The sequence below is a fragment of the Rosa rugosa genome, chromosome 4 (genome assembly GCF_958449725.1).
Source record: "Rosa rugosa chromosome 4, drRosRugo1.1, whole genome shotgun sequence".
NCBI classification, from domain to species: domain Eukaryota; kingdom Viridiplantae; phylum Streptophyta; class Magnoliopsida; order Rosales; family Rosaceae; genus Rosa; species Rosa rugosa.
Genome location: NC_084823.1, coordinates 18510508 through 18582146, shown reverse-complemented (window position 1 = coordinate 18582146; position 71639 = coordinate 18510508). Strand labels below are relative to the sequence as shown.

The 71639-nt window shown below is 38.1% G+C and overlaps 4 protein-coding genes and 1 long non-coding RNA gene across 6 annotated transcripts; 1 reads left to right on the top strand and 4 right to left on the bottom strand.

The window, feature by feature from the left end:
• Positions 1 to 3841: 3841 nt before the first annotated feature.
• Positions 3842 to 6683, top strand: LOC133743396 (chloroplast protein FOR GROWTH AND FERTILITY 2-like). The gene is made up of 2 exons (XM_062171327.1): positions 3842 to 4291; positions 5608 to 6683. The coding sequence occupies exons 1-2, from the start codon at positions 3995 to 3997 to the stop codon at positions 6445 to 6447; spliced, it is 1137 nt and encodes a 378-aa protein (XP_062027311.1). The 5' UTR covers positions 3842 to 3994; the 3' UTR covers positions 6448 to 6683.
• A 538-nt stretch (positions 6684 to 7221) lies between these two features.
• Positions 7222 to 11439, bottom strand: LOC133746416 (CDP-diacylglycerol--inositol 3-phosphatidyltransferase 1). Of its 2 annotated transcripts, none has more exons than XM_062174604.1 (12): positions 11297 to 11439; positions 10803 to 10888; positions 10473 to 10609; positions 10269 to 10353; positions 9771 to 9820; positions 8951 to 8990; positions 8799 to 8843; positions 8657 to 8722; positions 8423 to 8537; positions 8262 to 8318; positions 8085 to 8183; positions 7222 to 7431 (listed from the first exon to the last, which is right to left on the bottom strand). In XM_062174604.1, exons 3-12 carry the CDS (start codon positions 10543 to 10545, stop codon positions 7372 to 7374), a joined length of 690 nt encoding a protein of 229 aa, XP_062030588.1. In that variant the 5' UTR covers positions 10546 to 10609; positions 10803 to 10888; positions 11297 to 11439; the 3' UTR covers positions 7222 to 7371. The 2 variants fall into 2 exon arrangements, with proteins under 2 accessions (XP_062030588.1, XP_062030589.1); XM_062174605.1 differs by having other exon boundaries at positions 10803 to 10893; positions 11297 to 11364.
• Positions 11440 to 27116: 15677 nt separating this feature from the next.
• On the bottom strand, positions 27117 to 28912 carry LOC133745942 (uncharacterized). The gene is made up of 2 exons (XR_009863871.1): positions 27462 to 28912; positions 27117 to 27386 (listed from the first exon to the last, which is right to left on the bottom strand). It is a non-coding gene; the product is annotated as an uncharacterized LOC133745942 (long non-coding RNA).
• Positions 28913 to 37216: 8304 nt separating this feature from the next.
• On the bottom strand, positions 37217 to 43943 carry LOC133746558 (WAT1-related protein At1g25270-like). The gene is made up of 7 exons (XM_062174725.1): positions 43560 to 43943; positions 43364 to 43426; positions 42163 to 42279; positions 41822 to 42089; positions 41203 to 41361; positions 40948 to 41099; positions 37217 to 37571 (listed from the first exon to the last, which is right to left on the bottom strand). Exons 1-7 carry the CDS (start codon positions 43772 to 43774, stop codon positions 37361 to 37363), a joined length of 1185 nt encoding a protein of 394 aa, XP_062030709.1. The 5' UTR covers positions 43775 to 43943; the 3' UTR covers positions 37217 to 37360.
• Positions 43944 to 64347: 20404 nt separating this feature from the next.
• LOC133742987 (uncharacterized) lies at positions 64348 to 65483 on the bottom strand. The gene is made up of 2 exons (XM_062170724.1): positions 64932 to 65483; positions 64348 to 64631 (listed from the first exon to the last, which is right to left on the bottom strand). The coding sequence occupies exons 1-2, from the start codon at positions 65338 to 65340 to the stop codon at positions 64597 to 64599; spliced, it is 444 nt and encodes a 147-aa protein (XP_062026708.1). The 5' UTR covers positions 65341 to 65483; the 3' UTR covers positions 64348 to 64596.
• Between the last annotated feature and the right edge of the window lie 6156 nt (positions 65484 to 71639).

Here is a 71639-nt window from a genome sequence, read left to right as displayed (position 1 = left end):
TCATGTAGTTTTACTTGCTGCATTGTGACTTTGGAAAGCTGTTGATTTACTAATTCACCAAGATATTCTTTGGTTCATTACAGTTTGAGAACAGATTTGTGATGTGAATTGGATTCAAGTGCACACTCTAGTATACTGATACATACATAACTAAGTTTTAAACAATGTCTAGTTCAGTGGGAGATTATTAGATGTCTTAAGAACAAGACATTGTGTTAAGCTGGACATGGATATATATATATATATATATATATATATATATATATATATATATATATATATATATATATATATATAGTCCTTCTTGGCTAAGGACATCCTTACCTAAGCTTAGGTACGGATTTCCAATTTTTTGCCACTTTTCAATCACATATTCACATCTTAACGGTTCAGTTTTTAGGTCCTAATGTATAGATCATCTCTACAAAATTTCAGCCAAATTGATGATCGTTAAGACATTCAAAACTTCAAATTACAACAATGTACACAAACAGTTCCGGTTCGACAGATTCGGTTCGTTCGTGTAAATTGCAGTTTTGGATGCCTTAACGATTATCAATTTGGCTGAAATTTTGCAGAGATGCTCTATACATTAGGACCTAAAAACTGAACGGTTAAGATGTGAATATGTGATCGAAAAGTGGCCAAAAAAAGGAAATCTGTTCCATAAGCTTAGGTAAGGATATCCTTACCTGAGAAATTTTGTGTGTGTGTGTGTGTGTGTGTGTGTGTGTGTGTGTGTGTATATATATATCTGTGTGTGTGTGTGACTGGTATTGAATTCGATTATCAAATTGAGGTTGTAGACTTAATTAAATCATGTTAGTCCACCTCATTAATCTGTTTTGATTTCAAATTCAAATGAGTATAGTTATTAAGATAAATCTCATCTGGATAAATTTTGAAAATGCATTTAGAATGGCTTGACATTTTCTTGATGGAAGAAACTGTCATGCATAGCTAAAGTTCATAAATAATCAGATTTTGGTCCCTGCTGATACACGTTTCCTTTCTCATTCATCAAAATAGTCTCATCTCCTTGTAGGAGAAATCTAAAGGTATAATCAGGAGAAGATCAGAATGAATGAGTCAAGTTCATCAAGTAAGTTTGTTATTTTTAGTTTTTTTTTTTTTTTTTTTTGATGTGTCAGGATTGCAAGTCCAGTTTCTATCCTAGTTGATATTTGTTTTTTGGAATTCTGGGATTGCAAATACTGTATCTATCCTAATTCTATTTTGCACAGAAATATCAATGTTCATGTATTCGTCTGGATATAGATTTGTGTTTATTTTCATGTAAAGTCTAACACAAGGGTGTACGGATGCACAGCCGCCGACTCAAGGGAGTAGCAAACCCATTAAGACTAGTGAGTTAAGCACATAAACCTGAAAATACATGTTGAAAAAATATTCATAAATGCAAAAAGAGATTGATAGAAAAGGTCGTACAGAAGAAGAGGCCATATGAAACCGCAACCTGACAGACAAATGAGTAGTTCGTTATTTCCAGTCACGTCATCTTGTTCCTTGGCATCTATGTATCTTGGGGGCTAATAATTGTATGCATATTTCCGAACAAATGCAACTCCATATTTCCCAGATAATCAAGTAGGTAATTCTATAGCTAATAAGTTGGCGAACAATGGTGCAAGTCACGAGGATTCCGACTTTTTGAGTGGTGGGATGTTAGACCAACTTTTAATTCTTACTCAATCTTTTGGTCATGATTACATTTCTAGGTCCTCATATCGCTTTTGTTGATTGCTTTTGTTTCGGGCTCCTTTAATAGAGTTCCAATTTGTATGCTAGTTCTTTTGTATTACACCTATTTGATTTGTGGTGTCATGTTCCGTGTTGTGCTCAAAATCTATGGTTTCTTTTGGCAGTGGTATTGGTCTAGTCATCCCCCACTCCCTATCTTTTGTATTCTTTTATCTTTATTCAAAAAACACTTAATGCGAGGTTAGAATGGATATGTGTTTTATTTGAAGCTTCTCTTTTTTTTTTTTAATGCGATAAAATATAGTTTCTTTTAACTGGTTTATGAGACCGAAGAAAAAAAAATAAAAACGTGTTATCTATTTTCTCTCATTCTTTTTCTCTCCTTAATTTGGTTTATCTCATTCTTATCTATAATATTTTCTTTTCTCGATTCTAATTATTTGAAGAAATTTGAGAGATAATAAAATTTTCTTTCTATTTAATCAGGCCATTCAATTTGTAGATTAGTAGCTATGTAAGGTTGACCCATTTTAACAAAATTTATGGCTACGCCATTGTTGGGATACCTACTTTTCAAACCGTTAGATGTTTATATATGCATATGAGTGATCACTTTTGACGATTTTCTTCCAAATTGTTAATCGTTAAGATACCGAACTAAATCAGATCAATAGACAAACCAAGTATGTCAGACCTGAATCGTTCATGTTCATAAATGATAAATCACGATTATGAATGTCTTAATAATTTTAAATTTGGTTGAAAATTACATAAATGATCTATGAATATCTAAATATCTAATGATTGATTTACAAAAATGTAATCGAAAATTGAGTCTAACAAGAAAGTCCTTATGAAGGTCATCAGTTTAGCGGTTCTCATGATCTCGTTGAGTTCTATTACATATTTTTAGCATGAATGGCTTATCTTTTGTCATTTCCCTCAACATTGAACGACCATATGAAATATTAGTGGCCAAAGAGTGCGTGTGCCGTGAGCATGCAGGCATGGGGCGTCTATGTGTCAGGCGCGAGGTTAGAATGGATATGTGTTTTATTTGAAGCTTCTCTTTTTTTTCTCTATGAAATCCAGGGAGGACCAACTTATCCTCTATCTTAGCTAACACAATTAATATACTAGAAAAGTCCAAATTCCAAGTTCCACCAAATTTGGAGCCAATATTACCTGCCAAAATAGACTTCGATCTTCCAAAAAAGATTGGCCCTTTCATTAAGTAGACACCCCATTAATTAGGGGTTTAATCTGAGTAGTAAATAATTAAGCTACCCTTAAACTGCATTGAAAGATTTAAACTCGGAAGTTTAAAATTGAGGAAGAGAGGGTGATCATAAGAGTCCTCTAAACCCAAGTCACTGGTCACTTAAATATATGATGGCCAATGGGATTGAGGGGGTTTCTTTGAGACAATAACCATACACTAGGAATGGACTGGTTCATTGATTTGGGACTCTAGGAAGAGGAAAGTGGGAAAGGGAATAGTAGAGAAAGAATAAACGTGAAGGCTACTACTTGTTCAAGGGGATGTTGTGGACAAATTGAGACCATGAGAGGACTTTTAGGCCATTGACACTAACCTATAACTACTCTCTTTTCCTTACCTTTCCTTTTCCGTTCAAAATTTCAAAATACAATTATATAAGAGTTTGAGATGGTTTCATATTGACAGGAACTTATCCAAAACTTTTGATGCTAATGAAAAGAAATATATATAAAAATAAAGAAATTTTTGTTTAATCTCGAGTCACTACGAATCTGTCATTCAAGTGATTTAATTGTCAATTAGTCTACCGATCTTAGTTTTGTACTTTTTATTTAATAAATAAATATTAATAATTGCATAGTTATTTTTACTATGTTCAATCATTCTGTCAATTAACAATGTCTCGTAATAGTTTGAGACTACCTAATTATTACCCTTTTTTAAAAAGAAGAACCAAAATTCAAAATAATTTTCTCCCTAACATATTACATATCTTCCATTTTTTTTCTTCTTCTTGAAATTCAAGGCGACTTACGATGGAATCGGTTAACAAGAGTAGGTTTAATAGGTAACCTATTGAGAAAAAGATGACATTGAAACAGAATATTCAGTTATGAAATTTGTGCTAAACGCCCATCTAATCTAATCTAATAATAGAGTCCCCAAAGCTTATCTTCATTTCTCTCTAGCGCTCTCTCTCCAATTTCTTTTCTTTACCTCTAAAAACCCAACGACTTTGTTTTTACACATTCACAGAGAGACGGAGAAGCCATGGAAAGGCTTCTGTCCTCTTCTTCATCCCCAACCCCCAAACTCCATCTTAAACAACCCTCTTCCTTTCACCACCCACTCGCTCGTCTCGACTTCCCCAAGCTCAATTTCCCCTCTTCAAAGCTGCCCAGTTTGAGACGGACCGCCGTCTCTGTTTCCTGCAAACATCAAAACCCATCTCCATTTTCTTCGCCGGAGGGTTTGCCGTCGAACCGGGTCGGGTCGGGGACAAATGGGTCGGCGCCAAATCCCCTGCTTCTCAATCAGATCGCAGATGGCGCTTCTAAGCAACGCAAGGTATTCGTCTCCGAACAAAAGATGTGATTTTGATTTTGGGCTTTTTTGATATTTGTTTTGATGGGTCTTCTTTTAACTTGTGATGCAATAAATGTAAGCAATTGGGTTTGATGGGTGATGAAATGTTTGAGTCAAACTATGGCAATTGATTCACATGTACATCCAATATGTAGTGCTTCAACCCTGTTTTTGATTGCCAACTGATTTTGTTTTATGGTCCTTTTTCTGTTGGCAAAATTTTTGTGTTATCCATGCTGTTGGGAATAAATTACAAAATTCCTCTTCCAAAAGGGAAGCTTCTCTCAAATCTCTGTGCTTTCATGAAACTTTAGCATGACTTAGTCAGCATGGACCAGAGACCTAGGGCTGAAACTTGTCTAACTAACCACTATCGCAAACCTTTGCCGAGGGGCCCCTCACAACAAGGAACAAGACTAAGGGAAAACACAGATGTATGACCTGTCGATACTGGATCAGTGTAGGTGCTGAATTAGTCTTTGAAGTTTGAACACGCATTGGATTATCGAGGTTTAGATTTAGGTTGGGATGTCTGAGATGTTGTCTTTAAGGTATATATGAACCTAGTTCAATAGCTTGTTGAGGTTCATGTTAAGTCTATGTAATTCAGCAATTTACTGGTGTCCTCACTCTACCCTAACGGTCAATATTCTGGACTATCCTAACCGTTGTCCCGATTGCAAGGGTTGCTGCATATAAGATTTTAAAGTATTCAAGTGATTGCTAATCAGTGCAGCTCTGTTTATGTTTCAGATTTTCAACCATTTTCAGATTTCATACAAGGAAATTTCAGGCATTTTACTCAAAATTTGACATCATTGTTAGTATTGGTAAGTAAGGTCTTGAAATTAGGGATTTTTACAAGTCTGATATCTCCTTACCGCAGTTCGAGGAGGTTCTCTCTTTTAGCTGCTTGTCCACTTGATTGCACCCTCAGGGCAGGTTTTAAACATGATCTTTAGAATATAACCAGCGATCTTAACTGGGGATCACTATGATAGAAATAATGGGTAGGGCTAGGAACATATGTGAGTTCACCTCCTATTGAATGAGTTTGACTGAAGGCAAACTCTACTCGAGTTTTATTATTGTCCAAATGATCATTTGTGCAGTTACATCTTACCCCATGGAACTATTGTTTTCAACTACTTCTGCTACTACTATATGTTAACTTTAAAATTATAAGGGCATCTGCAAACCCCAAACTCTAGATTCACCATTTGACCACTAGTCCTATAATTTTTTTATTTTTTATTTTTTCCCCCACCTAACGTACTTCATTTTCCTAATATGGACAGGCCATCACCACTGGGGCATTTGTTGCGCTTTCTGCTCTTATTTTGGTCTTAGTACAACCTGCCTTTGCACCAGCGGCTCTTGCTTCTTTTCAAACTGCAACTAAGACAGGTGGTCCAGCTGCTGTTGCAGTTGGGGGAAGATTCATCCAGACTGAATTACTTAGTAGTGCATGGACCGGTTTCTTTGCTGGTTGCTTGCACACATTATCAGGGCCTGACCACCTAGCTGCTTTGGCTCCACTCTCAATTGGGCGTACCCGCATTGAAAGTGCTCTTGTTGGAGCCCTCTGGGGATGTGGCCATGATGCTGGCCAGGTTATCTTTGGATTAATATTTCTACTACTGAAGGACCGGCTCCATATTGAAGTTATTCGAACTTGGGGCACAAGAGTTGTTGGGCTTACTTTACTAGTTATTGGTGCTATGGGCATTAAGGAAGCTTCAGAAGTCCCGAGTCCTTGTGTTGCCTTGGAGAATGGCGAGTGTGATGTTAGTGTGTACGAAACTCTTGATAACCCAACTGTTGGGAAGAAGAAGATTGGTTTTGCTACTTTTGCCACCGGAATTGTGCATGGGCTGCAGCCAGATGCATTGATGATGGTGTTGCCTGCACTTGCTTTGCCATCTCGTGTTGCTGGCGCTGCATTTCTAGTTATGTTCTTAGTTGGGACCGTAGTTGCCATGGGAAGCTACACAGTCTTTCTAGGCTCATGTAGTGAGGCATTAAAGGACAGAGTGCCCAGAATAACAGAGAAACTGACATGGGCTTCTTCCCTGATTGCAATTGCTCTTGGATTTGCCATTATTATCAGCCAGTTCTTTGGGTATAGCCTGTATTAGTTTTTTTGACCCGGTTAAGATTCATGTATTGCAGGCTTCCCCAGGAGAGTTAGATAATGATCTTAGAATGATTATTCTATTTATTTAGAGCAAAAGTTCAACTACGAAGCACCTTTTCACAGCAAGAGTACCATCCTATTCTGTTTTTGAAGCTTTCTTTGAATATAGAGACGAACCCTTCCTCGTTTGTAATTCTTTTATGGTAGAAATCAAGATTGGTTTGAAGATTTGCATTACGTCATTTGCTTTGTGTTAAATGGTATTCTGTTATTTAGACAGTTTTACCTTGTTGCACCAGTTATTATCTGTCTGACTGCCTCACAAGCAGTGATCTACTTATTCGTATTCCAACTTTGGTTCCTTTCTATTTAAATTCAATCATCATGGCAATTTCCATTAAATTATGGTTAATTCGAGATTCAAATAACTCGCATAAATGGGTAAATTTTTTATTTTCTTCAAGTTCAATATCTAGTTTCACCACCGGAATGAAATCAGTTAACATTCATTTGCAACTTCAGAATTGAAGAAAATAACCATAATTGCAAGAATTGGAACTAGACTTGGGATAACAGAGATCAAAACTGCAATCTCATCAAAACACAAGCCCTCAACTCAGTTTTGCTTCAGTGAATATATCCCAATTAAAACCATGGTAAACTCTCTCTAGGTACATTTTCTTGTGTTAGCAAGATTTTCTTCTGAGTTTGACAATATAAGACGTCAAATAATCAATTTAGTGCTATTTCAATCGGAAAGAATAAAAATAAAAAATAAAAAAAATAAAAAAAGGTGTTATAAATCTTTCATCAGTGTATGTCTCACAAGAATAAACCAATCCCATCTGCTACAGTTACATATTTGAATTATAACAAACGAGTAGCAAAGCTGAACGTAGAATGCACCTCCAGTCATTGCTAAGCATTATGGGCTCTGCTTTTTGTTGATATCATGAAGCACGCACACATCTGCTGCTGTCTTCAACTGAACTCATGAAATGAATTTACAATCCAAATACAAAGAATTAGAAGACTTAAAGTTGATCAGCTAGATGAATGACAATGCAATTGAATATATGGTAGACAAGCTACAAAGAAACCTCAGATATGGGTGACTAAAACTACTAGGGTTTTATCATGTATGTCAAAGAAGAGTTGGGCATCCATGGTCAAGAACAAAGTCTCTGAAATCTTAGTACAACCCACAATCTTTGATGAATTTGTAAACTTATGCTAAATTCAGAATTTGTTCAGCCATCTTGATGTCATTCCCCAACAAGAAGATGATATTAGTGATGGTCATAGAACAAGGAACATTACTACCACTACATTAGCTGTATCAAAATAATATAGTATCACCTCCTGTTCTCATCTGAAGTCTTCATCGCTTATGTAGCACACTTGTCTAATTGAAAATTCATACCAGATGAAATTATGCATTTAAGATACTCATGATGTGAATGGAGGATTTCTGTATAGAACGGTGAACTTCAGGAAACTATAAAACTAATAGGCCAATATGTTTGATTTATTCTTTTAGCTTGGACCTCAGATACAAGTCTACATTCATTTTCAGGTAGATAAAAGACAGCTATGATTTTTTCTAAAAATTTAAGTCATGGAGGCACTATTCATTACCTGTATACAATTAATTACTTGTTTGACTGCCCATCCAAATAAACACAAACCAACAAGAACAGAAAGAGGTGTAATATGGTGTGCAAGACCCATTAGAACCTGAGAGAGGAAAACATTCAGAAACCAAAATAATCTGGAAATATCCTTCTTATATCCTACAAAAACCACACCACTTACTTCAATCACATTCTCAGTTTCATTCTTTGCAACAAGAAATAGAATGATATAAAGCACCTGTAGAGTGAACAGTCAAATTAAGAGGATTGGCAACTGCATTTATTGGAAAAAGAAAAGAAAAGAAAACTTCATCGGGGTAGATAGACAAAAGTTACAATTACCTCGCATGCCACACAACAGTAAGCCATAAACATCCGATTCCCATAGTATGCTTTAAAAAGCCAATTAGTGCTATCTTTCACATCTTTGTGACTAGCCTTGCCAAGCAGGAAAGTACTGCAAACAAAACATATTGCAAATAAACGTATTGCAGTATTAGCTTAAGAAATTTTTGTTGAGGATCTGATAACCAAAATTATACATTTGATTAAATGAAAAGGAAAATGGAGAACAACCTGTACATCTGCAGCCAGTGGCTACCAATATCTAAGGCAAGCAACGAGAGGAAAATCAAGCCAGGCCTGCATTGAGAGCCCACCAGAAGCTAAGATAAACATGCATACATAGTTACAGCAACATGTAAATAAAATGTCTCACCGATAGACTTGTGAAAGAATTACCAAGAGACATGCAGTGCTTATCCTGAGATGCAACATAACAATCAATATGGTCAGTGTAGAAAATTACATGAGAACTACATGGTCAGTATAGAAAAATACATGAGAGAGAGAGAGAGAGAGAGAGAGCACCTGTCTGTTACCATGTCCAAAACGGCTCCAAATGTTGAAACTGCATCAGGAAAAAGAATCGAATGATACGTTCTAATTACTTCTCATGATCAATTACAATTTACAAAATTCCTGTATGCAGAAGATAATTTCATCGTATATGCCAACAAAAAACTCTTCTTTTACCAGTTACCAGACAGGAAACAATGACAGCACTCAAGTAATGTAATTATATAAGCCTCAGTAGACTAACAAGGCTTCTACCAATTATGTATTGCTATAACAACAACAACAACAACAACAACAAAAAAAAAACCAAGGCCACAACCTGATGATCTTGATGTTTAGATATCTATAAACAGAAATACTTGAAAACCTGTACTAGCTAGCTAGGTAACAGTAAACCCAGACAGCAGTTCAAGTCTGAGTAGCCTGTATGGTGAAAAAAATACAAGGCAGAGTCGAGAAGTGTAACCACCAATAGAACTAAAAAGCAATAGAGTTTGTGAATAATAATTGACTTGACAAACTTTTGTTAAACGGATTCTGTGATACTCATTTTGCACGGCATACAGTTGTTATACTCGGTATTTGTAAGATAATTAACAAGATTTTGAATTGAATGAAAACATTCTAGTTTCTCAGGGTTGTTTAATTGTCTGAAACTCTGAATCACACTAAGGTCTGGTTCTATCTGTTGTTAACCTTGGACTCCACCATTAAAATAAAAACAAAAACAAAAACCTAACGTTCTCAATGTCTGGGTTTTTCAAACAGATACCAAAACAGAGCACCAGCTAATTTGTTTGAACAAAAATATGTAATACCGCATAACTCATACCTTGATTGAATTTGCGAGCACACCAACCATCTACTCCATCACAGACAAAGCTGGAACAGAAAATTTAATCATATAGTATAATCGACAAAGACATATTGAACAAAAAAAAAAAAAAAAGCTCACAAACTATGATTGCATGTGGACTGTGTATTTGAAATAAGAGATTAAGACACTCTTTATATTTTGTTTGCATCAGATCTTTAGGAAAGAGTATAAAATAGAGAAATTTTGCTATGTTCTCTGCTGGAATCAAAAGGAAAGCTCAACATTTCGAGTGATATATAGATAAATATGATTTTCCTTGAGTATCTAAACTCCACCGAATCCTCTCTCAAATTTGAAAGTCATACATGGATTTCTCCAACTCTAAAAGAACCTGTGTTAAATCTCTGAGATTTCAAACTCAAATCCACAAATCCAAGTACAACAATAATTCTTCAAAAGCAGATATACTTGGTTTCTTTTCCATGATAAATCAATAAAAGCATATATTCTCACCTGACAAAATAGAGAAGGGAGAAAAGTCGTTTGTTGGAGAAGCATATGGCGAAAGCATAACAGTTCATGAGAACCCTAATGTACCCTGCATTCCCAGAAGCATAAAAATGGAGTTTTTTGTTTTTGTTTTGGGTTAACTTCAACACATGAAGTTTGAAAGTAACATGTAACCAATACAAGAATGTCAAGTACATGAATGCTCACCAATTATATTGGGAATGTAGAGATAGACCGAAAGCTTTGTTAGCCGTGGTTGTGGTACTGATTTCTTGGCCATTGAAACTTCTTTTATAAACTTCAAATTACATGAAATGCATTGGATTAGCTAATATAGGTAGCTCCTGCACGCACACAAACACCTCTCTTGTCACAACCCAATTATCCAAGCATGTCAAAACGCAACACGAAATACATCAACAGCAAGCAAAAACCACAGCAAATCATCTAAACGGGAGCATACGATGCATTGAATGAATTCAATGAACTTCAAAACCCAGGCGGAGATTATTGCAAGGAATTCAGTGCAAGACTAACCTCAGAATCCAAGGCCAATTCCTTTACCTCTCTGCAAGCCCTAGTTGCACTCGGATGCGTAGCTTCCGTATTTCAACTTGGGATCCCTTCACTCCAAATAAAAAAAAAAAAGTTTCAGATTCTTTCCCGGATTGTAAGATAGAGAGTACTCGGTGCTCTATTATTCTTTCTACTTCCCAAAAAAAAGAAAGCATCTGAGAACTTTTTCAATATTCTCAAAACTCACACACATTTCTTCTTAAACACATAAGCACCAAAAATTAATACAACACTCCATTACTGATTCTACTCTAAGATTGATGTAACAAAAAACCAGAGTTGAAACCTATTCCTGAAATTATTATATATATATATATATATATATATATATATATATATATATATATATATATATATATATATATATCGATCCGAAAGCAACAAAATAATATTGACGAAACCTGGAAATGATTGGAATTTCAACGTAATAGAGTTGGGAATCGAGAGAGACGAACCTGGTAAGACAAAGGGATAAATCGGAAATGGATGAGCGCCGAGATGCGTTCGTTCTATTCTAATTGCACAGACCTCAAATAAAAACATTTTGCTTAATTTTTTTTTTCAATGTTCTTTTTTCTTTTAAAATATAATAAAAAAACGATAAAATTTATTCATAAGCAGTTGTACCAAAAAAAAAAAAAAGGGAAAGGATCCTCTCCTGAGCAATGAAATTGCCTAACCTAAGCTAAGCTTTTATCTAGATGTTGACACGTGGATATAATGAATCCAATAGTCTACAACTTCTCTCTTTATTAGTCTCTTCCTTCACTCCTCTCTCCCTCTTCTGTAGGGTTGGGCACGGGCCGGGTCCAACAATAATTTCACTGGGCCCGAGACCGGCCCGTTTTTCATTGGGCCCGGACCCGGCCCGCTTTGACACAAACAGGGACCGACCCGTTTCATTTCGGGCCGGGCTTGCGGGCCCAAAAACCTGTAGTTTACTATTTCTATATTAACTTTGCTATATATCCATATTTCATTCATATCAACCTGGTGAATATTTGAATCAAAACACAATATCAAAATCCAAAGTTCAAGCTGCAAATTCGAATATCCAGAATACATAATATCCAAATTCAAGTACTCATCAAGAACAATTAAAGCTACAATTTAAATACAAAGTGTCCAAATTTAAATACAAAGTCCAAATTCAAGTACAAATATGCAATGAAATAGAAAGTCCTAATTCAAATACAGCAACTTAGTAGCCATTCTTCCAGTCTTCAATCCAGCAGTTCACCAGCAATGTAGCCATCCATTAATTGGCTTCCACACTTGTCCCTACAACAGGCATCATAAATCGATTTAGATAACAAACCATTCAAGCTGCAACTTTACTCAACTAGCACAACAGATAGTCCTTTAAATTATAATTTGCTTATCACAAAACTCCTTTAACCAAAACCAAATAGTCCAAGATACACAACAGAACCTGCAGTAGAAAAGAATCATACTTTAGTAAATGATAACAATTAACAAATATAAATCATGATAACAAATATAAATCAGACTAAAGGCAACCTATACCAAAGTCTTCTTTGGTTCAAAGTGTTATCTTAATATATTATCAAAGGGCAAACCAGCTTGAATCGCAATGAAATTGAAAAGCCTAGCTTGAATCCCTTTAAATTTCAACCCATGTTTCAAACAAAAATCGATCTCTAATATGAATTGATTGCAGAAACAAATAGTGAGATTGTAAAGCAAACAACAAATACAACTAGATTTCATAATCAAAACACAATTTCAAATACCCATACAAACCCAAACCAAACACTTACCTTAAGCAAGAAAAGCGATCAGAAGCAAACACCTCCAGAGCGGCAGAACCACCTCCAGTTCGAAGAAGAACACCAGGCCACCTTCAGACACCTCCAGAGCCACCAGTTCGAAGGCTTTTGAAGCTTCCAAAATCAAACAAAAAACTTTACTAACAGAATATCACAACAACTGATGAACTGAACAAAGAGAAAGAGAAAGAAACTCACACCGTGATGTGAAAGGAGATAGAGAGAGAGAGAAATTGCAGATTTGCAGTCTCGGCCGTGCAGGTTAACTGAGAAGAGAGAGTGTGAGAGCAGTCTCGTCGTCTCGGCGACTCGCAGTGCAGGTGAAGAGGGCTGAAGGAGGCTGCCTCAGCGTTGGCGGATATGGCGGAGGTGGGTTCTCTCAGTCTCCCCGCGTCTCCGCATTCTCTTAGCCTCCCCATGTCTTCGAGTCACGGCGTTGGCAGAGGAGAAGAGTGAAAGAGGCAGTCTCGGCCGTGCAGCAGTGCAGGTGAAGAGAAGAGAGAGAGAGAATGAAGGAGGCGGCCTCTCAGTCTCAGTTTGGGAAGAAATGAAGGCTGAGAGAGTGATTGATTAGGTTTAGACGTTTAGTCATTTAGGTATTTGAGTGAGAATATTTCAGTGTGTCCGATCTTATGTAAAAATGTTAAGCCTTGTATTAGCTCCAATAAGAAATGGACATGTGTCCCTTTTAAATATAAGACGGGCTTGACGGGCTTTTGCCATTTTGAAAATGACGGCCCAGCCCGAACCGTAACTTTGAAAGTAAAGGCCCGGCCCGAACCGTTTTGCTAAAACAAAATATAGGGCCCGGCCCGAACGGGTCGGGTTTTGACGGGTCGGTCCGGGTTTGCGGGTTTTCGGGCTTAAATGCCCAGCCCTACTCTTCTCTCCTCTCTGTTCTTCTTTACTAGTATGTCTATAGCTGAGACTAAACAAGTAGAGGAGAGTAGCCTGAGGCAAGCTCCAACAGATTGGAATACGAGTTCGACACCATTTTCTCTTTACCTAAAACTCTACTCCATCAAAATAATCCATATCTATTCCCTGCCCCCAATAAATGATAACATCCCAATTAAAGCAAAACTCTTCCCATCAGAAAAATGTAATCCTAAGTAACAACATATTATGTTTGAAGATAAGCTCTGATAAGTAGGAATGGAATAAGATTCAGATCACAACAAACATTCAACTAGACATCGTCACACATGAACAAGCAGATCGGCAAGACTAGAAATTGAACTGAAAAACTTGGAGAAAGAACAGCAAGAAACTGAACCAGAAACTTCAAAATTCAAACTTGAAGAAATTCAAACAGACTTGAGATGTTACTTTGAAGTTTGCAAGAACCCAACTTTGAAATTGAAAATTGGGAAAACATGGAAAAGAAGCAAAAATTTTGGGTGAATAAAAACATGATGCTTGTTCTTTTCCATTGTACAGAGAAATTGGTTTTCCAATATCATATTCCATTAGTTATTGAAATTTTACAAGGAAGAATCACATCAGTGGAAAACCCAGCCCCAAAAATCGAACCCATCAATCCCAACCAATTCCAGGAGAAATTTATCAACCACCAAAACCCATAAGGACGAGTCAAGATTCAAGAACTTAACAGAGAGCGAAAGTCTTCCCTGCGGAGATCTGGTATTGAGAGAGAGAGAGAGAGAGGAGAGATGTTGAAGACAATCGAGGTTTCTGGCCTTCTGGGTATTGGTTTTTGATGTCAGTCACTACGTGGCACTGTTATAGCCACTAGATGTTGTTTTTACACGTGTCATTACTTGATTAAAAGCTTAGGAAGCTTAGGCAATTCATTGCTTAGGAGAGGATCCGGACCCTTTTCTTTATCATAGGGCGAGTTTGGCCCCGAGGTGATTAATTTAAAATCGGCTTTAGCTGTGCTGTGAGAATAATCAGCTGTGAAATTAAATAGCGGGGTGTTTGGTAAACTGTGCTTTTAAAAGTGTTATGAGTACAAAAGCAGTGTTTAGTAAACTTTAGTATAAAAGTGCTGTGAGTTTAGAAAATGACAAAAAAGGACATGATGTTAAAATGATGTTACTTATATATATTTTTAGAAATAATAACATTTATTATTTTTATAAGTTATACTCTACTCATTCATTTATCGTGACTTTCTGAAGTTCTGGGAAATTTTCGGAGAATTTTTCGGATACTCGGACCATTTATCGTGACTTTCCGATGTTCTGGGGTTTTGAAAATTTATTTAAGGAAATAGAAATCAAGTGGCGCGATCTGAGCCGTCAACTTCCTCCACCATCCAATCTGGTCATTTGATTTGGCTTTAAAAGGAAAGGAAACAGACCAGATTTGGCCTAGAAGCTCGAGAGAGGGAGCTTGGAGTCAGAAGGCCACCGACCCGGAAGAGAAGCCTGACCGAAACTTTCACCTCCGGCCACCCCACAACGGCGAACGGGCACCATCCTCTTCGTCTCCTCGTACCCGTCACGCCTGTGGCCTTTGATCGTCCATGCACCGGACGACGAAGAAGAATCGACGGTGAGAAGTTCCGACTGCTCCGGCGAGTTTCAGCGAATTCCGGCGACTTCGGCCACCAATTGGCTTGCATGTGGTATGAAATCTCATCTTCTCCTCATGGTCTACATGCTTGTGTGATTAATTCTGAATTCGATTGGTTCTGATGATTTTCGTTTTTGGGAATTCTCTGCTCCGTCGCGGTTCCTCGACACCGGCGACTTTTCCGGCTTAGTCCTGGCTTCGTTGCATCTGTAGAAGAAAGCTGACCACGATTGGAGTTGGAAGTCATGAACTTGCTGGGTTGTAGGCATCGAATCCTCAGTCCATCTTCAAACCAGTTTCGGCAGTGTTGTGAAACTGAGTTCAGAGCTGGAATATAGATGAGGGCAATATAGGCAAATGATCTCAACTTTTAAAATCTGTTAATCAGAAGCATCACTTTTGCAACTTGTGGATTATAACATTGGGAAGTGGGAGATTGAATTATAATCCATAATCTCTTGTTTTACCAAACACCTCATCCAGCTTAAATTATTGAATAAGCAGCTTAGACCTCGGGGCCAAACTGGGCCATAGTCTTATTATGATTAACTTATAAAACTGATGAATTCTTTTATAATAAAAAAATTATGTTTTCTTCTAATTCTAACCTTAACTCAATCACTTTGGGGCTCTTTGGGTTCTCTGGATAGGTTTTGACTTTATCATTTTCTTCTTTTGTTATATAAACATCTGATGCTTTCACCTACTACACAAAGTAGATGTTTCAGATAATCAGATAATGTTCTCCTTATTTTGGAGTTTGGTTATGTATGGACTATGGAGGAGTAACATCTACAAATCTTTGCGCATCAAAAAACATCTACAAATCTTTGCCTAATACCTTTTGTATTATTGGAAGTTTTAAAATCAATATATATATATATATGGCCCTTCCACAAAGGAATACCTTGTGGGACTCACTTTTCAATCGCATTTATGCATCTCGACCGTTTAGTTTTTAGGTCCTAATGTACAAATCAGTTCTGCAAATTTTCATCCAAATTCGTGATCGTTAAGGTATAGAACTAGATAAAATTAATGGACTGAGCGAATCTGTCCAACCTGAACCGTTCATGTTTGTATTTGTAAATCGCAGTTATGAATGTCTGGTTCAAGTGTTGCTGTTTTCCCATTTCCTGCTCCCTTTTTGGCATTTTTTCCCCTTTTGTTCTTGTTTATTTATGTCTTTTTCCCATTTTCTTCTCGAGGAATTTTAAATACACACCCTTATTTTCTTAATACACACCTCATACTTAATACACAACCTATCTAATTTTTCATTCTAATATTTTACTAAATACACAACCCAAAGTACCTAATATACCCTTAATCTTTTTAATCCTATTATTTGACTATATTAAGGCTATTATTTAATATAATTATTATATATTAGTATATTGACGTTTCGTAATTTTATTTTTTTGCTAAAGTCTGTTTAGTCCCTGTACTATGCCTCTTTCATCGTTTCAGTCCATGACATTCCAATTTAATCTGAAAAGTCCCTGAGGTCTCAATTTCTGTCTAATAGGTCATTTCCGCGGGAAATTAGGAATTGACATTGGGTGAAATGTCCAATATACCCCTCAGTTATTTCTTTTTTTTCCTTTTTAATTTATTTTTTTCCTTTTTTTCTTTTTCCTTTTTAATTTCTTTTTTTCTTTTTTCTTTTTCTTTTTTTTATTTTTATTTTTTTCCTTTTTCCATTTTAATTTCTTTTTTTTTTCTTTTTCCTTTTTAAATTCTTTTTTTTCTTGTTTCTTTTTTCTTTTTCCTTTTTAATTTCTTTTTTTTTCTTTTTCCTTTTATTTTTATTTTTTTCCTTTTTCCATTTTAATTTTTTTCTTTTTCCTTTTTAATTTCTTTTTTTTCTTGTTTCTTTTTTCTTTTTCCTTTTTCCATTTTAATTTCTTTTTTATTTTTTCTTTTTAATTTCTTTTTTCCTTTTTTTTATTTTTCTTTTTTAATTTTTAATTTTGGGACAATGATAAAAGAGGTCATTTTAAAGTGTCTTATGATAATTCAGACACCACAAATCTCCCCATGATAATTAAGGTCACCTATTAACAATATGCCATTAAAAATAACAAAAATTACAACTCATGCCATTCATATATATTATTGCAACTCAGGTACTATCCAAAGCCGTTCCGGGATCTTTTGCTTTCAAGGCCACAAGAACTGGCCGGTAACATCGAAGCTTGCTACACTCCGTCGTACACAATTTTTGTGGCGCGTTTGCTTCAACCGCCGATGATCAAAAGCTGTCCGATGATCCTTCCTCTCCATCTCTCGTCCCCCAACGATGCCCGCCACCACCAGTGAGCCTTTGACGGTCGACGTCACCAAAGATCGGAGCCAAACGCGCACATGAGACTCCAAAATGATCTTCTTACCGACCAGTTTGACTATCTTCTCAATTATCCCTAGTTTTTTTTTCAACTTTGGTATTTGTAATTGTTGTGAATTGAAGGTTCTGGAACTCGGATTGGAATCAGGTACTACACCTCTTCAAGGCCGCCGCCGAGATCACCGACTCCGATCCGCAAAACAACTGACGATGCGACGCCGCAGCGTTCTGTCGCTTCTGTTTCTCTGTCTCCGGTGCTGCGGTGGAAAGCGACTGTGAGGATCACATTTTCAAGTAATGGTGAGAGTGGGAAGAAGAAGGAAAAGACCAGGTCTTGGTTGAAGAAGAAGAAGAAGAAGGGAGTAGAGAGATTTATGGTATGGTGAGGAGCGAAAGAAAAAGAGTGGGAGAAAAGTTGGTGTTTGCTTGAAGAAGAGGAAGATTGTAGCTTCCAAATGTGGATCATCTTCTGATTCCAAAGGTTGATCTCTAAATTGTGCTTCTGATCAATTTCTGTTTGGTTGCTGTGAAAATTATGAGGAATTATACTCAGTGTGTTTCTTTTATGGTGTTTATTGCTTTTCAATTTGATATTACTTTTGTGTTTGGTCATTACTGTTTGAAACTCTTGATTAGGATGTGTCAACTTTGTGAAACTTGGATCTGATTAGGCATTCACTTGAAACTCTTGCTGTTAGAGGCTTATTCTTCATGATAATTAGGAAGAAGAACCAGAGCAGCAGCTGCAGCATAAAGAGCAGCTTCAGCAAGGTACCCTTACCTTGTTTATATATCCTAGAGCCTTATCAAGTTTCATGAACTGAATTGGAGTTAGATTACCTGCTTTCTTGGTAATGAATAATGCAATGATTGACGGAAAGAATGGTTGGAAAAATTTTCAGGGTACCGGGTTGATAAATATTCTGTTCATTTTGGGAGCCTTCAATTTATATGTAACCAAGCAATTTTATTGAGAATTGGAGCTTTGCATTCTTATGGGGCCTAGAAGTGAATTAAGAATGGTTTAGATATGCTTACTGTTACAGATTATGAAGCCAAATAGATTAGAATATGTCTTATGAAGTAAAAGTTACTTGGTTGACGTAATGATTAGAGATGGTTGAGTACTTGAATTGCTATTGTCTGATTATGGCAATTTCCTTACCGTCATGGCTTCATGTAGAATGCTACAGACTTTTAAGCTAACATTACGAAAACAAAGGAAATAAGGAAATCTAACCTTATTGTCTGATACTGAGCTATTTTTGCATTGGAGCAAGAAGTACAGTTTGCTCCATTACGAAAACTAAGGAAATGTGGGCTGATCATATGTACTTGGCTTAAGTACGTAGAGCATTTGATATATTTTTCTTTGAGTATTGGACAAATGATAGCAAGGTTTCTATGTTCAAATGAGTCTTTTTCTTATTGTGCTTTAGGTGATTTTCTTTCGAATAATGTGGGATGATTTGGTTGCAGTTTAAGCAGTAGAAGACTTTAATTGTGTGCGCAATGGATCGAGCAAGGAGGACAAAAACGTTGGTAGCAAACGTTCCTAGCCAAGTTACTGGCCACATGTCACTGGCTATGTCATTGGTCAAGTTACTATTAGACTCAAATCACCGACAAAGTCATTGACCATGTCACTAGCCAAGTTGCATGTCATTGTTATACACGTCACTGAACATGTCACTTACAATGTATGTAACTGACCATGTAACTGATTATGTAACTGATCATGTCACTTACAATGTATGTAACTGACCATGTAACTGATTATGTAACTAATCATGTCACTTCCAATGTATGTCACTGACCAAGTAACTGTCAGTAGCCAAGTCACTGTTAATCACATGTCACTAACTAAGCAACTGACCATGTCACTAACTAAGTAACTGAACATGTCACTGACCAAGTAACTGTCAGTAGCCAAGTCACAAGTTAATAGCCAAGTCACTGTTAATCACATGTCACTAACTAAGTAACTGACCATGTCACTGACCAAGTAACTGTCAGTAGCCAAGTCACAAGTTAATAGCCAAGTCACTGTTAATCACATGTCACTAACTAAGTAACTGACCATGTCACCACCAATCACATCTCGCTTGCCAAGTCATTGTCAATCACGGCACTTGCCAAGTCACTGTTAGATCCATATCACTGACCAGGTCGCATTGCATGTTACTGGTCATGTTACTATTATACACAAAGTCACTGACCAAGTCACTGGCTATGTTACTGCAGTCATTGTTAACCTCAAGTCACTGGCTATGTTACTGGCCTTGTCACAGTCATGACCATGTCACCGATCATGTAACTGTCAAAGTCATTAACTAAGTCACTATCAATCACATGTCACTTGCCAAATCACTTTTAATCACATGTCACTTGCCAAGTCACTGGTTATGTTACTGGCCATGTCACAGTCATGATCATGACTTAAGGTTAACAATGACCTGACCAACGAGTTGTCTACTTACTTGTGATCAACATTACACATGGTCAGTAACTTGGTCAGTGACAGTGACTTAGAGAATTCAGAAGATGTCTAAAACTTGAATGAGCTGCAAAAGATCTATAAAATTAATATTTCATTAAGGAAAACTAAACATAACAGTGACATTATAAAAAAATACAAAAAACTAATTGATTCAGTAAGCTCTATATTCAATCCAGTTTACAATTGGCCAGTGACTTGCATCCTAAGCCCTAAATTCCGCAAATGTCTTGGTTATATGAGCTCTATATTTGCAGAGATCCAAGTTATTGTAATTAGAAAATTTTTGGTTCAGCGTCTTCAGATTCCACTTGCGACAGATGCGTTTGCAAAGTGGTTATGGCTCTGCCAAAGCATTCAAATAGAGTATATAATCAGTTTCAGGACAATAATCATCCATACCAAGTGGCAGATCTTTATTAGTACATATGTAACAAGAACTATATACAACTATATATCTCACCTGAAACTGGAATGCTGTGACGCCTTTTTCATGTTCAACACTCCCTGAAATGAAGAAAATAATAATTAATTTGAAAGTCCTAACAATCTTACATTATCTTTCAAGCAGGAGAGAAAATTTTAGGCTTATCTGATATCTTCAATTCTTTACTCCTTATCCTGACTCGAGACTCAAGATTAGCTCATGTTATTATAACAAAGTAATTTAATACCTATCCACTTCTACAATGTATCTTAAATTTAGCCTTTTCTTCTTATTTTAGTTCTCACTTGGCCATGTTAAATGACAATTCCGCTTATAATTTCTCAGCCACATGACCAAACCAAGCCAATTTAGCACCAGAGAACAGTGACTTGAGGTATATTGTAGAAGTGGATATGCATGAAAAATATATCAATACCTTTGGTCACTTTTGGCTTTCCTTCCAGCTTCATCATGATTCAGATTAACTGCAATTTACCACCACTATGCATAAGTCATTATGAATCAACACAATTATAAACTAAGCATTGAAATAAATGTCGTCGCATCAGAGTTCACTTCCAATGCTTCAATTGATGTCAAAATTATCATTTCTAATTTCGCCATCTATCATTGATGCCAATCAGCACCCCTAGATAAGCCACATTTGAAGCTCTGCAATTTGGCTCTCTAATCTCACAAGCACTATCTACAACGGCTGATGTTTACATTGGTGATGCTGAGACATTCGCATTCCACGTAGAGATCAACCAGCTTGTTCGCTTGATCATCAATACCTTTACAGCAACAAAGAAATATTCCTAGGCCAACTTATCAGCAATTGCAATGATGTAAGTCTCCAATCTCTTTCTCTGTTACAATATTTCAGTCCAATACTTAGTTAAATGAAACGCTATGCTTCAAAAAGTTGCAACTAAAAGCACTCGTTTTGTACTTTTTAGGCCTTGGACAAAATTAGACAGATAATAGCAAGCTTGATGCTCAACCGGAGTTTTTCATCAGGCTCGTCCCTGATAAGACCAACAATACCCTCTCTATCATTGACAGCGGTATCGGCATGACCAAAGCAGGTAATTAAAAATTTAGATTTCTTTCGAGTTATAACTTATATCCTGCTGTTCTATGTTTTACCAAGAAAATCTAAGTATATAATTACAAAAGATCATTAGCTGTTAGTTGTGTTGTAAACTTGTCATCTACTGTTGAAATTTTCCATTAACTACTTAATCAAAGGAGTGAAGTTTGTATGATTAATCGAGAATAACTATATGCTGGATTGATGATAAACAAGTATCTAACTGTACCAAACTAAATAACCTTTTGCAATATATGAAAGGTCATTGGGGGTTCGATCTAATTGGAATATACTCATGTATATGTAGATTTGGTGAACAACTTGGATACAAGGTCGGGGACCAAGGAGTACAGAACCACAAATCAAGCCTAGAAAGGGAAACACCAATACAAAGGCATCTAAAAGCAAAACCCCTACAGCGATCCAGATGTTGAGAACAAAGCAATAGCAATAAAATCAGAGAAGGTTGAATTTGATGGAAAATCAATCAGGAATAAACAGATCACGAAAGTAACTCAGTTAATGACTAAGTCAAGCATGGAAATGAAGCCGAACCTGATGGTTACCACACGGTTCACAGTCAGAGTAAGGCACATAAGTGACTGTACTCCTTGTATCCACAATCAGAGCGACAATCTGAGGTGTTGTCCTAATCCACAGCCGCGTCGTGTAGTACCTGATTCCAATTCCAAGTTCCAGAACCTTCAATTCACTACAATTACAAATACCAGAGCTGAAAAAAACTAGGGAGAATTGAGAAGAGAATCAAACCCGTTGGTAAGGATATTATCGTAGAGCCTCATGTGCCCGTTTGGCTATGATCTCTGGAGATGTCGATCGTCGAAGGCTCGCCGGATTGCTGGCACCGCTTCAAGAACTCACCCACTGATCCGAAGGACGCGTCGTTTGTGGTGACCCGAGAGGGGGTCCCACAGCGCCGCGACTCCGAGCCAATGAGGAATCGACATGTCACGAATGGCATCTCGATAGCTCATCAACCCGAAACCGCAAGGCTTTTTGAGTTTAGGTTGTTGGTTTACAAAACACTTTCTTGGACAAATCATTCTAGCAACCTAACAACACATTTTCAAAAGCGGAATTCGAAATGGGCTAAGAGTTTTGGGCTTGCGATCGGAACCCAATTTGGAAAATAAAAACAGATCACTAAGTAACTACAAGTATGGGAGACGCGCCCCAGGGTTACGGGTCTCCCGGAATTTTTGTAAACGAGTAGGAAATAAATAAAAAGTAAATAAACAAGCTACTACAAAATCCGATTAAGGACCAAAACCTTCTTTTGATAAAACTAAAGAGAAACGCGCCAAGCCGTGCCATGTGCCTCCCCTGTACGCTTCCCGACCACATGCTCGAAACCTGCACACTATAATAGGGGTGAGCTTTCGTCCTCGCATGCCCAATAGGGGCCGACCCAACCATGCTAGGTTTGAAAGATAATATACTTGAAAATATTTACTACATAATATTGTACACATTTATTGAAAAATGCTTTAAGAAAAGTGGCAACCACAAACATTTGTTTTCTTTCATAAAACATATGCAGTATGCTTCACACACTTGGAGCTCCGAGATACTTACCTGCCGGCTAAAATAAAACAAATCGGTGACCGACCTGTTTCGTCCTGAATTCGAGAACCAGCCAACTACTCTGTAGTACTTCCGACTACAAGTAGCGAAAGTGTCCATTTCCTGGCCCTGAGTCTCCTATGACTGGTTCACTGTCTATACTCACTTTTTCTCGACAAACATAGGAGCACGGCCCCCTCCGGAGGTTCACGGTTATCGACACCGTGGGATCCCTAGGAATCTACTCGTCTAGGTCCCATTCACTTTCAGGTCACAAGTACAAACATACAGTGGGTACAATATCTCAACATGCAAGTCTAGCCTCAGTTTTCACAATAAGCAATTATCAGTTATGGAAACACGGATATCACGAGGCATCGACCAATGAACAACCAAAAACGTACTTGCAGGCAACATATTAATATACTAGAGCATTCCACATATAGAAAAGCCTCTAACAAGGAAGGGACAGCTCACCCTACCTGGAATTGGAGTGCTCGCCCAAACTTAGCTTCATTTCAGATTTTCGATACTTCTTCCAATTTCATGGGCACACGCTCGAGTCCCTTAACAAAAATTGTATCCGATAAGTAATTAATTCATAACTCACTTTAAAATTCACCAAATAACCCATGATCAATAATTAGTAGAAACCATTCCCGAATAATTCACTTAGAATAGTAAGCTCATTCGGGATATGGTGATTGGTGATCATGCTTCTTTCGATAATATAGTTCTAGTCAATTATTTGATGCCATTCACTAGCATTCCTTTCTTAAGTAACAAATACACTCACCATTCCCGAATGATCCAAGCAAGGTTCTAAAAAACGCTAGGCGCTAGTCGGGCGGTGACTCAGGGACTAGCGCCTAGTGGCCTAGGCGGGGTGTAACGTCCCGAACCTGAATTCACCGGTTTACTAGTCATTTGGACGGTAAACGATATTTATTTTCACTTTTATTGTCATTTCAGCACTTTTAGTGGCCCTAAAAGTTGACTTTTTATTTGGGTCAAAATTTGAGAAATTGTTCTTCATGAAAGTTGTAGAGGACGTTAAACCGAGCGCGTGCATATGTGGTACGTAAAAATCGGAGTTCGTATGCGAAAGTTATAAGCGAAATACAAAAGTTACTGTTCATGTAGTAAGTTTCTATAAATAGCCAAGTTACTATGGTAAGTTTCCATTTTCGGTAACTTACCGAGCTCTCTCTCTGCTCTCTCCCCGATTCTGTCATCCCCTCCGACCTCTTCACCTTCTTCCGGCCATAACTCCTTCATCCGGCGACGGATTTTGACGTGTAAGATGTCGTTGGAAAGCTCTCTTCCCTCTCTTCATTTCTATGGTGGTTTGGTGATTGATTCTGGACTGTGGAAGGTGCAGCAACGAGAAGAAGAGGACGGTCACTGTAGCAGATCGGGATTTCCATCGATTTCCGGCGATTCCGGCCGTCTCCGGCCACCAATTTGGCGTCGAAGGTTCGGTTTTTGACATAGATCATTTCCCCTAAGGTCTTTCATTTCAATTTGCAGTGTAGAGGTCGAATTAACGATTTGCAATTTCTAGGGTTCTTGGAATTTCTGGAAAATTTTCACCGGCCAAATTGGAGCTCTTCCAGGTAAAATTGGAACTTGTTGTAGTTGAGAAAGAGGTTGGGTTTGTTGAGTAGATGGTGCTGCCAAATTTTGGTGGCCACCGGAGGTGGTTGCCAGTGGCGCGTGGGGCCCACGCGCTGCCACTGTTGGTGGCGCGTGGAGGCGTGTAGGGCAGTGTTTTAATTTCAGTTTTTAGCCCATTAAATTGTATATATGTTGTAGTGCTTGTATGTGAAGTTTGGAGGAGTTTGGAATTGTTTGTGAATTTCCAAAGTTTGAAGTTTTGTGATGGAATTGTGGGAAATCCGGCCGTCAGATTTCCTTCGTTTTCATTGTGGAATATGTAGATTGAGGAATTGGTGTTGTGGAAGATATTTGGGTGGAATTTGAGAAGTATTGGAGATAGAGATTTTCGGGTTTCGTTTAGGTTCGTATTTATTTTATCGGATTGCCGTTTACGGAAATATAATTGTGTACAGGGCAATGTTGCGAGCTACGGCTAGATGAAGGAACTCGTTTGCGTGGTCGCCCAATAGTACTGTGAGTGGACGTTTGTTTTTGAATATTGATGCATGTATTTATTTTCGAATTAATGTTTTATTAATTATCATATTATTTTAGTTTCGGATATGATTTCGGTTTTGGAATATTTCTTGGATTTTCCATCATGATTTTTGGAACGTGAGTTTTATTCGCCCGGATTTGAACTTGTGATTTAAGTGATTTTCGACGAATTATTTTTCCGAGGTGATTTCCGGAATTTATTAATATATTTTATTCGTCGATATTGAGATTTCTGGAATATTTTTCGAAATGAGATTTCGATGGAATTATATTTCTTGTTTATTTATTGACTTTCGATTTTGGCATTGGGAATGCCTTATTGTTAATCTAGTTATTCTTTTAGCGTGTGGGACACGTTGTTGCTTTATACGACTTTTACGAGAATTTCCGGGTACGGTTGGGAATCGTACCCGTGTTTTCTTTATTCGTGGGACATGGGGAAGCCTTATAGATTTACTGGATTTTTTATGGTTTTTACCCGCCATACCTGGGTCGTCATATTTATTGCTAGCTAGCCTATTAGTACTCCTCCCTGCTTACTATGTGTTTGTGGGTGAGTAAGAGCAGAGCATGGGATGCTCCAGAGTGTGGGACACTCCGACCCGAGCCTGGGAGGCTCCCTTCTTTCGTATGGTGAAACTTCTTCCCCATATTTTATCGTTGCTTGACTAGCGGGGCTAGTCCGATTTTCACTGTAGCCAGCGGGGCTGGTCTTATCTTCTTGAGAAACGAGATTTCAGTTTTACGATATATTATTTTTGAATGTTTTGACTAGCGAGGCTAGTCGGTTTATCGTTTTGAAATCCTTGGTTTTAAAGCTAAATGTGTTTTACCATTTGTGCATGCATCGAGGTTTTTAATGAAATAAATGTGGGAAAGTATGAAATCCTTTTTCTTTTAAATTGTTTATTTTTGTCCACTCACGCTAACGTTTTTCGTCTACTTTCCCCTGGGCCTTTCGGTTTCTAATGCCCAGTTTGCAGGAGTTATTAGTTGAGGTCGGGCGTACATGGATCGAGGCATAGTTGACGAATAGCTTCCGCACTTCTTTGTTTGGCTCTGATCTATTGTGGGTTACTATTTTGGGTAGTCCACTTTAGGGGTGACTCGACCAGTTCTCGGTAGAGTTATCTCTAAGGTGGGCCCCGCAGGGCCACCTCGGATTTCAGGGTGAAATTCGAGGCGGGTCCTGTCACGGGGACTAGGCGGTTTTTTTTTTTTTAAATTTTAAATTATTTTTATGACATATAATAATATAAATAACAATATTTAAAGTCTAAAAATTAATTATAAATATAAAAATAGTCAAAATATAGAATAAATTAGGGTTTACGACCACCTAGGCCCCGCCTAGCACCACCGCCTAGCCCGCCTAGTCCCCGCCTAGCCCGCCTAGTAGCCCAGCGCCTAAGGGAAACGCCTAGGCCAAAATCGGAGCGGTTCCTTGCCGCCTAGCGCCTAGGCGGCCGCCTAGGCCGTTTTTTAGAACACTGGATCCAAGTGACATGGCATTTGAACCATTTGAGATATGGTGATTATGCTTAGCACTTTGACCTTCATTTCTTTACCCCTTTTTATTTTAAGAAAACAAAAGACAATTTCCATTCCCGAACAATACATTAAATAAATTTCTCTCAATTTTCAGGGCATGGAGAATTTAAGAAATCAATGGTCCATGATTGAATATTAGGTCAACTCGTTAGACCTTCTATTTTCATTGATACACCTTAGTTTCCTTAATTCCCCTTTTTAATCATCAAAGTATTTACTAAATGGATTTCCCTTTTTGGTTACTTAACCAAATTATTCCTCAACCAAAAACCTACACCAATTACCAAATTTAGCATCCAACTTTCTTTCCATTCTCATTTATCAATCCTTAAGTCATAACGCTAAAGCACCGATTACATTCTTGTACAACATTTCATTTGTCACAACACCCATCACTTTACTAACTTTGCACATTCTCAACAAACCCAAACTACAGCAGAATACATCCAAGATAATTTCACCACCGGTAAAACCAAAATCCAGAACCTTACCATTCTCCTTTCCAAATTAGCAATCCATTGTAGCTGCATTCCACCATCGACAACCGTTTTGAAACACCTAACGAGCATAACAAAATCAGCAGTCCAATTCTTAACCAAATTCACATCCAAACATGGAGTTCGTAACCCTTACCTCAGTCCATTCTCAATGGAAACTGACCCTACACTTCTCTTCTCCAAAACCTTACAATCTCGCAGACCTCAATTCCTCCAAATCAAACAACAAGTTATTAGGGTTCACTCTACTGAAACCAGAAGCTCCAGCTAAATAGAAATCGCGAAATTACCTAATCGAGAAGTCCTGACGATTTCCGGCGATCGTGAGCGACGGATCTACGGTGGTTCACGCGCCTGGGGCGGCGCGTGCAGCGCGTACGGCTGCTCCAGTCGGAATCGGAGGTCGGGGTCCTAGGGCTTTGAAGCACCGTGAAGCCTTGATACCAGCTACGGAGGTTGCTTAGCTCGATTCGAGCTGGAGATCGGAAAACGAGGGCCTACAGGGCCGAGGCCTCCGACAATGCTGGTACGGCGGTCTCCCGGCATCGATGGGTGATGATGCTCATGGGTTTCGCTCTTCCTTGTTTACTGAGTCGGACGGTGGTGTATGGTCGGAAATTGAAGAAAGTGGAGGAGCAGTAGTGTTGCGACGATGGTGGTCGTGTACGGTGGCTGTGGGCGATGCATGTCGAAAGGTGAGGCTCGAGTTTGGTCGGTTTTGGGTGCTGGATCGAGTGGTGGTGGCGGTGAGTGGAGAAAGTGATCAAAAGTACCCTTTCCGGCTAGGCATGGTGGCGGAAACTGTGGTGGTTGCATGCGGTAGCTGGAGGCGGCGCATGCCGATGATTCTTGCTGGGTTTAGGTCGGAATTGGGTCCTGTTTTGATTGGTGGTGGTGGTGACTAGAGGTGGTGGCCGGAGCTGGGGTCTCCGGTGGTGGCAGAGGGAAGAAGAAGAGAGAACACGGGGATAGGGGAGAGAAGAGAACGGCTGAGAGTGAGGGAGAGACTGTTTTGGGATTTTAGGGTTTTTGTTCCTATTTATACTTGTACATGCGAAATAACAAATATACCCCTGCGACGAATTCAACCAACAATTGAGTCGGGTTTTGAGCTCGCTTCTTTATTCGTTTTTCGTCACTAATTTTCTTAGTCGACTCCGTCGTATGCCCAAAACTCGAATTACTAAAAACTCAATTTGTATCCTTCCATAATAATCCCGACAATCTTTTGCTTCAATAAACCTTAGTAATTCTTTAGGCCCAATTGGAAGGACATTGGCCCAAACTTTAGTTTTCGATCCAAACTTAATTCAAATAGCCCAATTGGTAGTCTCGATACCTAAAAATGTCCAAAAATCGATTCCTTCACTAAAATCACCTTGTGTAAAAATCTTATTGGCGAAAATTACCTTCTAAAACTTAAACAAAAATTTTCGGGGGCTCACATCGTTCTTCGACATTGACACTCGAGAGAGGAGGTCTGTGATTCTGTGGAGGAGGAGAAGAATATAGAGAGTGAATTGGCTTGAAGGGCAGAATCGGAATCAAAAAAATTAAAAATTGACCTTTTTTAACATCATCTCATTATTAATAAGGACTAAATTAATATTACTAACAATTCATAATGGATCTTTTTATCAAGTGGGAAACTAGGTGATCTTTTTATCATTTCACACTCTAATGTGACCTTTTCCGTCATTTCCCTTTTAATTTTTCCTTTTTTTTTCTTTTTTCTTTTTCCTTTTTAATGACCATCGTATTCTGCTGCATCAGTAGCGCCATCCAGATCGACCCGAAACCCCAATTCTTGTTCTCCACGCCAGCGGCCATTTTTCTTTTCCATCACTATTCTTCTTCTTCACTTCTGGTTTTTGTCAACTTGGCCATCAAAAACCACCATTTCAACCAAACCCAAAATCCAAATGACCATTTTGAGCAACCAAAAACCTCAGAGTTTGAAAAAATAGTAGTTTTCAGTGAAAAGTTAAAAAATAGTAATTTTCAGTGAAAATTTTCCAAATTGAGGCTTGATGTGGAGAGAGAAAGTGGGATTTGAGTGGGAGAGAGAGAAGTAGGCTGTGAAAACAAGAGGGAAGTGGTTTAGCGGCGAATTTCCGAGCTGATTGGGAAACAGATGGGTTGTGGAGTTTGATCGGAATGGGATTGGTGGGTTGAGGAAGTAGAAAGTAGGCAAAACGAACAAGAAAAAAGAACTTAAAAAGGAAAAAAAAAATTAAAAAGGAACAAGAAAAAAAGAAGAAATAGAAAAAAAGAAATTAAAAATGAAAAATAAAAAAGGAAAAAAAGGAATTAAAAAGGAAAAAAGAAATGAAAAAGAAAAAAGAAAAAAGGAAAAAAAGAAATTAAAAAGAAAGAAAAAAAGGAAAAATGAAAAAAAAAGGAAAAAAGAAATTAAAAAGGAAAAAGAAAAAAATGAAAAAAAGAAATTAAAAAGGAAAAAGAAAAAAGAAAAAAAAAAGAAATTAAAATGGAAAAAGAAAAAAGAAAAAAAAAGAAAAGAAAAAAAATAAAAATAAAAAAAGGAAAAATGAAATTAAAAAGGGAAAAGAAAAAAGAAATTAAAAAGGAAAAAAATAAATTAAAAAGGAAAAAAAAGAAATAACTGAGGGGTATATTGGACATTTCACCCAAGGCCAATTTCTAATTTCCCGCGGAAATGACCTTTTTAGACGGAAATTGAGACCTCATGGACTTTTCAGATTAAATTGGAATGTCAGGGACTGAAACGATGAGAGAGGCATAGTACAGGGACTAAACAAACTTTAGCCCTTTTTTTTTTAACATATTTTGTTCTATTTTTTGCTGGAAATTTTGGCCTATCCCAGCTCTATCACGACATCAATCAATTGGAATTTGAAAATATAAAATTTCGAACATTAATTTGCAAGTCCTTCAAAATTCACACTTTCAATATGGTCTGCAAGATGAAAACTAAAAACTTATAGGAAAAAAAAACCACAATGTTAAACAAATACATTAACTAAATAAATAAAAGTTGAACAGTTAGCTAATAAACCAAACAGTACGTTTCTGACAATTCAATCATCACCAAGATGCATTGTTTCTTCTTTGCTAGACATAGTGGCATCACCAAGTTGAACAATTTCGTTGGTAAGTTCATTGTCATCGTCAAGTTGCACTGTTTTTGAGAATATATTAGTCATTCTTTCAGGATGTGGCAATTGATCACAATGCTGGAAATGGTATTGATACTTCAAGTACAAGCTTTTAGCTTTATCATTTGCATGGTAAATCCAATTTGGTGTAACCGGTGGCAATGGGTGCCCAGGCAATAAACATATATGTGTTGAAATTAAGAAGTTTCATTAGTCACATAAAATGATATATATGGAATTTATTAGCAAATTGATCCATGTTACTCCTCACCTAAACAAAATGATCGTTGTTCACAAATCCAAGGCCAATCTCACGTAAATTTACTTCCATTAGTTTTCCCTCGCTGTATTCACGTAATGGGAGAAATGTGAAGCACTGACCATCTGATAAGTTGACAACCACTACTCCATAACAAGTTGCAATCAAATGCCCATGCCCCATGTCTGGTAGAACAATCCATTTTCGTTTAGGTGCAATATTGGATGCAGAATGGTTAATTCGTTTACAAAGTTTTGTCCACAGCACTTTGTCCTCCATAAAGAGCTTCATAAAGCTCAAGCATGCCTTTTAGCTCATTTAGCAAATCAGTTCGCACTTTACGCCAATGTTTTCTACCAAATCCCAAAGCCAATGCCACAACTCTAAAACCACAATTACCATCATTTTCGACATCCATTGAACCGATAATATATATATGGTAGCATGCCAAATATGAACTGTACTGTATACTTCTGAGTTAGCTCAAACCTCATATCCTTCTGAGCCAGCTTATCTGCTTGTGAAAAGATAATACTATACATAAAACAACTAGTAAATTATTCAAAAAATTCAAGTAAATATTACTAAAAGCATATTTGTATCGTACCTTACTTTCCTCTGAGTGGTCATTACTTGCCTTTGCATTTGACTTATGTGAGACTTTTTGAACACTTGGAAGAGGCGAATGGGTCTCACGCTCAGACAACACTGTATTTATAATTTCAAAACCGGATGGCAAACGACGAGTGCTACTATCTTCCTTTCTTGGACGCCCTTTGGTCTTTTTCTTTTCAGCTGGCTCCTTAAGTATAGTAGAGCTCGAATTTATCAGCTCATCAATCTTTACTAAGAAGTCTTGTATCCTCATTTTGTTCTTCAACCCATTCTGCCAATCGTTCCAATTCTGCTTTTAAATGAACCTTTTCGTGCACTTTCGAGTCTTCCACTATTGCCCCGATATATAATTTTCTCCAGTGGTGATGCACAGGTGTAATTGGTATGGGACGATCACAACGCTTATATTCAGCTATCTCATGCGCACATGGTAACCCATGTGTTTTACGTATGGCACAATTACATGATGCAAGTTCTGATCTAATATCATCAGGCTTATGTAATCCAAAAAAAAAAAAAAAATCCTGCTATCAGACCTAGACACAGCCTCGCATTGTATAAATTTATCTCCATATAGAAGGTTGCCAACATAATATCATGTGTCAATCAGTATATTAGTACACAATGATTCTGTTGTCAGCATATTCTTTATTTCCTATATATCTAAAAAGTTATATTCCAAAATCATTAAAGAGATTAACATAAACCTCTATACAACATACTTTGTAATTTGACATTTAACTCTAATAATGACATGAGAACTGATCATGACCAACACCAAGCACTATAATTAAATGAACCAAAGAGTAGCAGATAAAAGTGACAAACACTGATTTCATGTTCATGTTCAGTAAGCTATGACACTGATTTCACAATTTACTATGATTCAAGTTCCGATCTAATTTCTATTGTGATTAAAATAAATCTAAAATTCAATGAGAGCTTACTTGTTCACTTTATAGACGATCTTGTTTAATGCCGTAATCGACACAAATCCTATCAACTCTCTCAAGTATGCATGCTTGAACTCATGTTGCACAAAAGATCGACTTTTTTTTCAAATGAAGCCTTAACTTCAGTATGATGCAAACACAATAATGAGTGGATGTGCTCCCATGATACATTGAAGTCAAGTTAGAAAGATCTAAGTTCTCGCTTAAGCTTTGCATGCGCACTCTCCGCCCTGATCAAGAAATAAATTGATATGTTAAAAAGATAAGAATGACAAAGTTGAAATGAGGCAATGTATAAATATTACCGATTCGAAGTCTTTGCACCAAGATGCATATATGTAGTTGTTTGTCCATGCTGCAATGAACATTTCCTTATACTTGTTCAGCCAATTGGTCTTCAAATAATTTATCTCCTTAGGAAATGCAAAGAATTTTGATTTCAAAAGTTGTAAGGCTATGTACATACTCATCCTCAGTGCTACAATGCACCAAGCTAGGCCAATCATTATTAAATGCTTCCCACCTTTCTTTTGTTGTGAATTTTTCTTTGCATTTTCTCATCACATTCTTACCAATGTGCCACTTACATAAAATCTGATGAGTATCGGGAAAGACATTTTCAGTGGCTTTCATAACTGCTAATTCCTGATCAATGACAATTACCCCAAGCATAGAATCCTCATCCATAAGTGTCCTTAACCTACTCAATGCCCATCTATAATTATCTTCTGCCTCCTTTGACATGTAAACAAACGCAACATTGAAAGTTTGCTCAGTGCATGTAAGCCCACAATCTCAAAAAGTGGAGACGATACATGTTTATCTTAAAGGTGCAATCCATGATAAGTACATGTGGGAATGTACGTAGCATTTGAAGACTGAATAGATGACACCAAAACAAAGCAGTGACCACGTGATCTTTGCTTCTATGAAGCTCAATATAATGATCATCGCAAAAATTCTTTAGTAATTGTTGCATTTGAGCTCTGCATGGACCCAGCGATAATCTGAGCAAAATACCTAGCATTGTATATAGTTCTCATCGTTGATGTATTACTTGGATCTCGGCTCTTTATGGCAATCAATATATCCTTATGGCAATCAAATTTTTTTTTGAAAGGGGTTTGGAACCCACCCTAGCTAAGAGGCTCAGCCCCACGCCCGGTTTCATTTATTATATTAATATTTAGATTTTGCATCGGGGGGGGGGGGGGGGGACATAAAACTTGAACCTCGAGCTACATAAGAACAATTACACATATCCTCGTAGAGAATATCCTGAATAATAGCAGAAGTCTCCTCACGTTCATCCTAACATGTAGGTTAAACCCTCATGCAACAATCGCCCTCACGTTCATCCTACTCACTACGCAATGGAAGACTAACAAGTTTCTAAACATATAACTGCAACAGCAAGATACATCTCAGCTTCAATCACGTTCATCCTAACTTGTAGGTTAAACCCTTACACCATTAAATAGTACACCCGGTTGCAACAACAAATCAGGTAAGCTTATGAAAGCTCGTGTGAGTAAACTCAAAACAACCAAACAGAAGCACATGCTTAAACCATCTCAACCTAACAAAAATGATATGCAATTATCATAACAAAAACATCAAGTTCATATCCTACAATATCATGCTCAAGTAAGTTAACTCAAAACTAAAACTAACATTTAGGTTAAACCCTTACACCATTGAATAGTACACCCGGTTGCAACAACAAATCAGGTAAGCTTATGAAAGCTCGTGTGAGTAAACTCAAAACAACCAAACAGAAGCACATGCTTAAACCATCTCAACCTAATTAACAAAAATGATATGCAATTATCGTAACAAAAACATCAAGTTCATATCCTACAATATCATGCTTAAGTAAGTTAACTCAAAACTAAAACCCACATGCTTTGACTCTCAACTCATGCATCTAATTTCACAAAACTTCAACTAAACAATCAAACTCAAGTAACATTTTAAAACATTTAAAACCCCAATAATCCAAAATCATCCTCCATTTAACAAAACTAAATAATTGTCACCTCAGTGACCTATCACAACCATTGAAAACTCAACCACCCCTTCTCAAAAAAATGTAATGCACTCATAATTTAAACTAAGTAAAAAGTAATCACTGCATATGAATTAGTTCAGGAGCTGACATCAAAAGCACACAACCAAAATCATAGTAATCACTGCATAGAAAATTAGTTCAAGAGACTACATTAAAATCAAATAAATAAAATGACTTTTAATCCCTGCATTAGAAAATTAGTTCAAGAGATTACATTAAAACCAATCAATTCAGAAATAGTAATCCCGACATAAAATTTAGTTTAGGAGATTACAAAAGAAAACAAACAATTCAATAATAGAAATAAACTAAAAATCAATACTTGTTCATCTACTGATAACACAAAACACCACAACAATTAATCTTAACATGAATCACTCAACAATAATTCATATCCCTTATTCAACAATCATCATACAATTTATCACCACTTTGGTACTACTGTATCGATTATCACCACCTTGGTACTACTGTATCGATTATCACCACCTTGGTTATCATAACTTGATATACAAATTCACCAATCTCAAACAATATAAAAAAAAGTTTCAAAATATTATTTTCACACCTCAAACCATCACCCAAAATTGTACATACTCCATTCAAAACTCAAAACCGACAAAACCATCTTTTCTTCCCAAATTCATTTGTTTCCCTCAAAATCACATTATACAACAATAATGATCAAAACACGCAAAACATAATGCTTTTCATTTCATCAAACTATTCCAACTATATTTCACAATCTACTCAATCGAAAATCATTTATAACAAATCCTTGTTTTTACTTACCAATGAACCGTTGACGTTCAAGTTCATATTTTTCAAAACAAATATTACTTGCAAGGTTTCCGGAACACTTCTAGAATCAAATCGCCTAAACAAAAGAATGATCCAACGGTCGGATCCCCAGGGATCGAAAATCGTACAAACCGAAACAGAAAATTACCAAACTCAACCAAAACATCGAACAAACATAAAACTGAACATACTTACACGTTCGTCTCAAAGAAGATAAGATAACAGAGTAAGGAACTGCACCTGGAGTGGCTGGACGCGCCACCATGCGCTGCCACAAGCGGCTGGACTGAAGCCCACACGCCGCCGGGCTGACTTCAAAACTAGAAAGATTAGGTCCACCCAACTTGAAGATCACAACACGATGAAAACCTTTCATAACTAGCACCAAGGCCGATTCTGCTTATATCGAGCTAGATCAAGCTCGAAAGATCTCAACCGCTCATCTTCAAACCTTGATTTCTTCCTCCACACTTCAGATTGATAATCAAGGTTTGCATGGATGGAACCCGAAGAAAGAGAGCTTCAAAACCTGACCAATTTCACGTCCAACAGTCGCCGAAAAATGGTGGTCCGATAGGGTCAGCGCTGCCATACTTTCTTGCATCGATCCGCCGGGCACGGTGCTTGCCGGAGGAAGAGGATGGCTGAGAGAGGTGCATGACTCAAGGACAAGTTAATATGGGCTAGTTTGGCAGCCGGAGGACACCGAAAACTCGAAATAAATCTGGGTCGGGTCTGCTGTTTTTGTCTGGATCGAGGATTTGGGGAGAGAGAGAAACTTCTGGAAAAATCCAGAAAGTTTCCAAAATGGGATAGTGAAATTTATTTTCTGATTTTCTCTATTTATAGTAAAATTTCTACAAATGGAAATAACTTCCGCTGACCATAACTTCTTCATACGATCTCTGATTTTAGCGTGCCACATATCCACAAACTCATATCGCGTGCCACATAGATCATCTCTGCAAATTTTCAGCCAAATTGATGATCGTTAAGGCATTAGTAACTACCTTAAAGCTAGTACGGTTCAGGTTTGACAGATTCAGTTCGTCCATTGGTTTAAGCGAGTTAGATACCTTAACGATCACCAATTTAGCTGAAAATTTGCATAGATGATCTATACATTAGTACCTAAAAACTGAATGGTCAAGATGTGGATATGCGACTGAAAAGTGACTCTAAACTCTAAATGCGCACTTTAATTTTAAAGAGGAGCTCCGCTCTTGATATATATATATAGACACACACACAGGCCTTCTATGCTAAGAAGGTCCTTAACTTAGCTTAAGGAACGGATTTCCATATTTTGACAACTTTTCGATCGCATATTCACATCTTAACCGTTCAGTTTTTAGGTATATATGAGTAGACCACTTCTGCAAATTTTCAGCCAAATTGATGATCAATAAGGCATCCAAAACTGCAATTTACATGAATGGTTCAGGTTGGACAGATTTGGTTCATTCGTGTAAATTAGTGTTTTGAATGCCTTAACGATCATCAGTTTGACTAAAAATTTGCAGAGATGATCTACTCATATATACCTAAAAACTGAACGGTTAAGATGTGAATATGTGATCGAAAAGTGATCAAAATATGGAAATTCATTCTTTTTTTTTTTTTTTGATTGTTCAATCACACGGTGTCCTCAAAGGCTTCCTAGGCCCAAAGACTAATCCATACTCAGGGGATTTTGTCAAAACGCTTCCTCCCCCCTGGCCACCAAGAATATATTGGGATTTAACTCCAATAAGCGTCGGCGGGGTGGAAATTCATTCCTTAAGCTAAGTTAAGGACCTCATTAACAGAGCAAGATTATATATATATTATTTATCCAGATCGAGGCCTTGCTCTGAAATTAAAGTGCGAAGTTAGAGTTTAGGGTCACTTTTCGATCTCATATCCACAACTCGACCGTTCAGTTTTTAGGTACTAATACATTATCTCTGCAAAATTTCAGCCAAATTGATGATCTTTAAGGTATCTAACTCTCTTATATCAATGGACGAACTGAACTAGTTTAGGATATATATAAACCATGCATAAAGATTAACATGATCAACTACATTCAGATTACAGAAACACAAGCATTTAAAACTTCTACCATTCAATTGCAGATCTGGATAACTTCTTAATTCAGATTACAGAACTCTCCTTATGTTTCTCCAGTACATAGCTATTTCCTCAAACATTAATGAATCAAGTTGGCAGAGTATTTGGAGCATTATTCTTTGTTTCACTCTCATTCTTGTTGTTGTTGGCTTTGTCATCTGGAGACCTTGTAACAATTTCAAGTGATTCTGCAAATTCCTCCTCAAAGCTTCTTGGCACAGATTTCATCTTTATGTCTTTGCTTTTACCCCACAGCACGGTATATAAACCACCCACGATTAATATCGATCCTAGCACGCTATAATTTCCAAATTGAACAAACAAAAATTGAAGTTAAATAAAATAAAATTAAACACATGGTTATTCATAAAGGAAATTCAGACCTAATCCACAACCAAAACAGTTAATGCCAATTATCTATTTTTTTCTCAAAAAAAAAAAAAAAAAAAAACTGTTACTGCCAAAACGATTTATCTATTCTATACTATTATTAAGAGAAGAGGTTTTTTTAGCTAAAATAAAAAATTTTGACAGATTTAATCCTGAAAGATTAAAAAACTTTGAGAATAAATTAAAGGACTAAATACTGTTTAGTCCTTGAGCTTTTGACCAAAAAACACTTCAGTCCCTGACCTTCTAATTTCACACGTTTAGTCCTTGTACTTCAAAATTTCGGACCAATAGGTCCTTTCTGTTACTCTCCGTCTAAAACCTCCGTTAAGTAGCTGACGTGGCAATTTTTCGACACCAAAGTGTCTATTATGCCCTCAGTTCTTTTTTTTTATAATTTTTTTCTTTCTCTTTTGGGAGTTTCTATTCATACCTCCAAAGTTGGCATTTGGACCTCCCAACTTAATAGACCTCCAACTTATTTTTATAGAAAACCAATTTGCTATCTATACCTCCCTAATTTTTCCACAACGCCCATTGTCCAATAAAATCAATAAAAACTTCTTCATTTGTGTTCTATTCATACCTCCAAAATCAGTAGTCGAACCTCATTCAATTTTTGAAGATTTCACAATCCTATTTTACCATTTTTACAATTAAGATGCACAAAAAAAAAAAAAAATCTCTAGTTGGTAGTCAATACAGTATTTTTCATTAAATCAATTGAATATAGAAGCACGTTGGTATACTGCTATCTGAGATGTTTAGATATTACTCCCAATTCTCAAAATTTTTAATTAAATTGAGTTTTTGGATACAAAATTTTCATCACTTAATTATGATTTACGTATAGATGCTCGTACTGAAAGTGGTCATGGTGTTCCAAAACGGATCCAACATAATGCTCCTTAGCTTGGAGAGAGACACATATTTACTAATTGCTTCGAGTTGGGAAAAAAGCGCAAGCAGCAATATAATAGGCAATGCATAGCTTAGAATTTTGCGAATTGCCTCATCGAAACATACTGTTTGTAAAGGTAAGAAGAGACTTTTTTTTTTTTTTGTCTGTGAGCTGTAACCTGTTGGTTTTGTAAGATAACCGATAGCGTGGATGTCACAGTTTCAGACCTCACTGACATCATGGGAGAGGAGGGGTGGGGTGGGGTTAAAAAAAATTATATAAAAAAAAAGTTGATTCTTTTGTGTCTTTATTGGTAATTTGGCATGAGTTGACAAAGTCAACTATAATTTGGAAAAAAAGAGAGGTACAAATACCAATTTTAGAGGTATGAAAAAAAGTTGATTCTTTTGTGTCTTTTTTATGTTCTTTTTTTTCTTTCTCATTTTTATCTCTTCTTCTTCCTTCTTCCGCCATCACCAACACCACTGCTCCGCCGCCCAAAACCCAGCTCCCCAAAAACATGATCAAATCATGTCCCTCTGTCGCCGCAATTGTCACCAACCCACCCTCCATGCCTTCACCGCAATTGTCTATCATCAAAGCCACGAAAGATTGAATTGATTTCAACTCCGGCAACCCTTCCCTCAACATCTTCCTCTGCAGCATCCCTTACACCTCCGTCCCCATTCACCACTTGCATCAACACCTCCCATAAACAAAGAAAACATAGGCAAGCCATATAACTACACAAGTTCATCCCAACTCCAAATCACAGAGTTTTAGAAACAGAAAATCAAAGGCAAGTGATATACCCACCTCAAAATCAAATCCCCTATAATTCCTAATACCCAACTCTTCGAGATACTATTTTTTCTTCCCTCTCCAATCACTGATTTCTGAGCAAAATATAGAGGAGGAGGCTGAGGTTGACGACGAAGGCAGTGGAGGACAAGCTCGATGAAGAGATCGCAGCCCTAGATTCGGTGGATGACGACGTTGGGTTGGGGTGGGTTCCTCTTCTGCGACGCCGTTCTTTCAAGCTGGGTTCCTTTTTTGCGGCGCCATCACCGTCGCTCAGCCCTCTTCTACGAGCCGGATCGGATGATGCAGAGGAGGCAGTCTGAAGCTAAAGAATCGGTTTGCAGGATAGAGGTGTAGTAGTTGTGGGGCAACATGGAGCCGTCAGTTTTTTCGGCCATTGAGAAAGGTTTGCAAGTGTTGCGATCGGGGAGGTCAGAGATGGAGATTGAAGAGATCTGTGGGGATGGGTTAGGGGGTGTTGGATTTCGCGAGGATGGAGAGGAGAAGAAATAAACAGGAAAAGAACCAAAAAAAAAAAGGATTAAAAAAGAAAAATAATTATAATTATAAAAAAAGCAGGGTATAATCGACATTTTGACACGGATGGAATGCCACGTCAGCTACTTAATGGAGGTTTTAGACGAATAATGACTGAAAGGACCTATTGGTCAAAAATTGAAGAGTATAAGGACTAAACGTGTGAAATTAGAAGGTCAGGGACTGAAGTGTTTTTTGGTCAAAAGCTCAAGGACTAAACAGTATTTAGTCCTAAATTAAATCACAAGGGTAAATATGACAATTACAAAATGAATTTTCATTACAAAAATTAAAAAAAAATTATACCACAACCCCCACTTTTCTCTCCTACTATTTTCTCCCTGCAATAACCGTTTTATTTCATTTATTTTTTTAATTTTTTAGGAAAAAAAAAGTATTACACATGCAGGACCATGTATGAAGAAGCTAGTTTTTAGTAGCTATCACAATCATTTACTTTTTGCGATAAATCGATCATTTTGTTTCTCTAGTTTAACCAACCATTCAAATATCGATGTAGCCAATTTTCGTGAAACAATGCTTGAAGAGTGACTTGAAACATAAACGCAGAACTGATGTTATAAAACTACCTTGCATTTAGCGGACAAGAGAAGTGAACGTGTGATCTGTTTTTCCGAAGAATGTCTACTTTAGATGTGCCTACATGTTTGTCTTTTTTAAATTTTTAGCATGTAAAAACCTAAATAAATAGTGTGAAGAGCAAGAATAATAGAGTCTTTTGAGGAAATTGTTGGAGCAAAAATGACCAAGTTTTTTTTCTGACAAAAAAAGAAATGACCAAGTTTTCTCTATAATACTTGTGATCTTAACATTACTAATAAGATGGGTCATGTATTGAACTTGGGCTGCTTATATCTATTTGGGCCTGATAATTGTATGGATTAATCTTGAGTTGAGTCATTGTGTATACAGATCTTGAAGGTATTATTAGTTACAGGGAAATTAATATATAGGGAATGTATTGGAGTTGTTTGAAATTCATTGAATAGTAATGAATATTGAAAACGAAGTGATCGAGTTCTACCTTCCAAGGTGCAACTTCTCATCCAAGAGCAAAGAGCCAACAAAGGCAACAAGCACAAGCACAAGAGGGTTGAAAACGGATACGAATAGCGGGCCTTTCATGCGTACACACAATGCTATAATTGTCACACTTATTCCCGTAGCCACAATCCCCTAATATATACATTTTATAAATAATGAGTTAATGAATATTCACAATCTCCTTCAAAAATAAAAAATAAAAAATAAATAAAGAAGAGGATGGACATGCATGTACCGTGTATGCAACCGCAAGGAGTCTAATATTCCAACCTAATTTCCATTGGTTCCAATCCCTCTCCATGCAAAGGGCAAAACCAACTGACTGTATCGACCCCATCAGTGACATTAGAGCTGTGCTTGAATAATAGCAAGGGTATCTCTCTCCCATTTTCGCCTATTTCCACAAAAAACAATAGCTAAATAAAGAGGAAACTTAAGTTTCTTTCTTTCAAAAAAAAAAAAAGAAGAAGAGGAAATTCAAGTTAACCTAGGAAATCATACATTTTGTGATTAAATTGTGTAGTGAAATTAAAGTTCATCTTTTGTCACTTGCAAATAATTTCTTTAAAGACCCTTGTCCAGTAAACTCATTCGATGAATATATTTGATAAATCAATTAGCTAAATGTCTTATCGTTGAGTTATGTTTGCCTTAACGTCTAGTTCTGACAATATCGTGACATGAAGAGTAAAGAAATTTAAAGTTTGTCTTTATTAGCTGCTTATTAAGTTTTTCGATGCTAAATCAATTTAAATTTTTCAAGAAGAAATAGAAAATATCACTGCAGGTTTTTCTTTTTTATGACAAAGATTTTGGATTGAAAATTATCTGTGAAATTAGAATAGGTAGATAACCTGAATAATTAGCCACAATGCATAACCTAAAGAGCTGCCGAGAGCCAGAAGACAACTCAATATACGATCTGTGAAATCTGTTCTACTGTTATGAGCTGCCACGTGGCGGCTTGGTTGATGACTTGTGTGCAAAAGGTCAACATGCGTGGACCATATGTTGATTTCCACACCTTTATAAAAGGTCAGAAGCATTGCTCCACCTATTCCCATTAATGTTCCCAACACCTTTGCCTTCCCTCCCATGCTCCTTAAGTTCAGTCTCTCCAACCTAGGCATGCATATGCAAAATGACCTTCTCTCCTCAAAGAGCCTATAATTTGAAGCGATTAATTATTATTTACCTGAAAATGACGGCCAAGACGAAAGTTATGGCCGGAATGAGTTGGGTTATGGCGCAAGTAAAAGTCGCGGATGTCAAGGCTATGCTTGCAATGTACATGTTTTGTGACATTGCCCCCCTGTATTAATTAGCATATTAATAACTAATGAAAATGCCATTAGATATGATATATATGAAGCATGCACTAAAGGCTTTTGGTAGAAAAATCTTTAGTTAAGTTTAACAAAAATCCTGAATTTTTTAAGTTTATTTTTTACAATCTAAAAATTTAAAATGTCATCTTCAAAAATCTTCAAAATGCACATGCATTTCATCGACAATAACAAAGGTATAGCACTAATTTTGAAATTAATAGGCATGTCAACATTTCATTGACAATAACAAGGGTATCAGCACTAATTTTGAAATTACTATGCATGTCAAGGTGCGATTGGTCAGTCAGATCGACAACTAGAATGGTCCTAAACTCAAGATTTTCTCCTGAACAAATTTGAACCATCAAATTTGTCATAATTAATCAGCCCTTTCAAAAAAAAAAAAACCAAGGGTATCAGCACTAATTTTGAAATTACTATGCATGTCAAGGTGCGATTGGTCAGTCGGATCGACAACTAGAATGGTCCTAAACTCAAGATTTTCTCCTGAACAAATTTGAACCATCAAATTTGTCATAATTAATCAGCCCTTTCAAAAAAAAAAAAAAACAAGGGTATCAGCACTAATTTTGAAATAAAGGTGCGATTGGTCAGTCAGATCGACAACTAGAATGGTCCTAAACTCAAGATTTGCTCCTGAACAAATTTGAACCATCAAATTTGTCATAATGAAAGTGCAAGAAAACTTTTTTTGTTTGGTCAACAACTATAACTGTACATGCAATTAAGCTGCTTTAATTATGAAGGCAGGAAGCTAGAGATCGACTAATAACTACAAAAGATATAGATAGATTCAGTCACGTACAAAGTAAACTGTGGAACTGTGGATTAGATATATGATCGATAATAATCTTCGTGGTGATAGAGAGATTGCATAAAAAATAAAAATAAAAGAAGAAGAAGAAGACGAAAAACTCGTTTTTACTTCCAATTGATCTAGTGGAGCACCAAGCTGGCTAGACCGCTACACCGGTGTACCCACTCAACTCAAGCAATAGCACACATTGATATGAGATATATGAACTTAGTTTCCTGTGGTTTGCTTACCCAAACAAGCCACACAGAAATGCTTGCAATACTACCATCCAGGTTAGCTTCGGCCTGCTCTTTCTGCATATATATGAGAAAGAGAGAGAGAGAGAGAGAAAGAGAAAGATTCATTATGAAGCCATAGTAAGAAAGAAGAAAGGAAGAAGTTTGTTTCTTCAAACATATGAAGATATATAGAGGCATGTTGTGTTACCTTTCGAAGTAAAGAGCAAAAGGAGTGAGGAAAGCGGTGGCGAAGAGGAAGCGATAAGCAATAACAAGATTGGTGTTCATGCCATCGTTGGCGGCGAGTTTGTATAAAACGTTGACTCCGGCGAAGGTTACCTGAACCGCCACCATTAACAGCACTAGCTTCAGGCCATGCAGAGCATTGCAAAGCTCAATCCAGGTACCCCCCATCATCATCATCGATCATGCACTCACTATCTGTGAGTGAGAGAGAGAGAGAGAGAGCAATATTTATGGAGGAGGAGTGAATTGAATTGTGTATTAATTGATCGTAGGGAAATGAGATTTTTAAGGGTAGCTAGGTATCTAGCTAGTACAGCTAGTGTCTTTGTGCTTCTAGCTTCTTTGGTTGCTCCCCACGTCACTACCTATACGTACCACATGGAGGAGATTCGACGAGCCACTAAATATCAGTGCATTCTTTTTCTCCAAATTGAAAATTCATCATCCTACCAAAATAAAATTAAACGTAAAATTCAAAAGCTTCTAATTTGGTGAAAAATAAAAGTTTTGTTTTTTTTTAAAGCATAAAACGTCACCATTTAATTAAAGTGAAATCAAGCCATATTTGAGATTACTTCTTTTTTGAAAAAATTAGCTTTTGTCTAAAATTTTAAATTTTATTGTGTTTGGTAAATGAAAAAAAAAAAAACAGCTACAATTGAAAATTATAGGTCACTAACAACAAATTTTAGAAGCAACTCAAATGTTACTTTTAGAAGTTGATTTCGATCAAAACACGCTCTGAAGTTGTTTTATGTACTGATAGCATTTTCAAAAGTATTGTTTACCAAACACGAAACTGTTTTAATTCACAGCTAAAGCAGTATTAATTTTTTTTTATAAAAGTCACAACAATTTCAAACGAGCCCTTATTTAATCTTAAGGGTGCGAGAGAAGTGTTTTTTAAGATTTTTTTTGTCAGCGTGCTTTATAGGTCTGAAAAGAGAACAAAAGTACCAATAATCCAAACAAATATAGTCGAAGCTAGGTACCACTTTTTCTTTTCTTTTTTCCAGGTACCAAATTGTCACAGACATGACTTGAAGAATCAAATTGGTTTGTCATTTTTGTTTTGACAGAAAAACAAACTTTGCATTAAAACAGACGAAAAATACAGGGAAATGTAACCAACATCAAACTCAAAAGGAACATCATCCTGACCATGGGGAGAAACGTGGGAAGCATCAAACAACAACAAATTAGTTTGTCATTTGATTGTTATTTTCAATCCAGCAGCTTTATCCAATGGATTATGTCTATAACCATTTAGATTACAGAACTGGCAGATTTTTACATACATGCAAACACCACATATATAAGCTTAACTGGAGGAGGGTAGGTATGAGCCAACTAGTTCCCCTAGCCTCCCCATCTATATATGAATGAGGTTGAGTTAGAATCTAGAGTTTGTCTTTTGTCGTTACACACGTGTACCAGGACTGTAAGGGAAAACAAAACTAAAATGCATGAAGCAGCAACAGAATAGTTTCACTCAACCTAGTCTCCCCGGCCAAATTGATCACTTTATTGACGACTTCTAGAGCATCGATCATTGCACTCAGTGTACTACATTAAAAGGGTTTTCACTTTGCAAGTGTGTACTTGGATACACTATACAGGAAGTCATACCCTCTCCACTATGACGCCATACCTTTCTTCAAAGGGTATCAAAGACCTACTTTCGATAAGTTTGATGGCATAAATGGCTCTCCTTACGAACATCTGGCCCACTTCCATTTAGCTTGCGGAGAGACTTCTCAACTGGATGCCTTTTTGGTTAGGCAATTGTTCAGTCCCTCAAAGGGTCCGCATTCACATGGTACACCCAGCTTCAGCTAGGGCGGATAACACTGCAAAAGCTTTGACGTCGAAGAACTCTAAACTAGAAGAAAGTGTCAAACGATCGATCTTTGATATTGGTCTTACGTCTCGCCCCACTTATATATGGTAGAAAGCCCTAATTACAGTTCATGAAAAAAGTACTCGATGGAGGCACACGTACTGCTGTAAACCCCAAAAAATATTTAAGGAGTGGAAGCGGAATTAGTCGGGATTGAGTTATTGGTCTCGGACTCTCGGTAATTATTTTAAGGATCGGGAATAATTTTCAAAAATTTTCACAAAGTGGAATGTTTAAGTTAAGAGTCTGATAATAAAGTACGTGACGCGGTGAGTCTGTGAGAATTTTCAGTGAATTTTTCGGACACCCGAGCTTAGTTTTATGAATTTTGGAAGTTTTGGGATTTTGGAAAATATTAATTGGAAAAGGAAATTGAGATCGGTGCGATCTTAGCCACCGTATCATCTCAGCCGTCGAAATTAATTATATATAACGGTATAAATACCCCTCTGATCGAATTGACGCTCCAGATCATTCCATAGAGAGATTAGAGCTCGAGACCCGAATCGGCGCTCCACCGTCAGCCACTTCTGGCAGGCGCACCAGCACGATTCCCTTCTTCACGTCGTCACCGTCACCTATATGGTCACGGCTTGGTCATTCGTCGACCGTGGAGAGAGAATCGACGCCGGAAAGTTGTAGCAGCTCTGACGGTTTCTAGAAAAATTCCGGAAGCTCCGGCGACGGATTGAGCTGCATGTGGTACGGAAAATTTATCCCCTCGTTATGCTCTACAATGTAGAGTCTACATGATTATGTAATTGGTTTTCAAAATTGGTTGGGGGGTTTTGTTGACTTGTGTTTCTAGGTTGACTTTTCGGGCTCTTCTTGGTTCGTTTCTGGAGTGACTACTTGCTGGGTGGTTAAAATGAAATCCTTAATTAGTTCATCATCAGTCGGGTTCGAAAGAGATCGAGCTGCTGCGAGTTGGGTATTCACTTGCATGTTATACTACTGAAGGTAAATTCAAGGTTACTCCGTGAAATTGGGTAGTGGTGAGTTACGATTGTTATTATGATTGTTCGATTAAAATCTGGTTGTTGTCGAGAATGATATTGATTGAGTTTGTTTCCTTGGTTGAATAAGTGAAACTTAGAACAAGTCGGGTGAAATGCTTTTATATATTTCGTTCTTGTTCATTTGAGTATAAAGTGTGAAATTTGGATCACTTGATAGAATCTGGTATTGAAATGAATATTTGGTGGTACGAAAATGAATTGGAATTACGTTGAGGAAAATAGCCTAAGAAGAACTACGGGTGTCCATAGTAATTCAAACTATTTACTAAAAGAATGAGAATCGGATAATGTTTCAAGTTCAAATGATAAGTTTGGATAATTGGTAGGGAATTGGTCAAACGTTGGTCAAATTGGTCAAAGTTAGTCAATCCTGGTCAAACCAGGAAAGGTTGGTTTGATGATTTTTTGATCATTGAGACTCCAAATATTGTTCGAAAAACTATTAACAATCGATATGTCAGAAAGTAGGACTCCAGTTACCCGATGAACAGAAGTATCAAAATCGCTCGGACAACATAAAGGTTAAAGCATCGGAATTCAGGTAGGGGACTCGGGACTTACTCGGTTAGTTGTTTTCCGTTTATAATTAAATATTAATGCATGTTTGAGTTTCACGGTTTGATATGTTAACCATTCCATGAGAGATTATTGATGGCCTGAGAGTGAGAAGAACATAGCAATTCTTTGGGCTTCAATCTCCTAAACCTCCGGAGGGGCCTTATGGACGGAATAGTGTCTTACATCCCTTAAGGAGTGACACTACTTCTAGGTGATATGGCTTAAGTAGACACTCTAGCTACGCTTACCTGATTATTACTTTATTTGAGGTAAGGCCGTGTAGTTGGTCCTCGAGACTGGCCATCAGTTATTATACATTCATTTGAGTTCCGTGCATTGGTTTTGAGTCCAAAAATATTTTAAGTTTGTCGTTCTATAAAAGAAATTATTTAAGTACGTTTTCATACTAGGTACCTAAATTTCTATTTTATGTGTCGGTTTTCAAACCTAGTCGGGTGAAGCCCTTATTGAGCAGCGAGGGTGAAAGCTCACCCCTACAACAGTGTAGATGCAGGCACTGTGCACTAATAACGAGATTGGAGCGGACGGAGTTGGGTGTGCGGATTTCAATAATATATCTTAACGGAAGTTAGGTTCCGGGTTTCAAATCTTAACCTTATTTCTTAAAGTTGTATTTTCGGAACTTGTTGAAATTTGTTTGTTGTACACTAAGTTCATTATTTCTCAATTGTTTGCAACGTTAAATCCTGGATGAACATTTGAATTTAAAGTTTTGGAAAGGTCTTCACCTCAAAAGAATTTATAAGTTTTCGTTGTGCATTTTGTGAGAAATTTATTTTCAATAAATGGCCTAGCGGATGTCTAAAATGTAAATCAAAATTTTGGTTTATGTTTTAAAGACTCGTAACACTGTAACGTACTCAACCTGGTGAAGTGTAGTTTGGGACATTACAATTGCTCCCTGGATCGACCGCTTGAGGACCAAAGTTTTTTTTTTTTTTTGGATAATCCAAAAATAACTACATACTGAAATCTCTACAACAACCAACACTCAAATTATCCAAAAGAAAAGCCTGACTAGCAGAAAGAGGTAGGGCAGGGAATCAACTCTGAGATTTAGATTTATGATCAGTTTTGTCTACGGCATTGGCCAAAAAGTTTGCTTCTCGCTTAGTATGATGGAAGAAAGACACCTGAGTAAGCTTGAAGACTAAAATTATTCACCTTATTCCCATAACAAAAAAAAATAATAATAATAATCTCTCTTAAAGCCATACGTTCTCATCTATCATAGGCTTGACAAAAGTAGCTAGGGCATCGTTTGGAAAGAATAAGCTATAAAAAAATATTTAGGCAGAATGAATATTTGCATTGATATGTCAGAATTATATACAAAATATAGGTCTTTTACAACAAAAAACTCTGATAAGTTCACAAGTTAGGAGTCCAAAAAAAGCAGTACAACTAAACGTGATAAATACAGATTGATATGTAGGATATACTTCCAACACTCACCCTAAAGTTGGAGAGTGGATATCAAGAACTCCCAACTTGCACAAGAGCGATTTAAACTTCTCCTTTCCCAAAGCTTTGGTGAACATATCTGCCAATTGTTGCGAAGAAATAACATGTCGAGTAACAACTTGACCTTCTAAAATTTTATCTCAAATAAAATGACAATCATTCTCAATATGCTGTGTCCTTTCATGTAATACTGGATTTACAAAACTAGTAAAGCTGCTTGATTGTCACAATGTAAAATGCAAGACCCAATATAATGTATAAATCTGCCAATAGATATTGTAACCAAGTAAGTTCTCAACATGTACCTTCCATTGCTCTGTATTCGGCTTCAGCATTAGATAGAAATTTGTCTTCTTCCTCTTTGTCCTCCATGAAATTGAAGAATCCCCAAGAAGATAGAATAGCTAGTACTAAAACGATGGTTAATGGGACATCATGCCCAATAGAAATCACATAAAACTCTTACGTTTAATGAACTATAAGATTGAAGAAGCAAACGTTGTCCTGGAGCGGATTTTAAATAATGCACAATTCGAAGAGCAGCTGTCATGTGAGGTTGGCGCGGTTCATGCATAAACGAATGAGAACATGTATTGAGTACGTGATATCAGGTCTAATGATTGTTAGGTAAATTAATCGACCAATTAAACGCCGATATGCAGCTAGATCTTTGAGTAGTTCTCTTTTATTTGAAAGCTTGCATTCTTCCATAGGAAATTTAACTGGTTTAGCACCCAAATAATCACTGACTTTAATAATTTCTAAGGCATATTTTCTTTGAGATATATAAATCTCCTTCTTTGAACGAGCTATCTTAATGCCTAGTTAGTATTTCAAGTTACCAAGGTCTTTAATACGCAAATGAGCATGAAGAAATTGTTTAAGAGCATTTATGGAGTCTAGACTATTGTGATAAGAATATCATCAATCATCAACATAGGTTAATAAGACTGTGAGAGAGGTACCATCTTTGCGGACAAAGAGAGAGTAGTCAACTTTGGACTGAGAGAAACCGGCAGCAAGTATAGCTTTTGTGAACTTAAGAGAACCATTCACTACTACAGAAAATGAATCAGACGACACCTCTCATACGACGGCACACTGTTTTCCGTGGTATGAATCATTTCTCATTATTGAGACGACGGTTGTAAAATTTCCGTCTTCTAATATGAATTCAACCAACGGTTGTTTTTCATGTTGGATTTATGAATTATTTCAGAAGACGTTTATAGAAAGAAGCGTGGTGTGAGGTTAAAATGATTACTGGACGGCAAGTTTCCCCATTTAAATGGTGCCAAATTTTTCCCCAAACTCCAAACTTTGAGCTGTATCATGTATTGGTGATACGACGGATAATCTAAAACTGTGGTATGAATCAATATGTATGCAAGACAGAAACAAGTCCTTCCAGCCATTTCCCCCCCTCCCCAGCCATTTCCCCCCAACCAGTTTAAGAGGGGAGGCAAACTCAAAATTTAAAATTTGGCATTCAGACAACATAAATTAGAAAACCGTTGTGTGAGGGCTTCTCTAAAGACTTAATATTGTCCAAATGAGAGCCCAATAGCTTTAAACCACCGAAAAAAAATACACTTTGACAATTTCAGAGGCTGAAGAGCCTGCAGCCTGCCCCTCTCTCTTCCCACGGTTCTCTTCAACATACCCGACCCCGACAAACCAAAACAAAAACCAACTCTACCTCAAATCCCTTCCCATCCTCTCTCTCTCAATCGTATTCACTTTCCTTCAACAACAACGAGACTAGGGTTTCATTGTTAGGCCTCCGATGTCCCTTCCAGATCCCCATTCACTCTGCTGAATTCGAAATCCCCAATTTTCTAGGGTTTAATTTTTCAATCTCCAGTACCATTCACTCTCGAGCATGGCTTCCACGATTGGCTCTCCAAGCAGTTCGTCCTCGTCGAGGCCGCCATCGTCATCGTCACCAGTGGATGCTGCTATTGGCGGCATCATGGGTACTTTCATACTTAATCCCAATTTACCCAAATCGAAAATAGAGTTCAGTCCTGGGCGGGTCGGCGACTAGGCGTTTCAGTCCCTTTTTTTTTTTTTTTTTTTTAACTCTTCATACTTAATCCCAATTTACCCAAATCGAAGATAGGGTTCTGGGTGTGATGAAGGCCATTTCTCCTCTCTCTCTCTCTCTCTCTGCGACACGGCCGCACGGGCCATCTATTATCAGCCTTTCTCCGACTCCGAGTCGCCGGTGACGCCGTGACAACGGTGACATTGCTGATTTGCTGCCTTGCTGGTAAGTCGAACTTCTGGGTATATCGAATTTCTGGCTTTCATGAATCATGATTCTCACAATCTCACAAACTCTTTCTGGGTTTTCACTTTCCAGTCAAAGGCGCCGGCTCTTCACTCTTGGTTTGCTCGCTTTGACTCCTCTTCAAGCTGTCAAGCAACAAAGCAGAAGACTCGGTTCAATTTCTGGGTTCTTCCTTCAAGCTCAGTGAGTCTCTGAATCTCTTGTTAAGTTGCTGGTCTTTGGTGTTTCTGATTCTTGGAGCTATTTGGCTGTTTTGACTAGTATATAGAACCGTTGATTCTTCCACCATCTTATTTACATGCTTCGTTCATTACCATATTTTAGGTATTCAGTTCTCAAAGTAATTGTTGGCAAATAGCTTTTCTTCTGTAACTTAAATTGACTTTGGAAGTATAAAACCATTTCTCATTTCAAAGTAATCAATAGATCATCTGCTTAAAGGCCTAAATAGTGTACTCTTATATATGATCTATATCATTAGATTCACCTAGAGGAAGAAGCTGGTGACATACTTGTCTTCTTGACGGGTAAAGACGAAATTGAATTCGTAGAAAGACTTATTGAAGAAAAACTTAAACAGTTATCGGAGAATAGTAAAAAACTATTAGCGGTACCTTTAATTTCATCTCTTCCGTCAGAACAGCAAATGCGAGCTTTTGCACCAGCCTGTCCTGGGTTTCGTAAGGTAATTTAGCGATAGGGTAACATTCTCATGTATTCTGATTGTTAGCATAATAAACTGTCAAGAGTAGGTATATTGCTACTCCCAATAAGGTCACTTGACCCTAAATGTTTTGAGTTGTTTTTGATTGTTTGCAAACCATAATCATAATAATTTTCATTGCTTCAGTTAAGATTCTACTAGTTCTCTACAATGTCGACTAGTATGAACTATAAACAAGTTAGAACTTTGGTTATGGGGGATCATGTATTGGAGTGATAATTATTTATCACTTGGCTGTTTGAGATTGGATGGTATATCACTAGCTATTAATGTAATGTGACATGTGCACTCTGCATATGATAGTTGTGCACTCTGCATGGTAATGTGACGTGCACTCTGCATGTAGAAATTACATGTGCACTGCATATATTAATTATTTATGGCAATGGTAGTTGTAATTAAGTTTGATAATATACATATGCACTCTACATATGATAGAGCAGATTCATAACTCTGTCCATGTATCCGTATATGGACTATTACAGATTCATAACTGTATGGACTTTTACTTTGTTCTTTTCCCTTTCTGGAAATCATCTTTTCAAGTGCACCAGAAGGCTAGCACTAGTTTATTCTGCTGTCTTTTGTATATTTGGATGCTAATATCTCTATATTACAGATATTCAAATGTTGATTTCATATTGTTGTCCTGCGAAGGCTGGCACTAGTTTATTTTGCTGTCTTTTGGATTATCACAAAATTTTATGTAGATCAGTGCATACCACAAACTGTTTCTTAATCTATAGATGCACAATTCTAGCAATCTACATTGCTATGAGAACCTTGGTGGTAAAAGGAAAATGTGACAATTCAGTATCCTTTTGAGTCATGAAGTTTGACGTGGTGGTTTTGTTCTGCAGGGAGAATTGGAAAACCCATCTTTAAAAAGCACATTTCTGGCCAAGTTTGTCGTGGTGGTTTTGTTCTAAAAACAATGATCCAGGTTTGAAGGCTGCTTATAAACTGGACAATCATGTGGAAGATGGTGCAGTGACGAAAGCTTTTGAAGTGATAGAGAGAAATTTGTTTAGCTAGAAGTTGTACTGAGGCTAGAAGTTGGTCTTTTTTGGGTTGGCCTTAATTGCAGTTCTCCTATAGATTTCCGGATGTATTTTGCTATAAGAGTTTCAAAGATGTGATCCCTTATTTTATGGATACAATTAGCATTATCGGATCCATTTAGATTGCTATGGGATTATAACAGCTTTCTATTATGATTAGATTACTATTCTTTTGGTCATTTTTGCTTCCAGAATCTGAATTTTGCCATTACAACAATAGTAGGAAAATATGTCATCTGATGAGGTTTTTAGGGTAGAGTCAAACAAAATTTCTACAATTCAGACGACGGTTTGTATTGATATCATTGTTGGATACACACAGACATCAACTATTAAGAAAAACCATGGTCTCAAATGTCATGGTACAACAGTTCGAGTTATATGTGTCGTGTGAAAGCATACACGCACTGAATTTTTAAGTCATCACACCACATTTTATGTTGGAATAACTGTCGTGTGTATACAATTCACACAACGTCTTAAAAATAAACCGTGGTATGAGTAGAAGTCACACCACGTTGGAATCCTAAAAACTGTGGTATGAGTAGAAGTCACACCACGACATATATCTGTCGACAGCATGTCGGCAGATCTGCCGGCCCATCAGACGACGGAGTCAGCTGCAAACCGTCGACCCAATGATCGGTATACGACGGTTGAAAACCGTCGTCTGACAGCGTTTCATCAGACGACGCCTCGATAGACCACGGAAATGCAAAACGTGAGACGACAATTTTAAACCGTCATGTGAAGCCTTTTGTGTAGTAGTGATTGATGAGAAACTTGTTTTAATCCATACAGCGACTTGTTGAGGGGACACACAAGGTGATGCCGAAGAATATGAGAAGGAGACATGTATAACTCTTCATTCAAATCACTATCAAGAAAAGTATTGTTAACATTCAATTGATGCAGAGACAAAACTTTGCTGGCAGCTATGGCAAGAATGCAACAAACAGTAATCATTTTGGCAGTGGGGGAGAAAGTGTCATGATAATTAATGCCAGCAGTTTGAGTGAAGCCTTTAGCAAAGTGGATATGACAAATAATGGCAAAGAGGATAACACGTACCTGGTAGAGGACTTGGTGAGGTCAGAGACAGAATCACCTGCGAACAGATGTAGTCCCGAAGGGGAACATTGGGTTCCCTCAGGATCTGGGACCTCCGTAGGGCCTAAACAAGTTCAGAGGATCAAGTTGAGGATCAGGAAGGAGTTAGGGATTGGGAAAGGGTGGAAGAGGTTGAGGATCGAGAAGAGGAGAATTGGGAAGAGGTTGATCATATGGTGGGGATTTGGGATTAGGATCGGGTTGATCGAGAGCATGAGTGATGGAGGTTGGCGCTACATCAACGGCGTCCTCTAAGTCGTTATGCGGATAAGCTATCGCGGACAGTGAAGTGGCAGGTGAGATGGGTAGAAAGTTAGTTGAGATAGAAAGAGGTATTGCCTAGACTGGTGAAGTAGTTTCAATGAGCTTATTTGGTGAGGGGCTTCTGTGTGGTGGATAATGAGAAGTATCTTCATAAAAAACTCCATCCTGATTGGTAAATATTTTCTATGTCTCAATGTTATACAACTTGTAGGCTTTTTGGCCCATGGTATACCCAATAAAAATGCATTTATGTACAGGAAGAGTGAATTTAGATGGTGGATTGACTGAGGTCACAAAGGCAACACATCCAAAATCATGCATACGAGAGTAATCAGGAGGCTTATTATAGAGAATTTCAAATGGTGTTTTTTTGTTAAGCAACAAAATAAGGAGATGATTGATAGTATGGACAGCAGTGAGAACACACTCTTCCAAAAAAGAAATAGGTAAAATGAGATTGAAAACGTAGAGCTCGACAATTTTAAGTGTGTGTCTATGTTTCTGCTCGACAACACCATTTTGTTGAAAAAGCACTCCTTATTGTTCAAGAAAAAAAAATGCAATGAAAGAAATTCTGCCCCATTATCATAGCGAAATTGTTGAACTTTGGTGTTAAATTGGGTAGCAACATAATTAAAAAGATGACGAAGCAAATTTTGTGTCTCACTTTTGTGACGCATTAAGAAAACTCATGTAAAGTGAGAAAAATCATCGATAATAGCCAAAAGATAATGAGCACTAGAAATACAAAGGGTTTTATAACGGTCCCAAATGCAAGGCCGGCTCTCAACGTGTGCAACAAGGGCGACAAAATAGGGCCCCAAATTGAGAGGGCCCAAAAAAAAAATTATAAGGTTTTATGTTTATATAAATAAATATTAAAAACTGTAAATAAAATAGAGCTCCAAAGGACCATCCTTATACTCTCTTCCTTTTTTTCCGTTCACACTTTTTTAGATGTCTTTTTTGAGAGGGCCCAATTTTTTTTTTATGGCTTTATTTTTAAATAAATAAATATTAAAAATTAAAAATAATATAAAATAGGTTCATACGTCAAAACCTTATCCTTTTTTTTTTTTTTTTGCGTTCTGTCTCTCTCCCCTCCTCAATTCTCATCGACCTCAGTGCCTCACTACTCAACCACTGATGTATGATTCTTTGATTTATTTTTACAAATAAATAAATGTTTGCTTTAGTATTTCTAATGGTTTGATTTGGCTTTCAAATTGCAAAGGTCTAGGTCGTCTAGCAATTTCTGGGATTTTGGGAATTGAGAAAATTGGAGAAGTCGAGCAGTGAGCAAACTCAGAGTCTCAGACTATACTTTGAGTCTTTGATCTTTAGGGAATCAGGTTCTCTCATTCACATTGATTTGCTTGAATTGTCTGGGAATGTTGCATTGTTATCTTAAAATTTTTAAGTATGCCTCCTAAAAGAAAATGCTTATCTGGATATGCAAAACGCTTAAAGAAGAAAAAAGATGCAGAGTTGGTTAAATCTTTAAGGGGAAATCTTGATACGTTCATTACTAGTGAACTAGAAGATTTGGGTGAACATTTGGTTAATGAAGAGGCAGAAGAGCACACTGATAGGGAAGATAATGTGCAAAAGCACACTGATGGCAATGAAATTGTTGATAATTTGGGTCAGGTTGAAAATGAGAATGATGCGGGACATAATGATAATGTGAATGATGCGGATGTGACTCCCATGAATATTTTTGATCCAAGAAATCGGGATAGCGTGGATAAAAAGTTAATAGATTTGTTGGTAGGAAAAGGTCCTTAGAGATCTTTCAATAGAAAATGGTCCTCCACACAAGTTTAATAGAGATTTCAATTCAAAATTTTACGCTCGGTTTTTAGGAAATGGAGAGAAATATGACAGAGAGTGACTAGTGTTCTCAAAGGAACTTGATAATTAAGGTTTTTTGTTTTTGTTGCAAGTTGTTTAAAAGGAGGCTAATGCGAGCTCAGTTACCGAATGATGGGTACAATGATTGGGGTCATCTTAGTAAAAGACTTAAAAAGCATGAAATGAGCACTGATCATTTCATTAATGCAAATACTTGGATTGATTTGTGTCTTAGATTGCAGAGGCATGAAACAATTGATAAAACTTTTGAAGACCAGATTAGTAAAGAGAAAGAACATTGTAGGAATGTGCTGAAAAGAACAATTGTAATTGTGAAATTTCTTGCTAAAATAACTTAGCATTCTGTGGAACTAATGAGAGGCTTTATGAACCTAATAATGGACACGTTTTGGGCCTAGTTGAAATGGTGGCAAAATGTCAAGAAGTGATAGAAGAGCATTGTCGACACATAAATATTTCTGAAATTCATCATCACTATCTTGGTCATAACATTTAGAATGAGTTGCTGCATATGATAGCCATTGAAATCAAAGCTAAAATCATTAAAACAAAATAATTAAAGATGCTGAATATTTCTCAATGATTCTTGATTGCACACCAAATATTAGTCACCAAGAACAGATGTCATTGATACCTAGATGTGTGAATGTTTCAAAGAGTCCAATACAAATTAAAGAGTTTTTTTTGGAGTTTTTAAATGTAAATGTGAGGGGACAAGGATATGACAATGGGTTAAACATGAAAAGCAAACACCAAGGGGTACAGAAAAAATGGTTAGATATCAATCCTAGAGCATTATACACTCCGTGTGGTTGTCATTGTCTAAAATTAACTCTTTGTGATGTGGAAAATTCTTGTGGAAAAGCGGTGGATTTTTTTGGAGTGTTACAATGTCTTTATACCTTATTTGTAGGCAATGACAGATTTTGAAAGACAATGTAAAAGGATTCACTCTCAAATCATTATCCACTACGCGTTGGAAGAGTCGTATTGAGAGTGTTAAGCCTCTACGATTTAATCCTATTGAAATAAGAGAAGCATTACATCAATTGGAAGAAATTGACAAGGATCCCAAAATTAAAAGTGGTGCAAAGTTAATAGCAACTAATGATATGGGAGTCTTTGAGTTTTTGCTAAAAATCGTGATTTGGTATGAGATATTGTTTGCTTTTTTAGGGTTAGCAAAGTGCTATAGTCTGATGATATGCAAATTAGTATTGTTATAGTTGAAGAAAAAGGTCTAATTGCTTGGCTTGATAAGTTTCGAGAAATTGGCTCCACAAATGCAATAATTACTACTAAAGAAATTGCTGCTACATTAGATGTTGATCTTCTTCTTTTTTCCAAAAAAGCGTCCAATTTAAAGAAAAAGATTTTTTGATGAAAGCCATAGTGATCCATCACCATCATCTTCAAGTGAGGAATCTTTTAGAGCGCATTATTTCTTATATATCGTAGATCAAGCAAAGGGATCATTAAATAGAAGGTTTGAACAATATCAACATTATGATGATATCTTTGGTTTTTTATTCACTTCAGAAACTTTGAATTCCTTGAATGAGAATGATTTGAAAGCTACTTGTATTCATCTTGAGACTGTTTTGAGACATGGAGAGAGTTTAGATGTTAATGGGGCAGACCTGTTTAGAGAGCTAAAACTCTTAAGGGAGATATTACCCAAATAGAAGATGACAGCTAGTGATATATTGAATTTCTTATAGGAAATGAATACTTGACCAGTTGTTAGACTTGCATATCGAATATTGTTAACTGTGCCTGCTAGTTTTGCTTCAGCTGAGAGGAACATTTTCAAGTTAAAGTTATTGATGTCTTATTTGTGATCAACTATGTCAGAAAAAAGATTAAATGGATTTGTTTTGATTTCGATTAAGAATGAATATCTTGGAAAAATCAAGGAGATGGATTTTCAAATGAATAATTGAATACCAATTAACACTGCTCAAGCATCTTTTTATAATTCTTTTTTGCTGCAAACTTTACATTTTTATTCAATATTTACCCTCGTTTGTAGGCTCAACTAATGAGGTATCATTGATCATAAATCGTTGGCTATTTGATTTTATATTGTGAGTTTGTTCAAGTATAAATTTCATATAAGACTAAAGCTTGGAGGGCCGCATTTTAAGCTTTTGCACATGGCCTCTGTATTTGACTTCAGCACTAGATGAGAAATGGTCTTCTGCCTTTTTGTCCTCCATAAAATTGAAGAATCCCCAAGAAGACAGAATAGCCAGTAGTAAAATGATGGGTAATGGGACATCACGCCCAATCAGAATCACATAAAACTCTCAAGTTTAATATACAGTGAGACTGAAGAAGCAAATCTTGACCTGGAGCTGATTTAAATAAGGAACAATTTGAAGAGCAGCTACCATGTGAGGTTGGTGCGATGTATGCATAAATCGACTGAGAACATACACTAAGTATGTGATATCAGGTCTAGTGATTGTTAGGTAAATTAATCGACCAACTAAACGCCAATATGCAGCTGGATCTTTGAGTAGCTCTCTCTTATTTGAAAGCTTGCATTCTTCCATAGAAAATTTAACTGGTTTAGCACCCAAATAATCACGGTCTTTAATCATTTCTAAGGCATATTTTTGTTGAGATATATAAATCTCTTTCTTTGAATGAGCTATCCCAATGCCTAGTAAATATTTCAAGTCACTTTAATACAAAAACGAGCATCAAGACACTCTTTAAGAGCATTTATAGAGTCTAGACTGTTCCATGTGATAAGAATATTATCAATCATCAATATATGTTAATAATATTGTGAGAGTGGTACCATCTTTGCAAACAAAGAGAGTGTAGTTGGCTTTGGACTGAGAGAAACCGATAGCAAGTATAGCTTCTGTGAACTTAGAGAACCATTGATGAGAAGCTTGTTTTAATCCATACAACGACTTGTTGAGGGACACACAAGGTGACACTGAAGACCAGGAGGAGACATGTATAACTCTTCATTCAAATCACCATTAAGAAAAGTATTGTTAACATTCAATTGATGCAGAGATAAATCCTTACTGGCAGCATTGGCAAGAATGCAGGAAACAATAATCATTTTGGTAGTGGGGGAGAAAGTGTCATGATAATTAATAGCAGCAGTTTGAGTGAAGCCTTTAGCAAAGAGACGAGTCTTATATCACTCAACAGAACAATCAGCATTTTACTTGATGCGATAAACCCATTTACAACTAATCGGACGTTTGCCAGGAGGTAAAGAAACGAGATTCTAGTATTGTTAGCAGTAAGAGCTTGAAGTTTGGAATCCATGACTTGTTGCCATTTGGGGTCAACTACGGCAGCATCATAAGAAGAAGGTTACACATCGCGACTAATATTGGCAACATAAGAGAGAGGTGGAGGGGAGTACCGATGATATGACAAATAATGGCAAAGAGGATAACACATACCTGGTAGAGAACTTGGCGAGCTCGACGAAAGTCAGTGTGGAGGCAGAATCACCTACAAACAGACTTAGTCCCGAAGGCGGACATTGGGTTCTCTTGGGCGATGGGACCTCCGGAGGGCCTAAACAAGTCCAGGAGGATCAAGTTGAGGATCAGGAAGGAGTTGGGGATCGGGAAAGGGTGGAAGAGTTAAGGATCGGGAAGAGATGAATTGGGAAGAGGTTGATCAGAAGGTGGGGGCTCGGGATTAGGATCGGCTTGATCAAGAGCAGGACCGATGGAGGTTGGCCCTGTGTCGGCGGAGTCCCCTAGGTCGTTATGCTGATAAGTTGTTGCGGGCGGTGAAGCTGCAGGTGAGGTGGGTGGAAAGTCAGGTAAGAGAGAAAGAGGTATTGGCTGGGCTGGTGAAGTAGTTTCAATGAGGTTATTTGGTGACGGGCTTAGGTGTGGTGGATAATGAGAAGTATCTTCAAGAAAAACTACATCCCGATTGGTAAATATTTTATTTGTCTCAATGTTGTACAACTTGTAGGCTTTTTGGCCATGGGATACCCAACAAAACTGTGTTTATGTGCACAAGGGACGAATTTAGATGGTGGATTGACGGAGGTCACAAAGGCGACACATCCAAAAACATGCATACAAGAGTAATCAAGAGGCTTATTATAGAGAATTTCAAATGGTGTTTTTTTGTTAAGCAACAAAGTAGGAAGATGGTTGATGTGGACAACAGTGAGAACACGTAGAGCTCGAACAGTTTTAAGTATGTGTCTATGTTTCTGCTCGACGACACCATTTTGTTGTGGTATGTAGACACAAGAATGTTGAAAAAGCACTCCTTGTTGAAGATAAAAAAATTTGTCACGAAAGAAATTCTGCCCCATTATCATAACGGAATTGTTGAACTTTGGTGTTGTTAACGTTAGTGATCCGTGGGATCTCTAGTTAGCTTTAGAGAGAGAGAGAGAGATAATGACACAAGCGAAGTATAGTGGTTCACCTCCCGCCTTAGCGGGAGACTACGTCCACTTGAAAGCTTAACTAGTGTGTGTTGAGCCTTGCGGCCTAACATGATTACAAAGTGTGTTGTAATGGAGTGTGTTGAGTTGTGAAAGGAGGCATTCCTTTTATAGGTGAAGGAAGCCATTTCCTTTACATGGTTTTCGATGTGGGACAAGCAAAGATAACTATTCTAGTGTAGAAAGCCTAGTTGTGAGGGCATGTTGGCAAGGCCGGAAAGGTGGCTTCCCGGCGACGGATTTGCGACTTCCGGATACCATAGCGTAGCTTGAACATAGGGCTACAAGATGCAAGTAGTGATTGGGCCTCACCATGGCTTGTGGATGTTCCAAAGAGGGTGTTAACTATGCTTGGTGAGATAGCAAACTAGTCTTGCTAGTAGAGGTATCTACAAGTCCCCGAAGTCCCCAAGTAAGAGGAGCTTCTTGGTTGGGGAGTTATAAACACGATGTCACCAAGCATAAGTAACCGGGCGGTACGGAGCCCCTACAAGTCCCCGAACTCCGTAAGCAAGAAGGGACTCGTTTAATCCTGCACAATGAGACAAAAACACGCATATGTAGAATGCTTTGTTGTATTGGTTACCGTTCGTATTAATGGAATGCGAAAAGAATTCGATTTGTAGTGAGCAACAAATGGTAGAAGAATTCAATATTCCATTAATGTGTATGAACATGTAAAATATTGATAGTTGTATATGTGGATCTTATAGCCATATAACACGCACAATAGATAGTGGCAAGTGTAATGGGTGTCCATATAAAATTGTGGGAGTAGTCCCGGTGACATCGTATGAAGCATTTGTGAACCGAGAGCATAACTAAAGCATGTTGGATAAATGGAGCGAGTTAGGTGTTTGAGCGAGTTGGGTGTAGGCACTGTACGAGCGTGCGGGGCGTAGCCCAAGCGAGTCGCGGCCATGCTTTGATACCCAAGCGAGTCGTAACCGTTTCGCAAGCGTTTATCCGAGCATGTTTAATTGAGCTATAAGTGTCACAAGGTTCTAGATGAATGTCACATGTTTATTTAATTGAGTTGCAATTAAAATAGAAGCATGGCATATGTGTATAGCATGTACTTGTAGTAAAGTCGCTAATAACATTTTGTAGGCATGCTTAAGGGTCACAGAGACATGTATAGGCATGGCAAAGGCTCTAAGTGCAAGAGCGTAAGAGATAAGATATAGTTACTTATCTTATGTCAATTTGGAGACTAGCGGAGTTGGCCGAGCATGACGGTCCGTTGCTTGTGGTGGATAAAGTATTCCGATAATGTCCGTCAATTCGTAGTTGAGGTTGAATGCTCGATAGAAATAATTGGATTTCCTTAGAACAAAATAGGTGATTAGTACATGAGTGTGTATAATCAACACTAGTATTTTGCATATGTACTTTGATAAGATTGTAAGCAAAGTGATGTATTAATTTAAGCTAAGTGTAGCATGTATGTGTACTTCTACCATATGCGTCTTTAAATTTGGACTTGGCGGAAAAACATGTAAGATTATGTTTGAAAACACTGTGACCCATAGACTTGTGAAAGTGTGACCTTCGCACAAGAGGTGTAAAATAAGTGTGAAGCTTGAATTTACGATTGCATAAGTACGTCAGAAACTTGCTAGCTCTTGCGAGTCGTAGCAAGATTGGAACATGAGTCCGCTAGTAATTATCAAATGTAAAGCATGGCACCATAATCAGTAAGTGGTTCACATCATTAGAAGAACTAAGGGATGGATGCCTATGTTCATCTCGATAGTCCTATGCACATAAATGAAGTTAAGACATGTCTTGGCTTAGAGAGATTTTGAGTGCCAATAGAGAGACAAAGGGCACATGTACGTACTGCATACCAATTAGATGCTTTAGTGGTAGAGCATACATAAAGCAATATGTGGTTCTGTGTTGTGTGTTCATAGATGAACAAGTGTAGCATGCTATATCAGTAAGTAATGAGTCATATGGGTCTCTCATGTGTAGCTAGCAAATCAACCATGAAAGAATATGGACAGAGCATCGACACATGTATGTAGCATGTGCACGGACAAAGTGCTAATGTGTTCCATGCGATTTGAGATAGATGAGTTTTGTCAAGGCATAGATGCATGTTATATGTGTGTAGGTTCTGGAAGAATAAGAGGTATGCATTCCTGGTTCCATTATGATTGCATAAAAGACAAGGCATGGACACATGGTATATATATGTAGTCTTTAACATATATATTTACACACAGTAATTATATAATTGCTCTTAAGAAGAAGACAAAATTGAGAAAGTTTTATAATCAAGTGTGAATGATGTGTAGGGGTGTGGGATCATAGTATGCGTAAAATAGACAAGTGTCTCATGTACTTGATGCGTGGCATCATAATTGGAGAAGAGCAGATCATAAACCATGTTAAATATGTTTGAGCTAGAGATACTGCAATCATGCTTTATGCATACGCTATTGTAAACGATTGCAGGTGCCTAGTGATCTCCAGATTTTCTTTTGTGCTTGGAGTTGATTGAGTAATGGGTGTCCATAGGTGCTCAACGGAGGATGTTGGGCGGTGGTGCCTCAGCGGAGGAAGTTGGGGACTTGGGCTTGCTAGCCTGGCTAGCGGGAGGTGGTCGCTGGTGTTAGACGTGATTGGAGTTCGGTGCTTCCATGATTGGACCTCGTCGGTGCCGCTGACGAAATTTAGAGGAAAAAGTACCGTCGATGGTTCTTAGCGGAAAAAGTACCGCTGGCTGGCTACCGCTGCTGGTTCCGGCGACCGTTGATGCTGACGTAGCCTAGCGAAAGAAAGAGCCGCTGATGGTGCTTAGTGGTGGAAGTTTGGCGGTTACGGAGCTTCGCTGGCGGTGGTGGCTGGCGGAACTGCAGTTGCGGTTTGGCGGAGCGGAGGAGTAGAGCGGAGGTTCAGAGCTTGCGTTCAGCGGAGCGGAGTCCGAGCTTGAGTCCGGCGGAGATGCAAGTTGGGCGGAGAGGAGGAGTTGCAGCTGGCGGAGCTGCAAGTTGGGCGGCATTTGGAACTCAGCGGAGGGGAGAAGAAGAGTTGGCGGAGGTGGTTGGGTGCCCAGAGCAAATCTCTGGGTGTCCAGAGAAGTTTGGCGGCAATTTTTTTAATTTTTTTAATTTTTTTTGAAGGTTCAGCGTTGACCAACCATGGTCATCGTTGACCAAGCCTTGATGGGCGTTGACCGACCCCGCCGGGCGTTGACCGAGCATTGACCGGCCCCAATTTGATGTTGAACGAGCGTTAACTCGACACTTTCGGGTCAAAGTTCGTGGTAGGTGACGAAGCCTTTGTGTTGGCTTCCCACAGACGGCGCCAATGTTAACGTTAGTGATCCGTGGGATCTCTAGTTAGCTTTAGAGAGAGAGAGAGAGAGAGAATGACACAAGCGAAGTATAGTGGTTCACCTCCCGCCTTAGCGGGAGACTACGTCCACTTGAAAGCTTAACTAGTGTGTGTTGAGCCTTGCGGCCTAACATGATTACAAAGTGTGTTGTAATGGAGTGTGTTGAGTTGTGAGAGGAGGCATTCCTTTTATAGGTGAAGGAAGCCATTTCCTTTACATGGTTTTCGATGTGGGACAAGCAAAGATAACTATTCTAGTGTAGAAAGCCTAGTTGTGAGGGCATGTTGGCAAGGCCGGAAAGGTGGCTTCCCGGCGACGGATTTGCGACTTCCGGATACCATAGCGTAGCTTGAACATAGGGCTACAAGATGCAAGTAGTGGTTGGGCCTCACCATGGCTTGTGGATGTACCAAAGAGGGTGTTAACTATGCTTGGTGAGATAGCAAACTAGTCTTGCTAGTAGAGGTATCTACAGGTGTTAAATTGGGTAGCAATATAATTAAAAAGATGACGAAGCAAAGTTTGTGTTTCACTTTTGTGACGCATAAGAAAACCCATGTAAAGCGAGAAAAATCATCCATAATAGTCAAAAAATAATGAGCACTAGAACTACAAAGTGTTTCAAAACGGCCCCAAATGTCGGTGTGAACAAGGGAAAAACACTTGGAAGTAGAACTTAAACTAGAAAAAAAGGTTGGCGTGTTTTTTTAGCCAATGGATAAATGTCACATTTATGATGAGAATCAAAAGAAAAATTAGGTAGATTGTTGGCTAAATACTATAAACGAGCAGAGGAAGGGTGTCCCAATCGGCGATGCCAAAGGTCGGAGGTGATGGTTAGATTTCAAGCAAAGCGTTGAGATGAAGATGTAGAAGCCAGCACCACAAGGTAGTAAAGATCACCCCGTCTCTTACCCACACCAATCATCGTCCTCGTAGCCAAATCCTGCATAATACACCAAGATAGAAAAAATGTCATCGAACAATATAACTCATTAATAACTTTACCAACTGATAAAATATCAACTTCAAAGCTCGACACACATAGAAAATTATTCAAACAAAATGAATCATTAAAACGGATAGACCTAGTCATGGTGATGCTAGCCTTGTCACCATTAGGTAAAGACAACAATGGTAGAGAAGAGTGCTCATCAATATTCATTAATAATTTTGAAGAGGAAGTACTATGATGAGATGCTCGGCTATCAATGATCTAGCGATTGGGAGCTAGTTGGTAACAAACCTGATGCAAAATCAGAAGCTGAAGGAGAGGTTGCGTTGGCCTGAGGTGTCACTAGTTTAGGATTTAGGGCAACAAGAATCTGAATATACTGAACTTCGGTAAGATTTGGCATGGTGGACTGAAGTTCCTTGAAAGTGGGACTAGAATCAACATGATTGTCAGAAGGAGTGTTGCCAGGTGTTACAGAAAATTTGTTGTTGCTGCCTTGGTGCTGGTTGCAAGGTCTATATCGAGGATGACCAGGTAGATAACCATTCTTTTTATAACATGTTGCCTCCCTGTGATAATCCTCACCACAATAAGTGGATTTGAATGATTCCCGATTGCGAAAATTGCTGCCTCGATTTTCATAACCTTGATTGTTTTGTCGTGTCCTAGACATATTGTTATTGCTACCAAGCACAATCATGACTACTGTGTCTGATGGAACAATAATAGAGGATGCTAATTCACAATGCTTCTCTTCTTATGCAACAGAAGTATAAGCTTGACGAACAGATGGTAAGGGATTCATTAACATAATCTGACTACGTGTACCTGAATAAGATTCGATCATTCAATCCCATGAGAAACTGCATTAAGCTTGGTGTGGTCATTAATCTGAGCTTCATAGATACAGGTCTCTGAAGAATTGAAGGATGCAAGTTCATCCCACAGTACCTTAAATTTTTTATAATATGTAGTAACAGACATCTACCTCTGTTCATTCTTATATATATCTCTCGGACCTGGAATATGCGGGGAGCATTGTCCAAGAAAAATATTTCCCAGAGATCTTCCCAAACGGTATGAAAGAACAAAGGCAGCTAGGTCTGGTTCAACAAAATTAAGAATCTAGGAGAGTACCATGTCATTGCAATGTTGCGAAAGAGCATGTCCATTAGGGTTCAAAGTCGCAGAAAGTTCCTTGATCTTGTCGGTAATAAAACAAGTTTTGTTTTGGCACTCAGAGAAATCCTCATAGCACAACACTAAAAATTGTAGTTGTCGCCGTTCAACCGTTTTGAAATAAGTAGTAGACCAGGATGATCTGAATGATGAAGGAACAAAGGGTTGGTGGAATCATCAGAAGAGGAACCACCAGCAGCAGAAGGAAAAACATCTTTTTCAGCCATGAATGGTGGTAAAAATGGGAAATAGAAAAGGTTGTGCGGCAAAAGAAAAAGAAGAGCTAGGATTTTAGGCCCTGCTCTGATATCATATATATAGAAAAGTATTGAGGCAAAATGAATATTTGCATTGATATCTCAGTTATTATATATAGAGAATAGTTCTTGTACAACAAGAAAACTCCTACAAGTTAGGGATCCAAAAAAGCAGTACAACTAACGTGATAAACACAAATTAATATGTGATAAATACATTCTAATATTTAGGATATACATACTGGTTCGATTCCCACAAACGGCGCCAAATGTTTGTACACGGATCCGAACGGGGGCGAATGAGTGGAAAGAAGTTGTGACTTGGCTCTCACTTGATATCTCTCAATGAACCTACAACAAGGGAAATGTTATGAGGAAGTTCAGAAGGTTTCAGACTTCTCTCATCTGACGCTCAAGTTAGACATGGAAGCAAAGCGGAACCTATTGATGAGAAAGTCCGAGTGGAAAGAATGGAATGATCGAATACCGTGAGCTCGAGGTGAGACTCTTCTTATATAGGAGGTGGCGTGCACTAGGACCCATGCCAGCTGTCATTAAGCAAGGTCGGTGCCCGCGTTGGATTGTAATCGCATGAACGCAGCCGTACGCCGGTTATGTGGACCCACCAACAGTGATATACTAGGATCTTGAGGAGCTGCCCTTGCTTGCACCATGAATAACTCTTTGCATGTAATAACAGACTAGAAAAAGCCACATCTCCATGTGATTAATGATGACAACGAATCAAGCTTTAAAAGCTCATGGTATGTCCTATGTTTTCCGGTGACTTAGGCGATTTTTGTATGAAATTAAATTCACTCTTTTGTCGTACGTGATCTACATGTTCGTAACATATATTTTATCAGTGCACAAAGGAGTTGATCTGTTCAACATCTCTCTCTCTCTCTCTCTGAACAAAAGTTGAAGCTCCAGGTTGAAGTAGCTAGCGTTGGATTTACTGGTGGCCAGGTCGTGAAAAGAAAAAAAGAACAACGCACACACTATTAATCAAACCAATCACCAAATGACATTATATATTACTTTCTGTTATAAAAACTTCGATCTATCATTCCATCATAGGTCTTGAGATCTACTCATACTGGTTCCTTCGATCCGTTTTTCCATTCTTCATGTGTTGTATCAGCTCAGTTATAGTACCTAGCTCAGTTTAAGTACCTAGGTTTCAATACGATCATGTTGACTATTTGTCATGGTCTGATTATGTACGGTTGTTATTGCCTTTACAATCCGGAGGCATTGAAATAATTTCAACGTAGTACAGATCCTGCAGATTCCTCCTCAAAGCTCGAGTCATCTTCTTTATGCATGTCTTTGCTCTTTCCGTATTAGCCGCCAACAAGTAACACCGCTCCTAGCTAGCACAGGGTTATTTCCAAATTTAACGAAGGAAAAAAAGAGTTAAAACTACGTATAAATGTTATCTTTTGCATACAGCTTGTTGTAAGTGTAACGCTGTTGAATGATCAGCGAAGTTAATATTCAGATAATTTCATTAGAGATGTAAGTGATAAAAGGACTAGTACCTTCCAAAGTGCAACTTCTCATCCAAGACCAAAGAGACAACAAGGGCAACAAGAACAAGAACCAGAGGCCTGAAACTGGCGCATATAAAGGACCTCTCATGCTTATGCACGATCTAGTACATGTTGCACTTCCTCCAGTACCCACAATCGCCTAAGACACATATACCAAAACTAGATCCTTGAGGTGTAAATTTAAAAAGATGAAGCAGAAGATATAGAAAGGTGGAGATATATTCATTCATTCTGAGACTGAATTACGTATTAGGTTGGTATGCGACTGTAGGAAGTCGAATATTCCAAGCCAACTTCCAATGGTTCCAGTCTTAGTCGACGCAGAGGGAAAAACCAACGCACTGGACCGACCCCATCAGTGACATTAGAGATGCGCTTGAATAATATATAACTAGGCTATCTCTCACTTCGTTTAGCCAATCACAGAAAACCAAAATAATTAGCCTAATAAGCCAGCATATGTTTTCTTTAATTCAATTGTAATTTTATTTTAATTTGGAATATAAAATTCAGTAAAAAAAATCGTGGATGACTTGAATAATTAGCCACAAGGCGTAACCCAAGGAGCTAGCTAGAGCCAGAAGACAACCCAACACACAACGTGCACATTCATGCATAGCTGATCTTGGCGATGATGCTGCCTTCAAGTGTGGTTGCTGCTGAGTACTATGCAAAAGGTCAACATGGGTGGTACATAAGTGGATTTCCACACCTTTTTAAAAGGTCATAACTCATAAGCATTGCCTAGCCTTTCTATTAATGTGTGCTCCACCTATTTCCATTAATGTTCCCAACACCTTTGCCTTCCATCCTACGCTCCTTAAATTCAATTTCTCCAACCTAAGCATGCTTTTTGGAAAGTATTAAGGCGAACTATTAGTCTATGAACAAAACACGTATTTATGTTGCAGTAATAATATGTAGTTGTTGCTAGCTAGGGTATTGGTGGACGATGAGCTCGCAGAGATTGCCGATTTGACCTAGAGAAAATTATCCGTCCTCCGTTTTGACAAGATCATACATTTGATGATTTCCGTTCCAATTTTGAACATCAACAATAGTAATTAGCAACATGTGATTTGATTACGTGCCTAAAGAAAAAGTTATGGCCGGGATGAGTTGGGTTATGGTGGAAGCAATTATCGCTGATATTAAGGCTAGGCATTCACTAATATTAACAATATTCCCTCACCCTGCAGTAACACAAAGTTCTGATCAATGGGAAATCGTGATGGTTTAGCTCCTACAAAACCAGCATCCTCAAGAACTTCAAGTGCATATTTGCGCTGACTCAAAACAATACCTTGTTTAGACCGTGCTACCTCAATGCCGAGAAAATATTTCAACTGCCCCATGTCTTTGACCTTGAACTTGCTTGCAAGAAATTACTTCGTCTTCAAGATGTCCTCCAAGTTGTTCCCGGTTACTATGACATCGTCAACATATACTAACAAGGCTGTAAATCTTCCTTGGTAATTTCGGACGAAAAGTGAATAGTCTGACCAGGATTGACTAAACGCACCAGCCTTAAGAGCAGCAAAAAGCTTCAAAAACCATTATCAGGATGCTTGTTTCAATCCATACAGTGATTTGTGAAGTTGACAAACTCTATGCTCCCCCTTTCGTCCGAAACCAGGAGGTAGCTTCATGAAAATCTCCTCATATAAGTCACCATTGAGAAAGGCATTGTTGACATCCAATTGGTGGATATGCCAACCCTACAAAGCTGCTAAACTGAGAAGGATACGAACTGTGGTGAGCTTGGCTACAGGAGCAAAGGTTTCTCGATAATCAACTCCGGCAACTTGACTATAACCTTTGGCAACTAAACGAGCCTTGTAACGTTCCACGGTGCCATCAGGATTATGTTTGATCTTCAAGACCCACTTACAACCAATTGGTTTCTTGTTGGGAGGAAGTGGTACCAAATTCCATGTCTTATTTGCTTGCAGGGCCTAAATTTCTTGATTCATGGCTTCTCTCCACTTTGGTTCAGTACGGCTTGAGAAAAAGAATGTGGTTCCTTTTCTAGACTAAGATTGACAGTAAAAGCTTTGTGTGTGGGAGAAAGTCTGTCATAGGATAAGACATGAGCAATGGAATGAGGAGTACTTGAAGGCTAAACTTCACTCGTGGAGGACTACGGTGTAGGGCAAGAAGGAAGGGCTGCCTCAATGTGAAAGCCTTGCAATGTGGTCGGCGTTCTGGTGGCTCTTGTGGACTATCGTGGTTGTAGAGTGACTTCTTGGGAAGTGGAAGAGTCTGAGATGATTGGAGAATGAGTGGTAGGTGATACGGTTGAGGAAGAAGTGGGAGAGTTAGGATTGAAATCAGATTGTGATCCTGGAAGATTTGGAGAGTTAGGATTGGAATCAGATTGTGATCCTGGAAGATCTGGTGACGTGATGTTAGGATTGGAATCAAATTGTGATCCTGGAAGATTTGGAGAGTTAGGATTGGAATCAGATTGTGATTCTGGAAGATCTGGTGACGTGATGGGATTGGAATCAAACTCAGATTCGAAAAGATTTGGTGAGAGGTGGTGATCTATTCGGGACGAATTAAATGAGGAAGGAAATAAGTGACTTAATGACTGAGAGTTATTAGGAGTCAAAGATGTGGGAGTCCTAGCCTGATAAGGAAATTCAGTTTCGAAAAAGATCACATCCCGAGATACTAATGTTTTCTTGTCTTTTAAGCTATAAACCTTGTAACCCTTTTGACCGTGAGGATGTTAATGCTCAAAGTTCGGCGGTAGCCGAACCTTCGTTTAACTCGGGTCCGGTGGGCGGACCGCTACTCTGTAGACTTGGTGATCTTCGCTAGCTGTCAAATGAAAGACAGGGCGTCAGAGGGAGACCGCGTTGGGCGGTCTTCACTTCTCTGATGCCTAAGTCAATCCAAACATATAGACAGCATAACAATAAATGAGTAGTAAATGCGTAATTAATGAGGAGAGAGAAGAGAACCTTTTATAGGTGAGGAAGAGGTTGATCTTCTCTTTGTTTTCTATGTGGGACTGATGTGCTTCAGTCCCCAGCTCTGGGAGCTTCTGATGCTATCTTGGCACGGCGCGTGGCGGCGCGTCGGCAGTGATCTGGGGGTGATCCGAGGCTTAAGCCGTTGCCCGCCTGGCTGTGTATCTGCATGTTATTCCTTTGGCGGGAATTAGTACCTCTGGCGGTACAATGAGCGTAGCCCATTATAGCTAATTATGCTTGTAAATGTACATGTATGTACAAGTCCCCCAAGTCCCCAGTCAAGGAGGGCAATCTTGGTTGGGGAGTTGTTCAGCAGTTTGAAGCGTTATCTTCTGCTAGACTTGCAACAACATAATTAGCGTCAGTGCGTTGTCAACCATGGATTTACTGAGCAAACACTTTATACCCTTTCGGGTGGGCCCTTGCTAGGTCCCCCAGGGAGTCCCCCACTCCCCGGAGAAGATAGACCTCCGGATGGTCGGCAAATTGTTTGTTGAGGGGGAGCTGCACGGAGCAGAGGGTGTTGGGTAGCGAGCCCAATCTTTAGTACCCAAGTGACGGGGGTCAACGTGCATGATCAGGGCCGTCGTAGACTGTTGACAAGTCCCCGTGTCCCGTAGGGACTGTCTGACCGTAATGCCGCGTGGCGGTCTTTGTCAGAGTGAGGCGTGGCCTCAGGATCCGCCGCTGGCGGATATCCCCCCGCTGACTGTAGCAGGAAGCAGCGTCCAGTAGACGTGCTTGGCGGTACTTTATTGAGCGATATTGCGCTGAACAAAGTACGCAGCTTGCAAGATGAAAAGGGGATTCCGCTAGAGGTGTGTAGCGGAAGACGCCCCGCTTGCAGGATGACAAGGGAGAAGTTCCGCTGGCGGGGTTTCGCTCAGCGGAGACTTCGTCGCTTGGAAGGTGATAAGGGAGAAGTTCCGCTGGCGGGGTTTCGCTCAGCGGAGACTTCGTCGCCTGGAAGGTGACAAGGGAGAAGTTCCGCTGGCGGGGTTTCGCTTAGCGGAGACTTCGTCGCTT

What these genes read in the sequence shown, in the direction of transcription:
- LOC133746416 (XM_062174604.1), bottom strand. Translation starts at nt 10,545, where the DNA reads ATGGCCAAGAAATCAGTACCACAACCACGGCTAACAAAGCTTTCGGTC. An exon ending in TCCCTTCTCTATTTTGTCAG is followed by an intron (nt 9,821 to 10,268) that starts GTGAGAATATAT and finishes TTTCTGTTCCAG; the next exon opens with CTTTGTCTGTGATGGAGTAG. An exon ending in ATTCTTTCACAAGTCTATCG is followed by an intron (nt 8,723 to 8,798) that starts GTGAGACATTTT and finishes CTCTCAATGCAG; the next exon opens with GCCTGGCTTGATTTTCCTCT.
- LOC133743396 (XM_062171327.1), top strand. Translation starts at nt 3,995, where the DNA reads ATGGAAAGGCTTCTGTCCTCTTCTTCATCCCCAACCCCCAAACTCCAT. An exon ending in GCGCTTCTAAGCAACGCAAG is followed by an intron (nt 4,292 to 5,607) that starts GTATTCGTCTCC and finishes TAATATGGACAG; the next exon opens with GCCATCACCACTGGGGCATT.
- LOC133746558 (XM_062174725.1), bottom strand. Translation starts at nt 43,774, where the DNA reads ATGATGATGATGGGGGGTACCTGGATTGAGCTTTGCAATGCTCTGCAT. An exon ending in TTTCTGTGTGGCTTGTTTGG is followed by an intron (nt 42,280 to 43,363) that starts GTAAGCAAACCA and finishes TAATTAATACAG; the next exon opens with GGGGGCAATGTCACAAAACA. An exon ending in GAGAAGTTGCACCTTGGAAG is followed by an intron (nt 37,572 to 40,947) that starts GTAGAACTCGAT and finishes TGGAAATTATAG; the next exon opens with CGTGCTAGGATCGATATTAA.
- LOC133742987 (XM_062170724.1), bottom strand. Translation starts at nt 65,340, where the DNA reads ATGATTGTGCTTGGTAGCAATAACAATATGTCTAGGACACGACAAAAC. An exon ending in AGCTTCTGATTTTGCATCAG is followed by an intron (nt 64,632 to 64,931) that starts GTTTGTTACCAA and finishes TGTATTATGCAG; the next exon opens with GATTTGGCTACGAGGACGAT.